Here is a 72,089-nt window from a genome sequence, read left to right as displayed (position 1 = left end):
GGCTGATGAAGGGTGATGCCCCAAAACTGGTCCCAGGAGGCTTGTTTCCGGTCCAGGGAGAAACTGGCTTGGCAGTTCGGGCTGGACTGTTCCCACTAGGAATAGGGTCAAGACTGATTTGCATGTGGCTGGGTTGAAACTGGTGTGGTGTGGTGACCAAAAGAAAGATGGATTAAACCCAGATCCTCGTGACTGCGGGTCAATGTTTGCATTGTCCAGCATTCTGTCCATCAATTGTTTCTTTTGCAAATGTCGCCGTAAGTGGGAAGGGTATGCCCAGACGTGGGCCCTGTGCTCAGTACACCACTGGATTCAAGCTAGCCCGGCTGATGAAAGGTAATGCCCTGATACCGGTCCCAGGATGTTGGTTTCCGGTCCAGGGAGAACCTGCTTTGGCAGTTTGGGCTGGACTGTTCCCACAAGGAATAGTGTAAAGACTGATTTGCATATGGCTGAATCCAAACTGGGGTGGTGTGGTGAGCAAAAGAATGATGGATAAACCCAGATCCAAGTGACAGGGGGTCAATATTTGCAATGTCCAGCATTCTGCCCATCAATTGGTTTTTTTTTGCATATGTCGCCCTAAGTGGGAAGGGTATGACCAGACGTAGGTCCCATGCTCACTACACCACTGGATTAGAGCTAGCCTGGCTGATGAAGTGTGATGCCCTGAAACTGGTTCCAGGATGCTTGTTTCCGGTCCAGGGAGGACCTGGCTTGGCAGTTCGGACTGGACTGTTCCCACAGGAATAGGGTCAAGAATAATATGCATATGGCTGGGTCCAAACTAGGGTGGTGTGGTGAGCAAAAGAATGATAAATTAAACCCAGATCCTTGTGACTGTGGGTGAATGTTTGCATCGTCCAGTATTCTGTCCCTCAATTGTTTTTTTGCATATATCGCCCTAAGTGGGAAGGGCATGCCCAGATGTGGGTCCCGTGCTCACAATACCACTGGTTTCAAGCTAGCCTGCTGATGAAGGGTGATGCCCTGAAACCGGTCCTAGGATGCTTATTTCTGGTTCAGGAAGGACCTGGCTTGGCAGTTCGGGCTGGACTGTTCCCACAAGGAATAGGGTCAAGAATGATTTGCATATGACCGGGTCCAAACTGGGGTGGCGTGGTGAGCAAAAGAACGATGGATTAAACCCAGATCCCTGTGACTGGGGGTGAATGTTTGCATTGTCCAGAATTCCGTCTATCAATTGTTTGTTTTGCATATGTCACTCTAAGTGTGAAGGGTATGCCCAGATGTGGGTCCCGTGCTCACTACACCACTGGATTCAAACTAGCCTGGCTGATGAAGGGTGATGCCCCAAAACTGGTCCCAGGAGGCTTGTTTCCGGTCCAGGGAGAAACTGGCTTGGCAGTTCGGGCTGGACTGTTCCCACTAGGAATAGGGTCAAGACTGATTTGCATGTGGCTGGGTTGAAACTGGTGTGGTGTGGTGACCAAAAGAAAGATGGATTAAACCCAGATCCTTGTGACTGCGGGTCAATGTTTGCATTGTCCAGCATTCCGTCCATCAATTGTTTCTTTTGCAAATGTCGCCGTAAGTGGGAAGGGTATGCCCAGACGTGGGCCCTGTGCTCAGTATACCACTGGATTCAAGCTAGCCCGGCTGATGAAAGGTAATGCCCTGATACCGGTCCCAGGATGCTGGTTTCCGGTCCAGGGAGAACCTGCTTTGGCAGTTTGGGCTGGACTGTTCCCACAAGGAATAGGGTAAAGACTGATTTGCATATGGCTGAATCCAAACTGGGGTGGTGTGGTGAGCAAAAGAATGATGGATAAACCCAAATCCAAGTGACAGGGGATCAATATTTGCAATGTCCAGCATTCTGTCCATCAATTGTTTTTTTTTTGCATATGTCGCCCTAAGTGGGAAGGGTATGGCCAGACGTGGGTCCCGTGCTCACTACACCACTGGATTAGAGCTAGCCTGGCTGATGAAGGGTGATGCCCTGAAACTGGTCCCAGGATGCTTGTTTCCGGTCCAGGGAGGACCTGGCTTGGCAGTTCGGACTGGACTGTTCCCACAAGGAATAGGGTCAAGACTAATATGCATATGGCTGGGTCCAAACTGGGGTGGTGTGGTGAGCAAAAGAATGATGAATTAAACCCAGATCCTTGTGATTGTGGGTGAATGTTTGCATTGTCCAGTATTCTGTCCCTCAATTGTTTTTTTGCATATATCGCCCTAAGTGGGAAGGGCATGCCCAGATGTGGATCCCGTGCTCACAATACCACTGGTTTCAAGCTAGCCTGCTGATGAAGGGTGATGCCCTGAAACCGGTCCTAGGATGCTTATTTCTGGTTCAGAAAGGACCTGGCTTGGCAGTTTGGGCTTGGAGAGCACAGAACCCACACCTGGGAATACCCGTCCCAGTCCGGGTGACAAATGCAAAAAGAACAATTGATGGACAGAATGCAGAACAATGTTATACGTTTACCCCAGTACAGAGATCTGGGCCTAAATCCATCGTTTTTTGCTTACCATGCCATTCCAGTATGGACCTAGCCATATGCAAATCAGTCTTGACCATGCGCACAATGGGAACAGTCCAGCCCGAACTGCCAGGCCAGTTCCTCCCAGGACTGGAAACAAGCATCCGAGGAGCGGGTTTTGGGCTTTCATCCAGGATAGCTTGACTCCAGTGGCATGGAGACCATGGGACCCACGTCTGAGCATACCAGTCCCACTCGGGGTGACGAATGCAAAAAGAAGAATTGATGGACAGAATGCATAACAATGTCATACATTCACCCCAGTACAGAGATCTGGGCCTAAATCCATGGTTTTTTGCTCACCATGCCATTCCAGTATGTACCCAGCCATATGCAAATCAGACCAGTCCCAGGATGCTTCTTTCCGGTCCAGGGAAGACATGGCTTTGCAGTTCGGGCTGGACTGTTCCCACGAGGCACAGGGTCAGACTGATTTGCATATGGTCATGTCTGAACTGGGGTGGCGGAGTGAGCTAAAGAATGATGATGAATTAAACCCAGACCAGTTGACTGGGGGTGAGTGCTTGCAATGTTCAACACTCCGTCCATCATCCCCTTTGGGTTTGCTTTGTTCGCCCTAAGCTGGCAGGGTATGCCCAAACGTGGGTCCCTTGCTCACTTTGCCACTGGATTCAAACTAGCCTGCCTGATGATGGCTGATTAGCCAGAAACCGGTCCCAGGATGCTTGTTTCCGGTCCAGGGAAGACATGGCTTTGCAGTTCGGGCTGGACTGTTCCCATGAGGCACAGGGTCAGACTGATTTGCATATGGCCATGTCTGAACTGAGGGGGCAGAGTGAGCTAAAGAATTATGATGGATTAAACCCAGATCAGTTGACTGGGGGCGAGTGCTTGCAATGTTCAACACTCCGTCCATCATCCCCTTTGGTTTTGTTTTGTTCGCCCTAAGTTGGCAGGGTATGCCCAGATGTGGGTCCCTTGCTCACTTTGCCACTGTATTCAAGATAGCCTGGCTGATGACGGCTGATTAGCCAGAAACCCCAGAAACCGGTCCCAGGATGCTTGTTTCCGGTCCAGGGAAGACATGGCTTGGCAGTTCGGGCTGGATTGTTCCCATGAGGCACAGGGTCAGACTGATTTGCATGTCTGAACTGGGGTGGCGGAGTGAGCTAAAGAATGAAGATGGATTAAACTCAGATCATTTGACTGGGGGTGAGTGCTTGCAATGTTCAACACTCCGTCCATCATCCCCTTTGGTTTTGCTCAATTCCTTTGAAAGTCAGAAGCGAATGGCAGTTCAATTCTATGTGCAGCTTAATACACACTAAGTGAGCTGAGTGGTTCTCAGTCCAAAGCTGATGATGCTCCTAATTGTTCTGTGCTAAGGAAGTGTAAGCAGTGATACGCCCCAAAGACCTCTCCTTTCTCCTGGGATCTGAGGAAAGGCCTCCAAAGTCTGATAGCAGCAGAGAGTGGGCACAGGAGGCACAGTCAAGGAGCTCATTGACCAACATTAGGAGATAAAACATAATTTCTCTGGTTAAACCAGACAATGCATCACAAGAGGTAGTGTTATGTGTCTGAATTGGGCCCCTGTAGCAACACTGCACAGTTTCTTACATTGCCCTCTTTCTGCACATATCACTTTTTGTCCTGGCCGTAGCATCATTCGCAAAGACAATGGAGTCTGTATTAGTCTTATATGTGTGCCGCCTACAGCTATAATTTTTAGGGCGAAGCTGCTGCCCGGTTTGCTAAGTACTTCATCTGGGCATTCTGAAAGCTTCCCTGGATCTGCATTCTACCCATTGCAGACCATTGGCTTTGTGGTATTTAACTCACAATTGCTTTCTTTCTATTTGGTGGCTTTATTTGCTTTAGGCGGCCCAGCATGCCTTTGTCCATCTGATAGAGAAATTCTTGTTTACTGTATTCATTCAAGAACTCGTTTTCGGTAGACAGCCCTTTAAATCTTGTTCTTATCTTGTCACATTGATGTGCCACAGTGATGTAGCTGGGGGTACGAGGGCGGTCCGCCCCATGCAGCACTGTTTTTTGGGGTGGCGGGAGTCATGTCTGTCGACTATCACTATCCCTGTGGCCCAAAGAAGAAGTAGTTTGTAACCCCGCCGCCCCCTGACCCCCAGGTACGAGTCCTAAGTCTTCTGTCAGTCGCCCCCTGCTCTTACATGCACCCGGACAGCAAACTTAAGGGCCGCCCCATGAGGCAGTAGGTATAGCTACATCACTGCGTGCCTTCAAAGATACAGGTCAAATGTGAGGCTCTGTTTTCCAGGGATCCTGTTATTTATTTTTCTTTCTTTGACTTCAAAGTAAGGGCATTTATGTGACAATCTTGCTGTGAAACGGAAAGGCTATTTTTTAAAAACACAACAAAATGAACAGTGAAGATATTTCAATATATAGAAGAATTATGAAAGTACAAATTAAGTTCATTGATATTTTTGTATTTCTGAAGTGTGGTGGAAACAAATATTTGAAAAGGATCAAAACACTCAAATAGAGTAGGTGAAGACATTTCCACACATAGGGGTCGATTAGGATGGCGATGAATCCGCATCCTCCGGGCCGGTGGAAGCCACCACCGGCCCGGAGGATGCGGATTCACCGCAGCGGTCCCTGTAAACACCACCCACCAGATCAGGATGGCGGTAGGATCAGCGGCGGATGGCAGGTCCGTCCGCCGCTGATCCGCGGGGTGTAGCCTGCTATTTGGCATACACCGCCAGCCAAATTAGGAAGCATGTGTAAACATGCTTTTCCGCAGCGGTCTTTCCGACGTGGAAAAGCATGTGGACCTTTGCATCTGGGGGGCCCTTGCGGGCCCACAGGGTGAAGGGGGTGGGGGTGGTGGTGGTGCACATGGGGGGTACCTATGGTACCCCCCTGCATTTGCATGCACAAAGCGGCAGGCACCACGCGGTGCCTGCCGCTTTGTGCATGCCAATGCAATGCATGCATTTTTAACATTGCGGCGGGTGCTGCTTGAAGCAGCACCCGCCGCAATGTTAAAGATACAGGACGTGACTGCCAGGGTGGCGGTCACATCCTAATTGGCATGGAGGGAACGCCGCTGCCCTTGCGGACGGTCCCTCCACCTCGGGGGTGGCAGACGGACGCAAGTCCTTCCGCCATCCTAATAGGCCCCCTAGTTTGTACGCTGTAAAATTGCATGCCTGTGCGAATGTAATGGTCATTTCAATTGAAAATTTGTTTTCTGTAATGTCAATGTCCCACTCCACCTCAGTCTACCCATTCCACCCGATCTACCCACTCCACCTTGATCTATCCCATTCCACCGCACTCCAGTCTATGCCACGCAAATCTATCCCACACCAACAATTTTCCCCACTCCAATGTACCCTGCCCCCTACACAAATCTAAAACACTTCCCCACGCAAATCTACCCCACTCCAAACCACTCCACTCCAATCTATCCCACCCCACTACAATCTACCCCCACAACTCCAATTTAGCCCACTTTACTTCACTACAATCTACCCCTCTCTACCACACTACAATCTACCTACTCTACCCTACACAACTCAATGCCAATCTACCTTACTCAACTCTACTCTACACCCAGTCTAGCCCACTCCACCTCACCCCAACCCCCCTCACTTTTGCCCATGCTAAACAGCAGCCACACTACAACATGGCTAAAACACATTGCCAAAGCCAATAGCTTTAACATAGGGCAGACCTATTGGCTTTGCCAATGTTTGTTATTATTTATACCTTAATGTAGCACTTATAAAGCGCTGGCAGGCAGCACAGCATTGTATAATTGCATGGTGGGTAAGTAACAGAAGAAAATAAATTCTGCAAAAGTATCTTTTGCAAAATATCTCATTTTTAGCTGACTATGGTCATTTTTAAACTTGTCATGCCCCTAAATATGGTCTGAAGTATGTGACCCATTATATGCTGGATCCAGCTTTAAAAGAATAAATTAGCACAGGCCTATGCCACGAAGGAAGTCAGTTTGAATGAATTTAGACTTTAATTACAGGTCAACTATTTTGTAAGGAGAGATTTAAGTGGAGTTTTATTTTGGAGTCTGTGGCCCAAAGTATTGCATACCCCATCTTGATGCTTTCAGCCACTGTTGAGCATGAAACTCAACACCCTTTTTAATATTAGTACAAACGGTTAAACATTCTAAGACAGAAGGATAGTTATGAGGAATTCTCTTCCTGGCCAGGCCTTAGAACCCTGTACGGAAAGAGAGAATCTACTTTTATTCCTGATCATGGCAGGTCATGAAGCTAGATTAATATGTTTCACAATGATTTAAAGTTTAAACACCCTTTCCTGTTTTTATCCCACCTTCTGTTGCTTCAGGTCTGATGATTGAAACCAGGGGCGCAACTAGGTCTTAACTTCGGAGGGGGGCTATCATGGCAAACAAAGGGGCGTGGCTAACATGCTAATCAATTGGGGCGAGGCTAACATTGCAGACAATCAGGATCGGGTGATGCTCAGGCCAACCTCTGAAAAATAAGTGGCAAATTCTGCAATCGAAACTAGACAACAATTAGTTGTACGAGAATTAAATTGGAGAACAGAGGGTAATGTCAACCATTTATACAATAACACACATAAGGGATTTGTTTATCTTGCAATAAAGTGTCACTCAAATGCATTATATTGTCACACAACGATATTATGTAATGGTTAAAATGACACCCTTTTTCTAATGAAATGCTCATGAAACTGGTTCAAAAGAGCCCAGAACAACATGCTACACTCTGAGAAATCAAGACTGGTCAAAGATATAATTCACACAAAAATGGGACTCTAGACATGTGTGTCATGTACTTGTCCACCCCCCAAAGACAGGGAAGGAATTTCAGATTTTGCAATGTGCCCATTTGCAGTGTTGTTACAAACTACAGCACATACAAACATACATTTTTCGTCAGTAAAGCCATTAAAGCATGGTGCTTTAATGAATAGGCAGTGGAAGTAGGGGTGGGTGGGGTGTTGTGCAGCAGCACCCACAAAATAACCATGCTGGAATTCAGAGGGTGCATGAGGAATAATAAAGCATTTGCATTTTGACAATGATGTTACATTTGCTGTTTTTCAAAAGACACGTCAAATGCCTGGCTATGCACACTGCTAACAACACAAAACTTGGTAATTATATCCCTGTCACAAAGTTCTAATCCTCACCTCTTCAGCTGGTGCAGCTCCTAATTTAATTGCATTTATATAGCATGTACTACCCTTGACGAGGCATTAAAGTTCTTTTTCAGTGAGTAGCACACAACTCTGGAGCCCATAGAGGAATAGTGGTGATTAAGTATAGTGAAATATGAAATTAATTTGAGGGTTGGATATGTTCGTCTGCTATTTAGTTTGAGGCGGATAGTGGGGGGATAGAAGAGGGAAAAGGTTTGCATTTATATAGCACTTGCACCCCATATGAGGTGTTGAAGCACTTTTAGTTTGGGCGATCTGAATAGTAAAAGCGTTATGAGAGGATAAAAGGAGGGGTAGAGGAGGGAAGAGTATGGGGTTTGGGATGAATGAAAGAATGGAGGTAGAGGGTACATCGATAGAGGTATAGGGTTAGAAATAGAAATAGGGTAGTGCTTTGGAGAGAGTAGTAAAGTGAGGTTTGAGATGAGTCAGAGTGGAGGTAGAGGATGTATAGCGAAAGATATAGGGTGAGATCTAGGGTAGTGCATTGGATATGCTGAATTAAAACCTAAGTAATTAATGTAAAGTACATGGGAGGTATATGCATAAGGAAGGTAATACATGTAGAATAAAGTTTTGTTTAATAAGCTCAGACTTTCAAGTGTTTTTGTACTTGTGTGTTTGTGATAGGTGTTAGATCATTCCGTACAATTACAGACAGCAGACCGCTATCCCACCTAAAATAATGGAACTAACTAAATACCTGTATTTTCACACTGCAATTCCTTCCACCAAGCCAGTGAATGTCCATGTCCAAATTGCCAAATAATATTAAAGAATGAAGAAAGAACAAAATGAGACCACACACAGGCCAATTTGCATAGTAAACGAATAATGAAATGAAACTAAGAAAAAGTTGTTATCCTAGGCTGGCCTGGTGTTATAAATCAGCTTGACACATTGGGGCCTGACTTCAGATGGAGGAAATTCTTACAAAGAATTACCGGTTACTTGGAAGAGGCATCTTAAAATGTGTATTATGATGGTGTAACAAATGTACAGCACAGCGGATGTTTAAAATTGGCAGGTTTTATTGGTCTTTATTGAGATAGATTAATCGAAAAATTTGGAAATAAACAAAAAATCCACAAATAAACTTAGTATCCTGTCCGCAATACACATACCACTGATCCAAACTTAGGACGTGGTAGACATATTCGGCCATCATCTGTTGTTACCGTCCTGCAGACTACTTTAGAAAGATCAATCTACCCCTTGAATGGATGTATTAGAAATGGGCCCCATATGCTTCAATCAACCCATCCATGATATCACTGCCTGATGCTCACCTAGCTGAACTGGGGCCTTGCACCTGCCCCTGACTATCAGCTCCATCATACTTGTGGTGTAAGGTCAGGATACACCAGGTGTCACACAACTTCACAGCCATCATCCTCAACGCAGGATCTCTGCTCACACTTCACCCTGGCCACTACAGCCCACCCAGGAGTGCAGAAACCGAATCCATGCACCTATATCCCTCGATGTGCAAACATCGTGGGGTACGAGGGTCTAAAATGTTATTTTCAATCAAGTAAGGCCCTTCAGTGGAAAGATTTGTTAAAAATTATAAAAACGGATTGAGCATAGAAAGGACGAGTCGGTAATTAAATAAAAAGATGCTTTATGCACAGCTGTTAGCGCCTTCCTATTAGAAGTTAGGGCACTGTTGTCTGCTTCTGGTGACAGCGCCACTCCAGGCACCAACTGTAGGTGCTCCCATGCTCTCTACCTTAATGTACCTTAATGTACCACTTTCATAGTCAGCACAAGCACCAGTACCAAAACCCACTAGGCACTAGGCACCATATCCGCGCTTCCATACATTCATAGCCCCTCTCCACCCCAACAACCACTTCCAACCAATGAAGCAACTGGTGGGCTCCCACTCACTGTGTTCAGTCAGGAAACTGATCATGCATGTGAACCTGAGATGTACTGTGCGCACAGTAGTGGGTCACATGAAAAATGACCGTACAGTACCAGTACCCACAGGCCGCGCATGCGGGGCTCTTGACACAACCTTCTAACCTCTTACAAAGTACCATTGCAGTGTGCCTCCTCCCCTCAAGCAGCTCTGCAGGTTGAGCGCGTGCTGTATCGATCTCGTGTGTAGCCTCTGCATCACAAGCTTGATTCCCGGCGCTGCCACTCATCCTTTTGGGAAAGTGCGCATGAGAGGTTTGGGCTGCCCCTGAGGACCGACCAAACAGTCATTGCGCACTTAGGAGAGGGCAAACCACTCCTCCCCTACCCTGCTCCGTGAGCAGAGCAGCCCCGCCCACCCGCAAAGCAGCAGGACACGTCACAAAGCATGGAATGATAATACCTTAAAGTTATTATCATTTTATGTTTCTCTTGTTTCCACTGGTTAAAAGCAGTGGGGCAACGCTCCTCCGCCATACCTGAGGAGCCGCCCTTGGCTGCACATCACATCAAAGGTGCTTAAGTTAAATCCCTGCCTATCACCTGGGTGGCAGCCCATCTCAAAGAAAATAAAAGGTGGGGGCAGGAGGGTTGCTGAAACCTTTTTTGAGGCTGCCTCTGGGCCCTCGGAAGTGGTCATTAAAATCACATTCTCAGATGCTGAAGCATCCGATAATAAAAACTCTATCCCAGGTGGAGCTTTAATAGAAATGAAACTGGGGAAGGAAGGTTTGCATACTTTCATTATTGTAGTGCATGTAAATCAGGAAAGTGTGTCATACTGTCATCTGCACCTTGGCAATCCGGGCGGAAGACAACGACGAGGGGGTTGCTGAAGCCCATTTAGCCAAATGGGCGTTGCACGCCTGATTGAACCTTTAGGGATGCACTAAATGTACATGATGCCCTGGGGTGCAAAAGGATCGCACGCCACATGGCCATCCGAGAGGGCCAACAGTGAAAGCAGCGGTTATTGGTCCCTAATCCCCTGGTGAGGGCTGCAGACTGTCGGGCCTCTTGCCAGGGACGGCCATCGTCCGGGGGCCATGGGCCTCATACAATTGGAGTCAGAAGCTCCTGCTCCCGTTGACTACACTCGGTTCAGCAGCAGCTAAACAGCCCAGAACGGATGGACTGCCCTACAATGTTGACCGCCTTCTTGGAGCCACACTAGTCAGTCAGTCAGTCAAAACACTTTATTTCGATTATTTAAAATCATAAAAAGACAAACATAATCAAATGTACATATATATACATCATTTTTTACAAAATAAATTCAATCATTAGATATATTTACAAGAGATAAAAAGTAGATGTAATCACAATACATTCAAGTATCAAAATGTCGTGAGAATAAAAAAACAATTTCATAAGATTTCAAGATATATGTACAATAAATATAATTAAAAAAACAATTTTAACGGGGTGCAGATTTCATAGTATAATATACATAGCGACCCATACTCAGCAAAAAGTGCAAAGTGTAATAGAAAACATCGGAGAGGTTTAACCAGCTTTATCTAACTTATCTAACTTATTCTTCCTCCTGACTGCAGCCACCAAAAAACTAGCGACACTAAACATGTCGCGGGGGCTGCTTAACCTCTGTAAATACAAAAGGGCTGGTCTTACTTGCGTAAAGCCAGCCTCCTTCAGGATGGGTAACAGAAATGAGTAATAAAGGGCCTCTTACGTATCAATACTGTCCTATTGGTAATGGACTAATGAGTTAGTAATGTGCTAAACCTAAATGAGTATGAGCATTTCCTAAATAATTCTAAATTGTTGGCTAAAAGTATGTGCTTATTAGCTGATCAATTGCCTCTTGTGGTCTGCTCTAGTGCTCTTCTAGAATGACTCTCTGCTAGAACGTTGCCTTTTTAGGGGTGGGCAATGACAAACATAATCTTGCCGCTTCCTCTTCCGGCTGCAACTGCAGCAGCTGCTGCTGTTGCTTTCGCTGCTGCAGCTCAAGTTCCCCTGGACGCTCCTCCCACAGCAAGAACATACTGTACGTGGGAGAGAAATGAGACCTTCTCTCTTTCTCTTCAGACGCTCGCGCCTCTCTGTGGCAGAATCCAGTCTGTTGCTCACCATGCGCAGCCTTCTTCTCATCAGTTTCCACCTCTGGAAGAACACAAGGCATTTGAAGTCCCCCCTGACTCCATGGATCACGTGAGAGAACAGCATGTCCGCTGACGTGAAGGCCTGCCAGCAAGCAGCACACCCATTTGGGAAAAGCATTAAAGATTCCACAAATTCCTTGGTAATGGGGATACCAGGAGGGAAGTCCGAGATTGGTGGCTGAAGAGGACCAACTTCCACATTACCACTTGGCTCGCACTGAATGTCGGAGCTATTTGTCATCCTACGGCTGTTGTTCTTATCTCTTTGGCATGTACACATGAATGGCTTGAATATGAAGAAAGGTTTAGTAATAACCTCATTTTGCTCCTCTGCTGTTTCTGTAGTGTCAGACCCTATTATAATAACCTGATCTTCATTTTGCACAAATTCCTTGGTAATGGGGATACCAGGAGGGAAGTCTGAGATTGGTGGATGAAGAGGAACAACTTCCACATTACCACTTGGCTCACACTGAATGTCGGAGCTATTTGTCATCCTACAGCTGTTGTTCTTTTCTCTTTGGCATGTACACATGAATGGCTTGATTATTGAGATAGGTTTTGTAGTAACCTCAATTTGCTCCTCTGCTGTTTCTGTAGTGTCAGACCCTATTACAATAACCTGATCTTCATTTTGCACAAATTCATTGGTAATGGGGATACCAGGAGGGAAGTCTGAGACTAGTGGATGAAGAGGAACAACTTCCACATTACCACTTGGCTCACACTGAATGTCTGAGCTATTTGTCATCCTACGGCTGTTGTTCTTTTCTCTTTGCCATGTATACATGAATGGCTTGACTATTGAGATAGGTTTAGTAGTAACCTCATTTTGCTCTTCTGCTGTTTCTGTAGTGTCAGACCCTATTACAATAACGTGATCTTCATTTTCATACCAAACACAGTCAGTGGAATCAGAAGTGATTTCAGGCTCAGCAACAACCACTTCATTTCCTACATCCTTCTCAGATTCAGTGTTCTCTGGGGATGTTTCTTCTGCATGGATTAGGTTTTCAAAGGAATCTGATGATCTAAGTTGCAGAGCTGGCATCTCCTCAAGTGTAGTGACTAGGAGAAGAAGAAGCGGGCATGTTATGCATGTTTTTGGAATAGAGGCTAAGCACTTACTAAGTTTACTAAAACATACATTGAGTTATCAAATACATTCTGGCGAGTTAAAAAGCAATTCAAATCGAAGAAATGGCTGCAAACAAACGGTCACCCTTCACTGCAGTAACTCTGCATGAATATTCCCCTTAATCTGTTGGGTCATGGTAGGAAAACATTTAGCGTGAGTTATATCAATGTGCATGCCTATTGCCTTCATAAGGGCCACAGTAGTGTTCTAACTAACCAGAATCCATAACCTCAAGAGAGTCTAAAAAATGAAGGAATGAGAAGTCACATAACATAACATTCACATTGCGTTCACCGCGAAGGGTATCTTGGTGCTTAATAACAGATGTTTATTGTTACCCAACTTAATGGTACTCTTTTTATCGATATCAGAAGGACGAAAGGCTAAGTGGCTCCAATGGGATTTGAACCTGTGACCATAAGGTCAAACACAGTCCCCACCATGGACGCATTAGCCCACTAAGCACCAGACCCAGCAAAGAAAGAGTGAATGAAGCCAAAAATGACAGGTATAAACAACACGAAGGATCGCTAAATAGAAAGCAAGCGAAACATACATTATTATTGGGGAGAGGCACTTCTTTCAGCCCCTTCAATAAATATCTACAAAATACATAGCTCTATCATCATTATTACCTCAGCTCAGTACTTTAATGAGATAATAAGTGCTGACCAGAACTGAATAAAAGATGGCACCACTGCATGTATGTAGTGCCCATTGCCTTTCTGTTCTCCCTCCGTTAGTGTCAATTTTGCACTTTTAGACTCAAACTACTCTAATGTCTTGAGTCTTCAATCCCAACCTAACAGACCCATACATTTGTAGTAGTGAAATTATATAATACTTGGTCTCAAATGAAAGGCTCCCATAATCAAAGACCAGCATTTGCTTTTAAGATTGTAATTGGATTGTGAAGGCAGAATATACCTTAGGACTAATGGGCTGCTACACCCTTAAGGGTCTCATCAGAATGTGTTAATATAACTGAATTCCACAACAGACTGCGGAAATTTTGTAAATGTTTACCCAATAAATAGAAAATGTGTATCATTTGCACAAGGAGTATCTCAGAGCCTAATTGGTTGGGGTGTAAATTTCGAGTAGTAAAGCTTCAAAAAGATAGCTGTGAATTAAATATCGCCCCCACCACCAGTTGTGCTGTTTTTAAGAAGAGGTTTCAGATGTCCAATTGTGAGTGAAAAACAACTGTTTTTTGTCTGCATTTCTGATCTTGCTGCAATAAAAAGATATTTACAAAAAAAAAAAAAAAAAAATCCCCTGTTGCCAGCAGTTCAACCGACATAGCATATTACAGACATATTACAGACATACAGACATTTATTGCTAAGTGCAGCTCAGCAGATGTATCCCGTTGACGCATGCAAATCGATCATATGTTATCACCTGTAATGTGGTGTTGTCCTTTGTAATGTAGTATTATGTCATGGCAAGGTAGCTCAGGAGGTTCAGCTATGACTGCTGGTGTTTGTGTTTGACTAACAGGTCTCAATTTTGAAACTCAGTAAGACCTAGATCAGCCTTTTTCTTTCACAATTGATAAAGAAATAAGTTACTTACCTGTAACTCCGGTTCTCCAGCATCAGTACCTTTCATAGATTCACACGCTTGAATCATTCCCAGTCGCCACAGAAAATGATATTCTTGAATCATTCCCCATGGCAACAGAAAATGACTCAAGCACGTGGATCTATGGAAGATCCAATGCATGAGAAACTCAGAAGCATATTTACTAGTATAGTGGTGAAGCCCGTCGTTAGGCCAAGAAGGCGAACGACACACTCTGTCACTTTAGAAACACAGGGCTGCACTATATTTACAACACTATGGTGCAGACCTTCATTTCCCCCTGCACTGGCACTAAATTTCGCTGCCGAGCACCAAAGCGGGCATCCTTTTACCAAATTGCAAGGGTGTCTGCGTTGCAGGGGGAGATTGTTGATGTGCAGTAAGGTATCCCTTCCTGCACATAAAAAATGTTTGAATGGGGTTTTGTAGCTTCTATGTGTGCTTCTTAATGCAGCACACATAGAAGTTGCAAAACTTTATTTTTTTTAAATGATTGTTGATGTGCAGGAAGGGACACCTTCCTGCACATATACCATCATTGGTGTTTTGCTGTTCCATGTGTGCTGCACAACGCAGCACACATGCAAACAGCAAAAACAAGGAAATATTTGAATTTCTCCTCATTTCGCCAGGGTAAGACGAGGTTTTCCCTGGTCTTAATTTTGGTGCTGCCCCATGTTTACGCCACCCTTGTAAATAAGGGGCAGTGTCAAAAACAAACGGGTGTTGAGGTGAAACGCCCACCACAACACCCATTACCCACCCCTTTCACGCAAAGTGTAGTGTGAAAGGGGGCCATATTCACAAGGCAGCATTCAGCCATGCTAACTATCTTAACGCTGCCTTGTAAATAAGGCAAAGCCCCTATCGCCCACACTAGTCCTGAAAAGTGACGTTGTGGTGCGGATAGGTGCTTGTAAATATGTGAAAAACACAATTAATGTCACTGGGTCTAAACAACAAAAAGGTGTGGTTCTTCTAAAAATATGTGAGTGAACTTACATCTAAATAGTTGTAAGATTAGATGGGCACCTTGTGATCCCTAACAGGGTACCCATCAGTCACCACTCGGAACCGCCCTTCATCATTTGGGATTCCTGTATTGCCATATGTTAGGAACAGCAAGGGTTTCACAATGGAGGTAAGATGTAAATCCTCTGATAAACCTAATGCTGTCCTATATGGTGAGAGTCTCACAGAAGGTAAATTAAACAAATATTTACCCAGATGTAATGGTCAACATGTTTCTGCAAATATGGGGACCACAGAGTCCGTTGCATTCATCAGGACCTTTTTTTTAAAAAAGCTACTGCAAACTTATTATGTGATAAGTGTGATAAGAAGTGACTACAATTATCAATCTGCGACATAGATAAAGATCACCTGGATCCCTAGGTTTCGTCTGATTTCGCAGTCGTTGTATGTCACATTATAATCAAAGTAGAAGGCTGCACCTCGCCTGGCAACGGCTCAGGATACGAGGGAAGCACCGCTCTATCCGTCGGTATTTCGCCGCCTTTCTCTGAACCGATGGAGAAGGCTTGTAAATATGTCCCTCAGTACCTTTATCTTGATTAGTAGTAACACCCGTATTTATAGTGCTTAGAAATAGCAAGAATTTTGGCACTAAGTGCTTTCGGGAAATATGTTATTACTGTTTGAATTGAAAAGTCACATACCATACTGACCCCCCAATGTGGCTCGGAATGTTATGGCAATATTATTACTGGTTTCAAATGCATTAAAGACAGTATATGGGAAACACGTCTGACAACCACTGCTTTGTAAAAGCACATGATGCTGTGGGGTGTGGCATGTTCCATATCATCTTGTTTATGCAGTTGTATTCTAATAGAAATATAAGTAGAAATATAGATAAAGAGGAAAGCATGAGCATGGCATATTGATTATCCCATCTTCAAATCACAGGAAGTGAATAAGGGCTCAGAGAGGGCATTCTATCCATTAATTTTTGGTTTGGAATCTTCATTTATTTTTATTCTTCTGGATACTGAAGAACACATCCAGTATGAGCTAGTGGGACAATACGGCCCTCTCAGTGGAAAAAAGACTAGCTTCAATGATGGAAAAAAATGCTTTTATTTTGTCTTGCTCCACTCTGAAGTTAATATATAAAATGTGCATCACGCCTGGAACAAGCAGTGGCACAGACGCCCCACCATAGAGTCACGAAAAGCAGGTACCCTTTGCTGGGACTTAAAAATAATCAAGAATAAAACAAAATCTGCGCGGGTACTGGATACATTATAACAAACCCTTCCGTGGTGATTCAGGTTCACTCATTCCTTAGTGATCCTGTGACACTCTTAGTCAGGGACACTACTTCTTGAGCAGGGTCACTAACCATGAGGTTCACAAGAGTCTATCTTATGTTAAGAGTGTATTCACAGGAGGCAGCCGAAACATGGGTTGCCAACCATCTCAGAAGCTGGGAGAGCATACCGTGATGTAGAACATTTAATTTTTGCTCTGCAAATTGAAAAAGATCTCTCACCTTCTTCAGCATCAGTCACATTCTCTGGGGAGAAAGCCTGGCATTTGGAACCATCAGGAGATGTAGGCCATTCTGTAAAACAAAATTGTATCAAGAGAAGGTCATATGAAAGGCAAGGTGTAGAGACTCAGACTGCACTGATCATTAAACAACTCCATAGTCATAGGCTGAATCACCCAGGGAAGTCCTAACTCTCAGAGGAGTGCAATATGACACACTTTATGAGAGAGGTCTTGAAAGGAAAACGATTGAGAAACTCATCTCCGGAGCTTCAGAGTTGCTGAGAGTAGGTAGGACAGGAATGCTTGGTAAGTAAATAGCCTTTCTTCTGTTTCCTTTTGTCTACACGGAAAGGGTGGATTTATAATGATCACAACCTACTAACCCCTTCTACCAGGAGATTGAAGGAACGAGAGAGATATCTGGGCTGTCTACGTGTGCGCAGCCTCTGCAGGTAAGAGCAGTGGGGCCAAGTGAGGGGAGATTTTTAGAGAGGACCAAAAGGGAAAACCAAATAAATAATTAATTTCTCTGTGTGGTCGTCTCTCTAAATCCCCCCTCACCTGGCCCCACCGCTTCTACCTGCAGTGGCCGTGGCTGGGTGTGCGTCCTCCTAAGTTAGAATCCACATCACAAAAAGTGAACAAAACAAAAAGGATAAAGTCAACGCCTAGGAACAGTCAAATTCTGTAAGGCCCTTGAGACCTGTGTGACTACAAGGCTCCCCTCGTCATACTCCCCCATGAGATCTTCCCAATTTAAGATTAGAGACCTAATGTTTGGTGTTGTATGCCAGCTTGTATTGATTGTGAATGTGCTAACAACATAGGATAATAGGGATCCCCAATCCTCACAAAAGCGGTAGACTTTGGATAGGGCCACTGGTTGAATTCACGTTAGGATGCTGAATGCGAGAACAATAATTGTTCCTATGCATCCCCTCAGTTTTAAACCATCTCGCTGCCTTCTCAAAAAAAAATCATTATGAGGAGGCAACCATGACTTTTATTCTGTCCTTTTCAGATCCAATTCCTATTGGATTTGGCTCTCTCCACAGGGTCATCCACAAACCGTTTGCCTTCACCCCCCTGTTTTTGAACCCGTTTTTGTTGGCGTTTTTAAATAGTTTACAATCAGTTCTTTACAACAAAACTAAATGACTTTACCACTGAAATCACAGAAGTGGATACCAACCATATCCATTGCAATTTTAAAAGGTAGTCTTCCATTTTTTAAGCCAACTTCCGAAATGTACTTTTGATGTACAAAATTGCATTCATATCGATATTACTAAAAATGAATAGATACTCCTTGGTCTTGAGGATACATAAACAGTGCCCCATTTTTCAAATCTTATGATTCTTTGTGCACTTAAGCAAGCAAAGAAGCCAAACGCCCTCCATAAAGTTAATTACCTAAAGCACTGCCTCATCACTTAATTATATACATCAGTTCTGGGTCAGTAAGTGAGGGTACCTGCATAGCGTAATATTCTCCGATAGGCATCTCGGAGATAAAACTGGTGGTCAAAGGGGAATACACTAAATCTAGGATTAACAGGCCAAGACCATATCTATCAAAATAGATGGTATTTCAGGGCCTTGTGGAAAGGTCCATGATAGAAAATGTGTTAAACTGCTGGAGATAGGTTGTTCCAAACCAATTACAGAAATAGCCCTACAACCAAGGCAGGCTCATTAGGCAAAACATAATCACTTGTATTGTGGTTGACTAATTCTTCATTAAATATTGAAAAATATTTTTAATGATGATGATTATGATCAGCCAGGAAGGCTGAAAAGATCTAAAAACTACTCAAATCCTAATTTCTGATATGTTTTGATGTAGCTACTTTGACAATACCGGATGCAGAGTATGTTAAATATAGTCTGCCACACCAAAGCGAAGACTTTATGAATAATATAAATTTTATGTCAGATCTTGGCCATCCATTGAGTTTACAAGAGTAGGGTAGCAAGGGGGAGGATTCCACCCCAGGCGGAACGAGTTTAGTGGGCGGTGGTGGCCCACCCCGCTCTTACCTGAGGCCTTTGGGGGTGGCAAATGCAGGAGCCTCCATGGGCGGCCTCAGGCCTAGCTACGCCACTGGTTTACAGTAGCAATGGGTAACTCATTTTGAGCAAGGAGAAAGAAAAGATTTTTGTTTGCCTTTTTACCACCCACAACACATACTCATATACTTCAGACAGACCTTTTCCATGATCCTCTGCATACACACTGCAGTAGATATTCTCACGTTCACAGAAGCCAAAAATACCCAAACTTCTGTAAGGGAAACATTATCAGAAAATGATAAAATATTGAGAAAAATATAAGTTTTACAGCATGCTACAATCATATAGAGGGACCGCTCCCACTTCCACTCAAACTTCCTACACAGAGATGGGTAAACATTCAAGCACTTCTCGATGATTAGCAAATACAGGAGACCATCTATGGAGCTTAACGAGGCGGGGAAGACTTTTAGGACTTTAAATCTTTTATATTGCTTTTAGCGCCAACTGTTTGTATAAGTGAAACAATTATTAAGACTATTGTTTTTGAAAAATGTACAATAAAAGGAAATACATTTAGACTCAAAAAAGGAAGAACTGGAAATGTATGGATATCCAGCCTCATCAAGAAGCCCTTGCTAAGTTTTTATGATTTTGGGTCACACACACTACTTGAGCATCTCTATGCTCTATTGCACAATGCCTATGGTGGGACTGCAATGTACATTTTTCTCAGTCAAAGAGCAGGTACGAAATAAACATCATCAGTACAAGTACCCTCTGGAAATAATCATTTACAGCATAGATATAACCATTGCAAGCTTCTCTCACTCACAGAATATATGTAGCTTGGCAATCAGTAATGTATGATTCTCTCTTCCACAGAACAGGCACAATTCAACATCAAGCATCAAACAGAGAACATGTCCAGCACCACAGGATCAAAGCAAGCTTCCTTCCCAAATAGAACATGACAGAGCAGGCCCTATTATGGGTGTCAACATATCCAGATTTACAATGAATCAGTGGGTCAAGCACCTATGATGACAGAACTGGTAACACAAGGAAAGCAACAGTGCAAGCTTGCCTCATTATCATATGAGTCGCAGTGTGGATATCTACAGTGTAGTCCGCACTGAATCAAGGAGCAAGTCTAGCATGGCCATCATCAGTGCAAACATCTCCCTTTCAAAGAATGAGCACAGCACAGGCATGACACCTTCAAGCTTCCTTTGATGAGGAAACATGCACATGATTGACATCACCAATGCGAGCTTCATTCACCCACATGCATAGAATTAGCACCAGGAGAGCAAGTTGCCCTCCTTCACAGAAGAGTGGAGCACAGGCATCAGCACTGCAAGCTTTGCCATGGAGATAAGGGGTGCACACGTTTCTCCCTCTCTGACCATGTTTCACACCATCCCACACTAAGCACCTCATGGGCATCAACTGAGGAAGACTCCCTCTCTATAACAAAAGGTACACACTGCTCATCAACATTGCAGTGTTCAGCTCAGGATAGTGTAGGCCCAGCATGTCCATCAGAAATGTGTGTTTCACTCTGCTAAAGACCAGGTGTGACATTAGCGTCACCAGTGCAAACTTCCTCTGATGACAGAACATAAGTTGCATGGAAATCACCAATGCAAGCTTCCCTCCCTCACAGACTATGTATAGCATGGTCTTCAAATGTGTGAGTTGTCAGGCATAACAAATGAGTAAAAGTTCAAGATTTACCCCGCCCCCCCCACACGCAGATGCAATATGGGCATCAGTAATGCAAGCTTGCCTAACACAAAGAACATGTTCTTCTTGGACATCAGAAGTGCAAGCTCTACTCCCTTACATAACAGGTTTTGCACGGACACCAATAGTGCAAGCTTCCCACACCAACACAAAAGGTATATCATAAACATTAACAGGGTAAGATTTCCTCCCCTAAGAGAACTAGAATGGACATCTGCATTGCAAGCTTCCTTTTCTCACAGAACAGGATTCTTTAGACATCAGAAGTGCACATTTTCTCCTTCTCAGATAAGTACAGTATGGAAGCTGGAGTGGCAGCGACATTCCCTCACAGAACAGGTGCAGCATTGACATTAGAGATGTAAGGTTCCTCCATTACCACTGGACATTAGTAGTGAGCACTTCCCTCTCTCTCTGGACCACTAGGGCAACAGAAGTTTCGGCTTTTATCTTTCTTAGAAAAGGTACAGATTGGAAACCAGCAGTGTAAGCTTCCCTCCCTAGCACAAGACACACCGAATGGGAATCTGTAGTGCAATCATACCTCCATCCAACAGAGACAGCATAGGCACAGTAAAGAAAGATTCACTCACCCGCAAAACACATACCTTTGTGTATCAGCAGTAGACGCATTCTTGGTTAATCAAACATGTACAGAATGGACATCAGCAATGCAATCTACCCTCACTCTCTGAACACGCACAGTATCTGCACTGATTGAGGATCCATGTGTGATGCAAGAGGCACCAGCAAAGAAACTTCACTCACACCCAGAACTGATACATCATGTTTATCAGCAGTAGAAGCTTTTTTGGTAAACAAAAGGTTTACAGAATGAACGTCAGCAGTGCAAGCTTCCCCCACTCTCTAAACATGCACAGAATCTGCACTGTTCCAGGGTCCATGTGTGATGCCAGGGGCACCAGCAAAGAAAACTCCACTCACTCGCAAAACTGATACCTCGTGGATCAGCAGTAGAGACTTTATTAGTTAACAAAACATTTACAGCATGGACTTCAGCAGTGCAAGCTTCCTTCACTCTCTGAAGAGGTACAGTATCTGCACTGTTCCAGGGTCTATGTGTAATGCCTGGGGAGATAACAGTATTACTCCCGGTCAAAGCCAACCATGTATTTATGGCATTCTGATGGTTCAAATACCATTGCAAGAAGGTTAAAGCAGCAGTTTCCATAACGAGGTACTACAAATAATGGAAGATTTACCATCCAGGCTATGAAATGAAAGCAGTCTTACAGTGTACTAATATGTGCTGGACTGTTCAATTTGTAAAGAATCCACAGTCTACTTTCCACCTTTTCTCCACAAATATGTTCCACTAGATTCCGTCTAGGCCGAAACCTAAATATATTTTCTGCTAATCCAGCATGTTGATTTTGCACAGTGACTGTAAGCATTTATTGTAATCTCTTCTTTCCACTATCATGTGTTTTATTTACGGAGATTGCTGTTCCTGTTTCTAACATAGCTAGTAGAATTTAGTGTGAAGTGTGGTAAGACATTTAAACATATACAATGTGAGCTAAAGCCCCCATAAGAGCAGAGCTTGCTGCTGTAAAGCACGTTTGGCATGGCTTAATGCAGCTTTCTCCTCGTTCTGTATGTAACCCTGCAGTTTGTATATTGCAAGTAAGTTATAAAATAAAAAAATTATGTATATATACATATATATATATATATATATATATATATATATATATATATATATATATATATATATATATTCAGTCCAAAGTGCCCAAAAGCATTGGAAGCGCACACGACTTCAAAAGCACCTCTCGGTTTATTTAAATTGGAAAACAAGCTGTAGCATTTCATGAAAATGTTCTCCGACGCGTTTCAAGGCTGTCTGCCTCTTAATCATGGAGTTTCAGCATGCATTCTGCAGATGTCTCTCACAGCCTGCTCATTTAAATACCCTCAGTGGGCCTGATTAATTACTTCAGTCCGTGAATGCAGGCTGGGACTTGTAGTCAAGTTCAGAGTTAATTTACACCCTAAAGTGGGCTCCGCTTCGTGCATGAAATTAAATACCTTGTTTCCCTTCAGTGGGCCATGATGCTTAGCAAGTTCGATTTTTGCACCATCCTTAAAACACAGTGAGGCTGCGAGGGGGAACCTTACCTGAACTCGTGCTAAATTGCAAGGAGGCTGTGAGATGGAACTTTGCCAGAACTCATGTTAGCACTTCAGAAGCGGAAAAATCGAACTTGCTAAGCATCATGGCCCACTGAAGGGAAACAAGGTATTTAATTTCATGCACGAAGCGGAGCCCACTTTAGGGTGTAAATTAACTCTGAACTTGACTACAAGTCCCAGCCTGCATTCACGGACTGAAGTAATTAATCAGGCCCACTGAGGGTATTTAAATGAGCAGGCTGTGAGAGACATCTGCAGAATGCATGCTGAAACTCCATGATTAAGAGGCAGACAGCCTTGAAACGCGTCGGAGAACATTTTCATGAAATGCTACAGCTTGTTTTCCAATTTAAATAAACCGAGAGGTGCTTTTGAAGTCGTGTGCGCTTCCAATGCTTTTGGGCACTTTGGACTGAACATATATATATATATATATATATACACCAACCTCCGTTCTCCTCTCGCAATCGCCTTAGCCCCGATCGCGCTGGAAACAGACACGGACCAAACATGAGATGCTGGTTTTAAGATTTATTCAGCTGTCGTTGTCGCCATAACGTTTCGGCACAAAGCCTTGATCACATGACCAATATATATATATATATATATATATATATATATATATATATATATATATATATATATATATATATATATATATATATATATATATATATATATATATATATATATATATATATACATATATATATATATATAAATATATATATATATATATATATATATATATATATATATATATATATATATATATATATATATATATATATATATATATAATATATATGGCACTTTAAAAGAACGGCTCAAAGAAGTGAACACTGTCATGTGAACAAGGCTCCTCGGAGCCGAAACGTCATGCGGCTTGCTTGCACCTAAATAAAAGAAAATTGCACTCGAACCTGGTCCGTGTCTGTGTGTTCTGTGGTGTGGAGGACTCCTGACCCACGGAAGAAAGCGCTGCTCTCTGGATATATATATATGTATAATGTCACAACAAGGATACCCTTAAGGAAAAGCCTCCAGGCAAGTATTAAAGCACGTTTATTTAATGGAAAACAGCAGCGCAGGAACGAAAACCATGCTTGAAGAAATCAAATGGCAACCTCAGCCAAAAGCGTTTCAGGTCTCCCCTTCGTCAGTGGCGTATGGTGTTCGATACTCCAGGCAACATGTGCAGCTACTTTAACAACGATGAACCTCCCCTAGTGGGCGTTGCTGTAACCACAGCATGCTGGTTCATGTAGTTGCACTGTAAATATTTTTCAAGTGAAATGTTGCCCAAAGTTCGTTTTTAAACAAATATTCAAATCCAAGTGGGATATGTATATATATATATATATATATATATATATATATATATATATATATATATATATATATATATATATATATATATATATATATATATATATATATATATATATATGTTCACATAAACTGTGTAGAGAAAATGAAGACAATGTGGCTTGTGTAACATACAAGCATTACATTTTGTTGCTGGCCAATGGCTCCACAGTAATTACAAGGAGGAATTAGAAAAAAATGGAGATGCTGTTTGTGCATGCTTTGATATGTAAGTGCAAAGTCTTTTTGCCAACTTTAGTCGCTGTGCTGGCTGTGAGCCCCTCTTGACACCATTCACTTCTGCAAGACAGGAGCTGGGCCGGTCCTAAGACTTCTGGGGCTACAGGTAGAAAGGCAATGTGTGAGCCCCTCCCAATTTGCATTCATTATGAAATCATAGAAAGTAACATCATAGGAAGTGCCATCAATTGTCTATTGTTGAGCGATTTTAGAAGAACCATCTTTCTTGGTGCGCATATCAGTAAAACAAAAACTTAAATATTAACACTTATAAAATAAGCACATATTTTAGATTTCAATTAAATGGAATACATTATAATAGTCACACTGGATGGAAAGGTTTGGTGTGGTCTCTCCAAATCTTGTAAATTTAATCAAATGTTAGCAATTTGTTTCCAGATTAGTGCTTTAGCTGAGCCCAAGGCAGCAGCCTATGCCTAGCGCCAGCCCTGAGCAGATGGTTTTTGTCATAAAAGTTTCAGTATTGTAGCTCTGACACACCTTTATTTTGTATTGTTATGGGCCCATGTTAAGTTCTAGAAAGCCCTAAGCATGGGCTTTGTTTTAACATTGGCAGGTTCCTTGTCAACTGTTCATGTCCACTTAAACATAGTTTATTAGTCAGTGAACATTCATGGTCCATCCTCGACTCGAACAAACCGTGTAGTCATCTCTAACCCACTACAAATACATCATCTTGTTAAGTTCATACGTTTTTATGCCAAGTTTGTGTCATGGTAGTGCTTTGCGCCTGGGAGATACCGGCCCTTCTTTACAGCCCAGGTCCGCATCCTTTTATTTTGACCCCATTCTGGACTCTTACCTTCTTCCTCATAATCAGGACGGTCCTGGCTGGTTCCTGGTGCATAGGCAAAGTCCGCTGGGGTGAGGCCACTGGGACCCTCCATCGTATTGCCTCTGACAGCCCTGATACTTCACCTTTCCTGTCCAGATCTCTCTGCACACTGAAGGTTCTGATGTGATTGTAGTTGCTATGGCCAGGGTTCTGAGTTCTGACATCACACAGACGAGGCCTCAAGCCCTGGTTGCTGTGTACATTTGAAGCCATGGCTTCTCAGGAAAATTCTGAACATTGGAAGCTAACACCCAGAACTACATATCCACGCTATAAGTGGCAACATTACATTTATATTTAAAATTATAAATTGTTTTATCATATTAACTATTGCATATTGAGAAATATCAGGGTGCCAAGCTGGGCCAATGGGGATTGTTCCTTTGCTCTCACACCTCGTTTTTAACCAAGCAGTTCAGACAGTAACAGTTAGAGGTGTAAGGTGTAGCATAATGGTGCCTCTGTCTTTATTTACTTATGAGAGGAGAGCAAATCAATCATTCTAGAAAATAAAGGATGGCCGTGTGTCCAAGAGTTACTTGGCGCCCGATTATTTCTTTCTTTGTTCTTTTGGGAATGTATGTAGTATTTTGTGCCATGCAGTCCGGCAAATCGCTTCACTTGTTCCCAAAATTCTGAACCATGCATACAAGTTGGCAACAACCTATTGAACATTTTCACAGAAAATGCTTGACAGTCACAAGCACTACTTGAGTATTTCTTTGCTCTGTAGCACAATACCTGTGTGGTGGGACCAGGGCCGGACTGGCTGTAGCGGGCACCAGGCATTTCCCCGGTGGGGCGGAGGGGTGGGGGCCGGTTTTGTGGCTGTGGGCACCGCTTTTGCAGCACTGCTGCAATATCGACCCACTGTAAGAAAAGATAGAGCGGTGCTTCTAGCTAGCCCCCACCTCCCAAAAGGGCTGGTCGAGCAGAAATTCACCGGGGCTGGTTGCTGTTCCCAGTCCAGCCCTGGGTGGGACTGCAATAAAAATGTTTCTCAGTCAAAGAGCAGGTACAGAATAGACATCATCAGTGCAAGAGCCCTTTGGAAATAACCATATACCACATGGATATAACCATTGCAAGCTTCTGTCACTCACAGAATATATGGAGCTTGGGCATCAGTAATATGTACTGGCCTCTTCCACAGAACACGCACAATTCAACATCAAGCATCAAACAAAGTACATGTCCAGCACAAAAGGATCAGAGCAAGCTTCCTTCTCTAATAGAACATGACAGAACAGGCACACTATGGGTATCAACAGAGCAAGCCTTTATCACACAAAGAATGAATCAGTGGGACAAGCATCTATGGATGACAGAACTGGTAACACAAGGAAAGCAATAGTGCAAGCTTCCCTAATTATTATACAAGGTGCAGCGTGGATACCTACAGTGTAGTCCTCATTGGATCAACGAGCAAGTCCAGCATGGCCATCATCAGTGCACACTTCTCCCTTTCACAGAATAAGCACAGCATGGGCATGACACCTTCAAGCTTCCTTTGATGAGGGAACATGAACAGCATTGACAATACCAATGCAAGCTTCATTCACTCACCAAATATGCATAGAATTAGCATCAGGAGAGCAAGTTGCCCTCCTTCACAGAAGGGTGGAGAACAGCCGTCAGCACTGCAAGGTTTGCTTGCTACAACCACAGGGACACCATGGAGATAAGCGTTGCACACGTTCCTCCCTCTCTGACATGTTTCACACCCTGCCACACTAAGCACATCATGGGCATCAACTGAGCAAGACTCCCTCACTGTAACAAAACATACACACTGGGAATCAAAATTGCAGTGTTCAGCTCAGTATAGTGTAGGCCCAGCACGTCCATCAGAAATGAGTGTTTTCCTCTGTTGAAGAACATGTGTGACATTAGCATCACAAGGGCAAACTTCCCTAGATAATTGAACATATGCTGCCTGGACTGCACCAGTGCAAGCTTCTCTTGATAAATAAATATATGCTGCATGGACATCACAAGTGCAAGCTTCCCTTGATAAATAAATATATGCTGCATGGACATCACAAGTGCAAGCTTCCCTTGATAATTAAACATATGCTGCATGGAAGTCACCACTCCGAGCTTCCCCTGATAATTGAAAATATGCTGCATGGGCCTCTCCAGTGCAAGCTTCCCCTGATAATTAAATATATGCTGCATGGGCATCACAAATGCAAGCTTCCCTTGATAATTAAACATATACTGCATGGACCTTACCAGTGCAATCTTCCCTTGATAATTGAAAATATGCTGCATGGGGCTCTCCAGTGCAAGCTTCCCCCGATAATTAAATATATGCTGCATGGGCATCACAAGTGCAATCTTTCCTTGATAATTAAACATGTGCTGCATGGACATCACCAGTGCAAGCTTCCCCTTTATAATTGAACATATGCTGCATGGACCTCACCAGTGCAAGCTTCCCTTGATAATTGAACACATGTTGCATGGAAATCACAAGTGCAAGCTTCCCTTGATAATTGAACATATGCTGCATGAACATTACAAGCGCAGGCTTCCCTTGATAACTGAACATATTCTGCATGGACCTCTGCAGTGCAAGCTTCCCTTTATAACTGAAAATATTGTACATGGACATCACCATTGCAAACCTCCCTCGATAATTGACCATATGCTGCATGGACATCGCCAGTGCAAGCTTCCCTTGATAAATGAACATATGCTGCATGGACCTCTCCAGTGCAAGCTTCCCTTGATAATTGAACATATGCTGCATGGACCTCTGCAGTGCAAGCTTCCCTTTATAACTGAACATATTCTGCATGAACATCACCAGTGCAAGCCTCCCTTGATAATTGAACATATGCTGCATGGACATCGCCAGTGCAGGCTTCCCTTGATAAATGAACATATGCTGCAGGGACCTCCCCAGTGCAAGCTTCCCTTGGTAATTGAACTTATGCTGCATGGACATCGCCACTACAAGCTTCCCTTGATAATTGAACATATGATGCATGGACATCACCAGTGCAAGCTTCTCTTGATAAATAAACATATGCTGCAGGGACCACCTTAGTGCAAGCTTCCCTTGATAATTAAACATAAGCTGCATGGACATAGCCAGTGCAAGCTTCTCTTGATAATTGAACATATGCTGCATGGACCCCACCAGGGCAAGTTTCTCTTGATACTTGAACATATGCTGCATGGACATAGCCAGTGCAAGCTTCCCTATCTATTTAACCATATGCTGCATGGACATCGCCAGTGCAAGCTTCCCTTGATAAATAAACATATGCTGCATGGACCTCTCCAGTGCAAGCTTCTCTTGACAATTGAACATATGCTGCATGGAAATCACAAGTGCAAGCTTCCCTTGATAATTGAACATATGCTGCATGAACATTACAAGCGCAAGCTTCCCTTGATAACTGAACATATTCTGCATGGACCTCTGCAGTGCAAGCTTCCCTTGATAACTGAAAATATTGTGCATGAACATCACCATTGCAAACCTCCCTCGATAATTGACCATATGCTGCATGGAAGTCACCACTCCAAGCTTCCCTTGATAATTGAAAATATGCTGCATGGGCCTCTCCAGTGCAAGCTTCCCCTGATAATTAAATATATGCTGCATGGGCCTCACAAATGCCAGCTTCCATTGATAATTAAACATATGCTGCATTGACATCACAAGTGCAAGCTTCCCTTGATAATTAAACATATACTGCATGGACCTCACCAGTGCAAGCTTCCCTTGATAATTGAAAATATGCTGCATGGGGCTCTCCAGTGCAAGCTTCCCCCGATAATTAAATATATGCTGCATGGGCATCACAAATACAAGCTTTCCTTGAGAATTAAACATATGCTGCATGGACATCACAAGTGCCAGCTTCCCTTGATAATTAAATATATATTTATTTATTTATTTTTAGCATTTCTTAAGCGCGAACAAATGCCCACAGGCGTCTCGGCGCTGTACTGTGTGAGAACTCTCCTAAGCTTGGCGTCAGACTCTAGAGGTGAAACAACCATGTTTTCAATTTCTTCCTGAATGACAGGAGATTTGGACTGGATCTTATGGATTGAGGAAGTATGTTCCATAGTTTTGGGGCGGTAACCAGGAAACGTCAGTCTCCCCAGTTGACTAACTTAGTCCGCGGAACAATCAGATCGTTCAGCTTAGCTGAACGGAGTGGCCGGGAAGGGATATATGGAACCAGGTGGTCTCTCAGGAATTAAGGTGCTTGTTGGTGTAATGATTTGTAGATACTGCATGGACCTCACCAGTGCAATCTTCCCTAAATAATTGGACATATGCTGCATGGGCCTCTCCAGTGCAAGCTTCCCTTGATAATTAAACATGTGCTGCATGAGCCTCTCCAGTGCAAGCTTCCCCTGATAATTAAATATATGCTGCATGGACATCACAAGTGCAATCTTTCCTTGATAATTAAACATGTGCTGCATGGACATCACCAGTGCAAGCTTGCCCTTTATAATTGAACATATGCTGCATGGACCTCACCAGTGCAAGCTTCCTTTGATAATTAAACATATGACATCACAAGGGCAAGCTTCCCTCGATAAATGAACATGTGCTGCATCGACCTTTCCAGTGCAAGCTTCCCTTGACAATTGAACATATGCTGCATGGAAATCACAAGTGCAAGCTTCCCTTGATAATTGAACATATGCTGCATGAACATTACAAGCGCAAGCTTCCCTTGATAACTGAACATATTCTGCATGGACCTCTGCAGTGCAAGCTTCCCTTGATAACTGAAAATATCGTGCATGAACATCACCATTGCAAACCTCCCTCGATAATTGACCATATGCTGCATGGAAGTCACCACTCCAAGCTTCCCTTGATAATTGAAAATATGCTGCATGGGCCTCTCCAGTGCAAGCTTCCCCTGATAATTGAACATATGCTGCATGGACCTCTGCAGTGCAAGCTTCCCTTTATAACTGAACATATTCTGCATGAACATCACCAGTGCAAGCCTCCCTTGATAATTGAACATATGCTGCATGGACATCGCCAGTGCAAGCTTCCCTTGATAAATGAACATATGCTGCAGGGACCTCCCCAGTGCAAGCTTCCCTTGGTAATTGAACTTATGCTGCATGGACATCTCCAGTGCAAGCTTCTCTTGGTAATTGAACATATGCTTCCTGGACTGCAACATTGAAAGCTTCTCTTGATAAATAAATATATGCTGCATGGACATCACAAGTGCAAGCTTCCCTTGATAATTAAACATATGCTGCATGGAAGTCACCACTCCAAGCTTCCCTTGATAATTGAAAATATGCTGCATGGGCCTCTCCAGTGCAAGCTTCCCCTGATAATTAAATATATGCTGCATGGTTATCACAAATGCAAGTTCCATTGATAATTAAACATATGCTGCATTGACATCACAAGTGCAAGCTTCCCTTGATAATTAAACATATGCTGCATGGACCTCACCAGTGCAATCTTCCCTTGATAATTGAAAATATGGTGCATGGGGCTCTCCTGTGCAAGCTTCCCCCGATAATTAAATATATGCTGCATGGGCATCACAAATGCAAGCTTTCCTTGAGAATTAAACATATGCTGCATGGACATCACAAGTGCCAGCTTCCCTTGATAATTAAATATATATTTATTTATTTATTTTTAGCATTTCTTAAGCGCGAACAAATGCCCACAGGCGTCTCGGCGCTGTACTGTGTGAGAACTCTCCTAAGCTTGGCGTCAGACTCTAGAGGTGAAACAGCCATGTTTTCAATTTCTTCCTAAATGACAGGAGATTTGGACTGGATCTTATGGATTGAGGAAGTGTGTTCCATAGTTTTGGGGCGGCAACCAGGAAACGTCTGTCTACCCAGTTGACTAACTTAGTCTGCGGAACAATCAGATCGTTCAGCTTAGCTGAACGGAGTGGCCGGGAAGGGATATATGGAACCAGGTGGTCTCTCAGGAATTGAGGTGCTTGTTGGTGTAATGATTTGTAGATACTGCATGGACCTCACCAGTGCAATCTTCCCTAAATAATTAGACATATGCTGCATGGGCCTCTCCAGTGCAAGCTTCCCTTGATAATTAAACATGTGCTGCATGAGCCTCTCCAGTGCAAGCTTCCCCTGATAATTAAATATATGCTGCATGGACATCACAAGTGCAATCTTTCCTTGATAATTAAACATGTGCTGCATGGACATCACCAGTGCAAGCTTCCCCTTTATAATTGAACATATGCTGCATGGACCTCACCAGTGCAAGCTTCCTTTGATAATTAAACATATGACATCACAAGGGCAAGCTTCCCTCGATAAATGAACATGTGCTGCATCGACCTTTCCAGTGCAAGCTTCCCTTGACAATTGAACATATGCTGCATGGAAATCACAAGTGCAAGCTTCCCTTGATAATTGAACATATGCTGCATGAACATTACAAGCGCAGGCTTCCCTTGATAACTGAACATATTCTGCATGGACCTCTGCAGTGCAAGCTTCCCTTTATAACTGAAAATATTGTACATGGACATCACCATTGCAAGCTTCCCTTGATAATTGAACATATGCTGCATAGACATCGCCAGAGCAAGCTTCCCTTGATAACTGAAAATATAATGCATGGACCTCTCCAGTGCAAGTTTCTCTTGATAATTGAACATATGCTGCATGGACATTGCCAGTGCAAGCTTCCCTTGATAATTGAACATATGCTGCATGGACCTCTCCAGTGCAAGCTTCCCTTTATAATTTAACATATGCTGCATGCACTTCGTCAGTGCAAGCTTCCCATGACAATTAAACATATGCTGCATGGACATCACCAGTGCAAGCTTCACTTGATAATTGGACACATGTTGCATGGACCTCACCAGTGCAAGCTTCCCTTGATAATTGAACATATGCTGCATGGACCTCTGCAGTGCAAGCTTCCCTTTATAACTGAAAATATTCTGCATGGACATCACCATTGCAAGCCTCCCTTGATAATTGAACATATGCTGCATGGACTTCGCCAGTGCAAGCTTCATTTGATAAATGAACATATGCTGCATGGACCTCTCCAGTGCAAGCTTCCCTTGATAATTGAACATATGCTGCATGGACCTATGCAGTGCATGCTTCCCTTTATAACTGAACATATTCTGCATGAACATCACCAGTGCAAGCCTCCCTTGATAATTGAACATATGCTGCATGGACATCGCCAGTGCAAGCTTCCCTTGATAAATGAACATATGCTGCAGGGACCTCTCCAGTGCAAGCTTCCATTGATAATTGAACTTATGCTTCATGGACATCGCCAGTGCAAGCTTCTCTTGATAAATAAACATATGCTGCAGGGACGGCCTGAGTGCAAGCTTCCCTTGATAATTAAACATGTGCTGCATGAGCTTCTCCAGTGCAAGATTCCCCTGATAATTAAATATATGCTGCATGGACATCACAAGTGCAATCTTTCCTTGATAATTAAACATGTGCTGCATGGAAATCACAAGTGCAAGCTTCCCTTGATAATTGAACATATGCTGCATGAACATTACAAGCGCAAGCTTCCCTTGATAACTGAACATATTCTGCATGGACCTCTGCAGTGCAAGCTTCCCTTTATAACTGAAAATATTGGGCATGGACATCACCATTGCAAACCTCCCTCGATAATTTACCATATGCTGCATGGACATTGCCAGTGCAAGCTTCCCTTGATAAATGAACATATGCTGCATGGACCTCTCCAGTGCAAGCTTCCCTTGATAATTGAACATATGCTGGATGGACCTCTGCAGTGCAAGCTTCCCTTTATAACTGAACATATTCTGCATGAACATCACCAGTGCAAGCCTCCCTTGCTAATTGAACATATGCTGCATGGACATCGCCAGTGCAAGCTTCCCTTGATAAATGAACACATGCTGCAGGGACCTCCCCAGTGCAAGCTTCCCTTGGTAATTGAACTTATGCTACATGGACATCGCCAGTGCAAGCTTCTCTTGGTAATTAACCATATGCTGCATGGACATCGCCACTACAAGCTTCCCTTGATAATTGAACATATGATTCATGGACATCACCAGTGCAAGCTTCTCTTGATAAATAAACATATGCTGCAGGGACCACCTTAGTGCAAGCTTCCCTTGATAATTAAACATATGCTGCATGGACATAGCCAGTGCAAGCCTATCTTGATAATTAACATATGCTGCATGGACCACACCAGGGCAAGTTTCTCTTGATACTTGAACATATGCTGCATGGACATAGCATCTATTTAACCATATGCTGCATGGACATCACCAGTGCAAGCTTCCCTTGATAAATAAACATATGCTGCATGGACCTCACCTGTGCAGGCTTCCTATGATAATTGAACATATACTGCATGGATATCACCTGTGCAAACTTCCCTTGATAATTAAACATATGCTGCATGGACCTCACCTGTGCAGGCTTCCCATGATAATTGAACATATACTGCATGGATATCACCTGTGCGAACTTCCCCTGATAATTAAACATATGCTGCATGGACAGAGCCAGTGCAAGCTTCGCTTGATAATTGAACATATGCTGCATGGACCTCACCAGTGCAAGCTTCTCTTGATAATTGAACATATGCTGCATGGACATAGCTAGTGCAAGCTTCCCTTGATAATTAAACATATGCTGCATGGACCTCACCTGTGCAGGCTTCCCATGATAAATGAACATATACTGCATGGACATCACCTGTACAAACTTCCCTTGATAATTAAACATATGCTGCATGGACATCACAAGTGCAAGCTTCCCTTGATAATTAAACATTTGCTGCATGGACATTGCCAGTGAAAGCCTCACTTGATAATTAAACATGTGCTGAATGGACATCACAAGTGCAAGCTTCCCTTTACAATTGAACATATGATGCATGGACATCACCACTGCAAGCTTCCCTTTAAAATTGAACATATATTGCATGGACCTCACCAGTGCAAGCTTCGTATGATAATTAAACATATGCTGCATGGACAACACAAGTGCAAGCTTCCCTCGATAAATGAACATATGCTGCATGCACTTCGCCAGTGCAAGCTTCCCTTGACAATTAAACATATGCTGCATGGACATCACCAGTGAAAGCCTCCCTTGATAATTGAACAAATGCTGCATGGACCTCTGCAGTGCAAGCTTCCCTTTATAACTGAAAATATTCTGCATGGACATCACCATTGCAAGCCTCCCTTGATAATTGAACATATGATGCATGGACATCGCCAGTGCAAGCTTCCCTTGATATATGAACATATGCTGCATGGACATCACCAGTGCAAGCCTCCCTTGATAATTGAACATATGCTGCATGGACATCGCCAGTGCAAGCTTCCCTTGATAATTGAACATATGCTGCATGGACCCCACCAGTGCAAGCTTCTCTTGATAATTGAACATATGCTGCATGGACATAGCCAGTGCAAGCTTCCCTTGATAATTAAACACATGCTGCATGGACCTCACCTGTGCAGGCTTCCCGTGATAATTGAACATATTCTGCATGGACATCACCTGTGCATACTTCCCTTTATAAATAAACATATGCTGCAGGGACCGCTTGAGTGCAAGCTTCCCTTGATAATTAAACATATGCTGCATGGACATAGCCAGTGCAAGCTTCTCTTGATAATGGAACATATGCTAAATGGACATCGCCATTGCAAGCTTCCCTTGATAATTGAACATATGCTGCATGGACCTCACCGGTGCAAGCTTCTCTTGATAATTGAACATATGCTGCATGGACATAGCCAGTGCAAGCTTCCCTTGATAATTAAAAATATGCTGCATGGACCTCATCTGTGCAGGCTTCCCATGATAATTGAACATACACTGCATGGACATCACCTGTGCAAACTTCCCTTGATAATTAAACATATGCTGCATGGATATCACAAGTGCAAGCTTCCCTTTAGCATTAAACATATGCTGCATGGACATTGTCAGTGCAAGCTTCACTTGATAATTAAACATGTGCTGCATGGACATCACCAGTAAAAGCTTCCCTTGATAATTGAACATATGCTGCATGGATCTCACCAGTGCAAGCTTCTCTTGATAATTGAAAATATGCTGCATGGACATAGCCAGTGCAAGCTTCCCTTGATAATTAAACATATGCTGCATGGACATAGCCAGTGCAAGCTTCTCTTGATAATTGAACATATGCTGCATGGACATCACAAGTGCAAGCTTCCCTTGATAATTGAACATATAGTGCATGAACATCACAAGTGCAAGCTTCCCTTGATAACTGAACATATGCTGCATGGACCTCACCAGTGCAAGCTTCCCTTGATAATTGAACATATGCTGCATGGGCATCGCCAGTGCAAGCTTCCCTTGATAATTGAACATATGCGGCATAGACATCGCCAGTGCAGGCTTTCATTGATAATTGAACATATACAACATAGACCTCGCCAGTGCAAGCTTTCCTTGATAATTAGACATATGCTGCATGGACCTCAGCACTGCAGGCTTCCCTTGATAATTAAACATATGCTGCCAAGGACTTCTCCAGTGCCAACTTCGCTTGATAACTGAATATATGCTGCATGTACCTCACTAGTGCAAGCTTCCCTTGATAATTGAACATATGCTGCATGGACATTGCCAGTGCAAGCTTCCCTTGATAATTGAACATATGCTGCATGGACTTCAAAAGTGCAAGCTTCCCTTGATAATTGAACATATGCTAAATGGACCTCTCAAGTGCAAGCTTCCCTAGATATTTAACCATATGCTGCATAGACATGGCCAGTGCAAGTTTCCCTTGATAACTGAAAATATAATGCATGGACCTCTCCAGTGCAAGTTTCTCTTGATAATTGAACATATGCTGCATGGACATTGGCAGTGCAAGCTTCCCTTGATAATTGAACATATGCTGCATGGACCTCTCCAGTGCAAGCTTCTCTTTATAATTTAACATATGCTGCATGCACTTCGTCAGTGCAAGCTTCCCATGACAATTAAACATATGCTGTATGGACATCTCCAGTGCAAGCTTCACTTGATAATTGGACACATGTTGCATGGACCTCAACAGTGCAAGCTTCCCTTGATAATTGAACATATGCTGCATGGACCTCTGCAGTGCAAGCTTCCCTTTATAACTGAAAATATTCTGCATGGACATCACCATTGCAAGCCTCCCTTGATAATTGAACATATGCTGCATGGACTTCGCCAGTGCAAGCTTCCTTTGATAAATGAACATATGCTGCATGGACCTCTCCAGTGCAAGCTTCCCTTGATAATTGAGCATATGCTGCATGGACCTATGCAGTGCATGCTTCCCTTTATAACTGAACATATTCTGCATGAACATCACCAGTGCAAGCCTCCCTTGATAATTGAACATATGCTGCATGGACATCGCCAGTGCAAGCTTCCCTTGATAAATGAACATATGCTGCAGGGACCTCTCCAGTGCAAGCTTCCATTGATAATTGAACTTATGCTTCATGGACATCGCCAGTGCAAGCTTCTCTTGATAAATAAACATGTGCTGCATGAGCCTCTCCAGTGCAAGCTTCCCCTGATAATTAAATATATGCTGCATGGACATCACAAGTGCAATCTTTCCTTGATAATTAAACATGTGCTGCATGGAAATCACAAGTGCAAGCTTCCCTTGATAATTGAACATATGCTGCATGAACATTACAAGCGCAAGATTCCCTTGATAACTGAACATATTCTGCATGGACCTCTGCAGTGCAAGCTTCCCTTTATAACTGAAAATAATGTGCATGGACATCACCATTGCAAACCTCCCTCGATAATTGACAATATTCTGCATGGACATCACCAGTGCAAGCTTCCCCTGATAAATGAACATATGCTGCATGGACCTCTCCAGTGCAAGCTTCCCTTGATAATTGAACATATGCTGCATGGACCTCTGCAGTGCAAGCTTCCCTTTATAACTGAACATATTCTGCATGAACATCACCAGTGCAAGCCTCCCTTGATAATTGAACATATGCTGCATGGACATAGCCAGTGCAAGCTTCCCTTGATAAATGAACATATGCTGCAGGGACCTCCCCAGTGCAAGCTTCCCTTGGTAATTGAACCTATGCTGCATGGACATCGCCAGTGCAAGCTTCTCTTGGTAATTAACCATATGCTGCATGGACATCGCCACTACAAGCTTCCCTTGATAATTGAACATATGATGCATGGACCACCTTAGTGCAAGCTTCTCTTGATAAATAAACATATGCTGCAGGGACCACCTTAGTGCAAGCTTTACTTGATAATTAAACATATGCTGCATGGACATAGCCAGTGCAAGCTTCTCTTGATAATTGAACATATGCTGCATGGACCCCACCAGGGCAAGTTTCTCTTGATACTTGAACATATGCTGCATGGACATAGCCAGTGCAAGCTTCCCTATCTATTTAACCATATGCTGCATGGACATCGCCAGTGCAAGCTTCCCTTGATAAATAAACATATGCTGCATGGACCTCACCTGTGCAGGCTTCCTATGATAATTGAACATATACTGCATGGATATCACCTGTGCAAACTTCCCTTGATAATTAAACATATGCTGCATGGACCTCACCTGTGCAGGCTTCCCATGATAATTGAACATATACTGCATGGATATCACCTGTGCGAACTTCCCCTGATAATTAAACATATGCTGCATGGAACTCACCTGTGCAGGCTTCCCGTGATAATTGAACATATACTGCATGGACATCACCTGTGCAAACTTCCCTTGATAAATAAACATATGCTGCAGGGACCGCTTGAGTGCAAGCTTCCCTTGAAAATTAAACATATGCTGCATGGACATAGCCAGTGCAAGCTTCTCTTGATAATGGAACATATGCTGCATGGACATCGCCAGTGCAAGCTTCCCTTGATAATTGAACATATGCTGCATGGACCTCAACAGTGCAAGCTTCTCTTGATAATTGAACATATGCTGCATGGACATAGCCAGTGCAAGCTTCCCTTGATAATTAAACATATGCTGCATGGACCTCACCTGTGCAGGCTTCCCATGATAATTGAACATAGACTGCATGGACATGACCTGTGCAAAATTCCCTTGATAATTAAACATATGCTGCATGGATATCACAAGTGCAAGCTTCCCTTTAGCAATAAACATATGCTGCATGGACATTGTCAGTGCAAGCTTCACTTGATAATTAAACATGTGCTGCATGGACATCACCAGTGCAAGCTTCCCTTTATAATTGAACATATGTTGCATGGACCTCACCAGTGCAAGCTTGGGTTGATAATTAAACATATGCTGCATGGACATCACAAGTGCAAGCTTCCCTCGATAAATGAACATATGCTGCATGGACCTCTCCAGTGCAAGCTTCCCTTGACAATTGAACATATGCTGCATGGACATCACAAGTGCAAGCTTCCCTTGATAATTGAACATATGCTGCATGGACCTCGCCAGTGCAAGCTTCCTTTGATAATTAAACATATGCTGCATGGACTTCTCCAGTGCAAGCTTCTCTTGATAATTGAACATATGTTGCATGGACATCCCCAGTGCAAGCTTCCCTTGATAATTGAACATATGCTGCATGGATCTCACCAGTGCAAGCTTCTCTTGATAATTGAAAATATGCTGCATGGACATAGCCAGTGCAAGCTTCCCTTGATAATTAAACATATGCTGCATGGACATAGCCAGTGCAAGCTTCTCTTGATAATTGAACATATGCTGCATGGACATCACAAGTGCAAGCTTCCCTTGATAATTGAACATATAGTGCATGAACATCACAAGTTCAAGCTTCCCTTGATAATTGAACATATGCGGCATAGACATCACCAGTGCAGGCTTTCATTGATAATTGAACATATACAACATAGACCTCGCCAGTGCAAGCTTTCCTTGATAATTAGACATATGCTGCATGGACTTCTCCAGTGCCAACTTCGCTTGATAATTGAACATATGCTGCCTGGACATCGCCAGTGTAAGCTTCCCTTGATAATTGAACATATGCTGCATGGACATCGCCAGTGCAAACTTCACTTGATAATTGAACATATGCTGCATGGACATCACAAGTGAAAGCTTCCCTGGATAACTGAATATATGCTGCATGTACCTCACCAGTGCAAGCTTCCCTTGATAATTGAACATATGCTGCATGGACATTGCCAGTGCAAGCTTCCCTTGATAATTGAACATATGCTGCAAGGACCTCTCCAGTGCAAGCTTCCCTTGATAATTGAACATATGCTGCATGGACATCAAAAGTGCAAGCTTCCCTTGATAATTGAACATATGCTAAATGGACCTCTCCAGTGCAAGCTTCCCTAGATATTTAACCATATGCTGCATAGACATCGCCAGTGCAAGCTTCCCTTGATAACTGAAAATATAATGCATGGACCTCTCCAGTGCAAGTTTCTCTTGATAATTGAACATATGCTGCATGGACATTGCCAGTGCAAGCTTCCCTTGATAATTGAACATATGCTGCCTGGACCTCTCCAGTGCAAGCTTCCCTTTATAATTTAACATATGCTGCATGCACTTCGTCAGTGCAAGCTTCCCATGACAATTAAACATATGCTGCATGGACATCACCAGTGCAAGCTTCACTTGATAATTGGACACATGTTGCATGGACCTGACCAGTGCAAGCTTCCCTTGATAATTGAACATATGCTGCATGGACCTCTGCAGTGCAAGCTTCCCTTTATAACTGAAAATATTCTGCATGGACATCATCATTGCAAGCCTCCCTTGATAATTGAACATATGCTGCATGGACTTCGCCAGTGCAAGCTTCCTTTGATAAATGAACATATGCTGCATGGACCTCTCCAGTGCAAGCTTCCCTTGATAATTGAACATATGCTGCATGGACCTATGCAGTGCATGCTTCCCTTTATAACTGAACATATTCTGCATGAACATCACCAGTGCAAGCCTCCCTTGATAATTGAACATATGCTGCATGGACATCGCCAGTGCAAGCTTCCCTTGATAAATGAACATATGCTGCAGGGACCTCTCCAGTGCAAGCTTCCATTGATAATTGAACTTATGCTTCATGGACATCGCCAGTGCAATCTTCTCTTGATAAATAAACATATGCTGCAGGGACCGCCTGAGTGCAAGCTTCCCTTGATAATTAAACATGTGCTGCATGAGCTTCTCCAGTGCAAGCTTCCCCTGATAATTAAATATATGCTGCATGGACATCACAAGTGCAATCTTTCCTTGATAATTAAACATGTGCTGCATGGAAATCACAAGTGCAAGCTTCCCTTGATAATTGAACATATGCTGCATGAACATTACAAGTGCAAGCTTCCCTTGATAACTGAACATATTCTGCATGGACCTCTGCAGTGCAAGCTTCCCATTATAACTGAAAATATTGTGCATGGACATCACCATTGCAAACCTCCCTCGATAATTTACCATATGCTGCATGGACATCGCCAGTGCAAGCTTCCCTTGATAAATGAACATATGCTGCATGGACCTCTCCAGTGCAAGCTTCTCTTGATAATTGAACATATGCTGGATGGGCCTCTGCAGTGCAAGCTTCCCTTTATAACTGAACATATTCTGCATGAACATCACCAGTGCAAGCCTCCCTTGCTAATTGAACATATGCTGCATGGACATCGCCAGTGCAAGCTTCCCTTGATAAATGAACACATGCTGCAGGGACCTCCCCAGTGCAAGCTTCCCTTGGTAATTGAACTTATGCTGCATGGACATCGCCAGTGCAAGCTTCTCTTGGTAATTAACCATATGCTGCATGGACATCGCCACTACAAGCTTCCCTTGATAATTGAACATATGATGCATGGACATCACCAGTGCAAGCGTCTCTTGATAAATAAACATATGCTGCAGGGACCACCTTAGTGCAAGCTTCCCTTGATAATTAAACATATGCTGCATGGACATAGCCAGTGCAAGCTTCTCTTTATAATTGAGCATATGCTGCATGGACCCCACCAGGGCAAGTTTCTCTTGATACTTGAACATATGCTGCATGGACATAGCCAGTGCAAGCTTCCCTATCTATTTAACCATATGCTGCATGGACATCGCCAGTGCAAGCTTCCCTTGATAAATAAACATATGCTGCATGGACCTCACCTGTGCAGGCTTCCTATGATAATTGAACATATACTGCATGGATATCACCTGTGCAAACTTCGCTTGATAATTAAACATATGCTGCATGGACCTCACCTGTGCAGGCTTCCCATGATAATTGAACATATACTGCATGGATATCACCTGTGCGAACTTCCCCTGATAATTAAACATATGCTGCATGGACAGAGCCAGTGCAAGCTTCGCTTGATAATTGAACATATGCTGCATGGACCTCACCAGTGCAAGCTTCTCTTGATAATTGAACATATGCTGCATGGACATCACCTGTACAAACTTCCCTTGATAATTAAACATATGCTGCATGGACATCACAAGTGCAAGCTTCCCTTGATAATTAAACATATGCTGCATGGACATTGCCAGTGAAAGCCTCACTTGATAATTAAACATGTGCTGCATGGACATCACAAGTGCAAGCTTCCCTTTACAATTGAACATATGATGCATGGACATCACCACTGCAAGCTTCCCTTTAAAATTGAACATATATTGCATGGACCTCACCAGTGCAAGCTTCGTATGATAATTAAACATATGCTGCATGGACAACACAAGTGCAAGCTTCCCTCGATAAATGAACATATGCTGCATGCACTTCGCCAGTGCAAGCTTCCCTTGACAATTAAACATATGCTGCATGGACATCACCAGTGAAAGCTTCCCTTGATAATTGAACAAATGCTGCATGGACCTCTGCAGTGCAAGCTTCCCTTTATAACTGAAAATATTCTGCATGGACATCACCATTGCAAGCCTCCCTTGATAATTGAACATATGATGCATGGACATCGCCAGTGCAAGCTTCCCTTGATAAATGAACATATGCTGCATGGGCATCACCAGTGCAAGCCTCCCTTGATAATTGAACATATGCTGCATGGACATCGCCAGTGCAAGCTTCCCTTGATAATTGAACATATGCTGCATGGACCCCACCAGTGCAAGCTTCTCTTGATAATTGATTATATGCTGCATGGACATAGCCAGTGCAAGCTTCCCTTGATAATTAAACACATGCTGCATGGACCTCACCTGTGCAGGCTTCCCGTGATAATTGAACATATTCTGCATGGACATCACCTGTGCAAACTTCCCTTGATAAATAAACATATGCTGCAGGGACCGCTTGAGTGCAAGCTTCCCTTGATAATTAAACATATGCTGCATGGACATAGCCAGTGCAAGCTTCTCTTGATAATGGAACATATGCTACATGGACATCGCCAGTGCAAGCTTCCCTTGATAATTGAACATATGCTGCATGGACCTCACCAGTGCAAGCTTCCCTTGATATTGAACATATGCTGCATGGACATAGCCAGTGCAAGCTTCTCTTGATAATTAAAAATATGCTGCATGGACCTCCTCTGTGCAGGCTTCCCATCATAATTGAACATATACTGCATGGACATCACCTGTGCAAACTTCCCTTGATAATTAAACATATGCTGCATGGATATCACAAGTGCAAGCTTCCCTTTAGCATTAAACATATGCTGCATGGACATTGTCAGTGCAAGCTTCACTTGATAAATAAACATGTGCTGCATGGACATCACCAGTGCAAGCTCCCTTTATAATTGAACATATGTTGCATGGACCTCACCAGTGCAAGCTTCGGTTGATAATTAAACATATGCTGCATGGACCTCACCAGTGCAAGCTTCCTTTGATAATTGAACATATGCTGCATGGACTTCTCCAGTGCAAGCTTCTCTTGATAATTGAACATATGCTGCATGGACATCGCCAGTGCAAGCTTCCCTTGATAATTGAACATATGCTGCATGGATCTCACCAGTGGAAGCTTCTCTTGATAATTGAAAATATGCTGCATGGACATAGCCAGTGCAAGCTTCCCTTGATAATTAAACATATGCTGCATTGACATAGCCAGTGCAAGCTTCTCTTGATAATTGAACATATGCTGCATGGACATCACAAGTGCAAGCTTCCCTTGATAATTGAACATATAGTGCATGAACATCACAAGTGCAAGCTTCCCTTGATAACTGAACATATGCTGCATGGACCTCACCAGTGCAAACTTCCCTTGATAATTGAACATATGCTGCATGGGCATCGCCAGTGCAGGCTTTCATTGATAATTGAACATATACAACATAGACCTCGCCAGTGCAAGCTTTCCTTGATAATTAGACATATGCTGCATGGACCTCAGCACTGCAGGCTTCCCTTGATAATTAAACATATGCTGTCAAGGACTTCTCCAGTGCCAACTTCGCTTGATAATTGAACATATGCTGCCTGGACATCGCCAGTGTAAGCTTCCCTTGATATTTGAACATATGCTGCATGGACATCGCCAGTGCAAGCTTCACTTTATAATTGAACATATGCTGCATGGACATCACAAGTGAAAGCTTCCCTGGATAACTGAATATATGCTGCATGTACCTCACCAGTGCAAGCTTCCCTTGATAATTGAACATAAGTTGCATGGACATTGGCAGTGCAAGCTTCCCTTGATAATTGAACATATGCTGCAAGGACCTCTCCAGTGCAAGCTTCCCTTGATAATTGAACATATGCTGCATGGACATCAAAAGTGCAAGCTTCCCTTGATAATTGAACATATGCTAAATGGACCTCTCCAGTGCAAGCTTCCCTAGATATTTAACCATATGCTACATAGACATCACCAGTGCAAGTTTCCCTTGATAACTGAAAATATAATGCATGGACCTCTCCAGTGCAAGTTTCTCTTGATAATTGAACATATGCTGCATGGATATTGCCAGTGCAAGCTTCCCTTGATAATTGAACATATGCTGCATGGACCTCTCCAGTGCAAGCTTCCCATTATAATTTAACATATGCTGCATGCACTTCGCCAGTGCAAGCTTCTCATGACAATTAAACATATGCTGCATGGACATCACCAGTGCAAGCTTCACTTGATAATTGGACACATGTTGCATGGACCTCACCAGTGCAAGCTTCCCTTGATAATTGAACATATGCTGCATGGAACTCTGCAGTGCAAGCTTCCCTTTATAACGGAAAATATTCTGCATGGACATCACCATTGCAAGCCTCCCTTGATAATTGAACATATGCTGCATGGACTTCACCAGTGCAAGCTTCCTTTGATAAATGAACATATGCTGCATGGACCTCTCCAGTGCAAGCTTCCCTTGATAATTGAACATATGCTGCATGGACCTATGCAGTGCATGCTTCCCTTTATAACTGAACATATTCTGCATGAACATCACCAGTGCAAGCCTCCCTTGATAATTGAACATATGCTGCATGGACATCGCCAGTGCAAGCTTCCCTTGATAAATGAACATATGCTGCAGGGACCTCTCCAGTGCAAGCTTCCATTGATAATTGAACTTATGCATCAAGGACATCGCCAGTGCAAGCTTCTCTTGATAAATAAACATATGCTGCAGGGACCGCCTGAGTGCAAGCTTCCCTTGATAATTAAACATATGCTGCATGGACATCGCCAGTGCAAGCTTCCCATGACAATTAAACATATGCTGCATGGACATCACCAGTGCAAGCTTCACTGGATAATTGGACACATGTTGCATGGAGCTCACCAGTGCAAGCTTCCCTTGATAATTGAACATATGCTGCATTGACCTCTGCAGTGCAAGCTTCCCTTTATAACTGAAAATATTCGGCATGGACATCACCATTGCAAGCCTCCCTTGATAATTGAACATATGCTGCATGGACTTCGCCAGTGCAAGCTTCCTTTGATAAATGAACATATGCTGCATGGACCTCTCCAGTGCAAGCTTCCCTTGATAATTGAACATATGCTGCATGGACCTATGCAGTGCAAGCTTCTTTTTATAACTGAACATATTCTGCATGAACATCACCAGTGCAAGCCTCCCTTGATAATTGAACATGTGCTGCATGGACATCGCCAGTGCAAGCTTCCCTTGATAAATGAACATATGCTGCAGGGATGTCTCCAGTGCAAGCTTCCATTGATAATTGAACTTATGCTGCATGGACATCGCCAATGCAAGCTTCTCTTGATAAATAAACATATGCTGCATGGACATCACCAGTGCAAGCTTCACTGGATAATTGGACACATGTTGCATGGAGCTCACCAGTGCAAGCTTCCCATGACAATTAAACATATGCTGCATGGACATCACCATTGCAAGCCTCCCTTGATAATTGAACATATGCTGCATGGACTTCGCCAGTGCAAGCTTCCTTTGATAAATGAACATATGCTGCATGGACCTCTCCAGTGCAAGCTTCCCTTGATAATTGAACATATGCTGCATGGACCTATGCAGTGCAAGCTTCTTTTTATAACTGAACATATTCTGCATGAACATCACCCGTGCAAGCCTCCCTTGATAATTGAACATGTGCTGCATGGACATCGCCAGTGCTAGCTTCCCTTGATAATTGAACATATGCTGCATGGACCTCACCAGTGCAAGCTTCTCTTGATAATTGAACATATGCTGCATGGACATAGCCAGTGCAAGCTTCCCTTGATAATTTAACATATGCTGCATGGACCTCACCTGTGCAGGCTTCCCATGATAATTGAATATATACTGCATGGAAATCACCTGTGCAAACTTCCCTTGATAATTAAACATATGCTGCATGGACATCACAAGTGCAAGCTTCCCTTGATAATTAATCATATGCTGCATGATGATTGCCAGTGCAAGCTTCACTTGATAATTGAGCATATACTGCATGGACCTCTCCAATGAAAGCTTCCCTTGATAATTGAACATATGCTTTATAGACCTCACAAGTGCAAGCTTCCCTTGATAACTGAACATATGCTGCATGGACCTCACCAGCGCAAGCTTTCCTTGATAATTGAACATATTCTGCATGGACATCACCAGTGCAAGCTTCCCTTGATAATTGAACATATGATGCCATGCACCTCTCCAGTGCCAGCTTCCCTTGATAATTGAACATATGCTGCATGGACCTCTCCAGTGCAAGCTTCCCTTGATAATTGAACATATGATGCCATGCACCTCTCCAGTGCCAGCTTCCCTTGATAATTTACCATATGCTGCATGGACATCGCCAGTGCAAGCTTCCCTTGATAAATGAACATATGCTGCATGGACCTCTCCAGTGCAAGCTTCCCTTGATAATTGAACATATGCTGCAAGGACCTCTCCAGTGCAAGCTTCCCTTGATAATTGAACATATGCTGCATGGACATCAAAAGTGCAAGCTTCCCTTGATAATTGAACATATGAAAATGGACATCTCCAGTGCAATCTTCCCTAGATATTTAACCATATGCTACATAGACATCACCAGTGCAAGTTTCCCTTGATAACTGAAAATATAAGGCATGGACCTCTCCAGTGCAAGTTTCTCTTGATAATTGAACATATGCTGCATGGACATTGCCAGTGCAAGCTTCCCTTGATAATTGAACATATGCTGCATGGACCTCTCCAGTGCAAGCTTCCCTTTATAATTTAACATATGCTGCATGCACTTCGCCAGTGCAAGCTTCTCATGACAATTAAACATATGCTGCATGGACATCACCAGTGCAAGCTTCACTTGATAATTGAACATATGCTGCATGGACTTCGCCAGTGCAAGCTTCCTTTGATAAATGAACATATGCTGCATGGACCTATCCAGTGCAAGCTTCCCTTGATAATTGAACATATGCTGCATGGACCTATGCAGTGCATGCTTCCCTTTATAACTGAACATATTCTGCATGAACATCACCAGTGCAAGCCTCCCTTGATTATTGAACATATGCTGCATGGACATTGCCAGTGCAAGCTTCCCTTGATAAATGAACATATGCTGCAGGGACCTCTCCAGTGCAAGCTTCCATTGATAATTGAACTTATGCTTCAAGGACATCGCCAGTGCAAGCTTCTCTTGATAAATAAACATATGCTGCAGGGACCGCCTGAGTGCAAACTTCCCTTGATAATTAAACATATGCTGCATGGACATCGCCAGTGCAAGCTTCCCATGACAATTAAACATATGCTGCATGGACATCACCAGTGCAAGCTTCACTGGATAATTGGACACATGTTGCATGGAGCTCACCAGTGCAAGCTTCCCTTGATAATTGAACATATGCTGCATGGACCTCTGCAGTGCAAGCTTCCCTTTATAACTGAAAATATTCAGCATGGACATCACCATTGCAAGCCTCCCTTGATAATTGAACATATGCTGCATGGACTTCGCCAGTGCAAGCTTCCTTTGATAAATGAACATATGCTGCATGGACCTCTCCAGTGCAAGCTTCCCTTGATAATTGAACATATGCTGCATGGACCTATGCAGTGCAAGCTTCTTTTTATAACTGAACATATTCTGCATGAACATCACCAGTGCAAGCCTCCCTTGATAATTGAACATGTGCTGCATGGACATCGCCAGTGCAAGCTTCCCTTGATAAATGAACATATGCTGCAGGGACGTCTCCAGTGCAAGCTTCCATTGATAATTGAACTTATGCTGCATGGACATCGCCAGTGCAAGCTTCTCTTGATAAATAAACATATGCTGCAGGGACCGCCTGAGTGCAAGCTTCCCTTGATAATTAAACATATGCTGCATGGACATCGCCAGTGCTAGCTTCCCTTGATAATTGAACATATGCTGCATGGACCTCACCAGTGCAAGCTTCTCTTGATAATTGAACATATGCTGCATGGACATAGCCAGTGCAAGCTTCCCTTGATAATTTAACATATGCTGCATGGACCTCACCTGTGCAGGCTTCCCATGATAATTGAATATATACTGCATGGACATCACCTGTGCAAACTTCCCTTGATAATTGCACATATGATGCATGGACATCACAAGTGCAAGCTTCCCTTGATAATTAATCATATGCTGCATGAACGTTGCCAGTGCAAGCTTCACTTGATAATTGAGCATATACTGCATGGACCTCTCCAATGAAAGCTTCCCTTGATAATTGAACATATGCTTTATGGACCTCACCAGCGCAAGCTTTCCTTGATAATTAAACATATTCTGCATGGACATCACCAGTGCAAGCTTCCCTTGATAATTGAACATATGATGCCATGCACCTCTCCAGTGCCAGCTTCCCTTGATAATTGAACATATGCTGCATGGACCTCTCCAGTGCAAGCTTCCCTTGATAATTGAACATATGATGCCATGCACCTCTCCAGTGCAAGCTTCCCTTGATAATTAAACATCTGCTGCATGGGCCTCTCCAGTGCAAGCTTCCCTTGATAATCGAAAATATGCTGCATAGGCCTCTCCATTCCTAGCTTCTCTTGATAATTGAACATATGCTGCATGGACCTCTCCAGTACAAACTTCCCTTGATAATTAAACATATGCTGCATGGACATCACAAGTGCAAGCTTCCCTTGATAATTAAACATATGCTGCATGGTCCTCACCTGTGCAAGCTTCCCTTGATAATTTAAACATCTGCTGCATAGACATCGCCAGTGCAAGCTTCCCTTGATAATTGAACAAATGCTGCGTGAGCCTCTCCAGTGCAAGCTTCCGTTGATAATTGAACATGTGCTGCATGCATATCGCCAGTGCAAGCTACCTCTGATAATTGAACATATACTGCATGGACATCACAAGTGCGAGCTTCCCTTGATTATTGAACATATACTGCATGGACATCACAAGTGCGAGCTTCCTTGTTAATTGCACATATGCTGCATGGACATCACCAGTGCAAGCTTCCCTTGATAGTTGAACATATGCTACAAGAACCTCACAAGTGCAAGCTTCCCTTAAACATATGCTTCATGGTCCTCATCTGTGCAACCTTCCCTTGATAATTAAACATCTGCTGCATAGACATCGCCAGTGCAAGCTTTCCTTGATAATTGAACGTATGCTGCATGGACCTCTCCAGTACAAACTTCCCTTGATAATTAAACATATGCTGCATGGATATCACAAATGCAAGCTTCCCTTGATAATTGAACATATACTGCATGGACATCACAAGTGCGAAGTTCCCTTGATAATTGAACACATTCTGCATGGACATCACAAGTGTGAGCTACCCTTGATAATTGCACATATGCTGCAAGGACCTCACCAGTGCAAGCTTCCCTTGATAATGAACATTTTCTGCATGGACATCACCAGTGCAAGCTTCCCTTGATAATTAAACATATGCTGGCTAGACCTCACCAGTGCAAGCTTCCCTTGATAATTGAACATTTTCTGCATGGACATCACCAGTGCAAGCTTCCCTTGATAATTAAACATATGCTGCATGGACCTCACCAGTGCAAGCTTCCCTAGATATTTAACCATATGCTGCATGGACATCGCCAGTGCAAGCTTCCCTTGATAACTGAACATATGATGCCTGGACCTCTCGAGTGCAAGCTTCCCTAGATATTTATCATATGCTGCATGGACATTTCCAGTGCAAGCTTCTCTTGATAATTGAACATATGCTCCATGGACATCGGCAGTGCAAGCTTCCCTTGATAATTTAAGATATGCTGCATGGACCTCTCCAGTGCAAGCTTCCCTTGATAATTGAACATATGCTGCATGAAACTCCAGTGCAACCTTCCCTTGATAATTTAACATATGCTGCATGCACTTCGCCAGTGCAAGCTGCCCTTGACAATTAAACATATGCTGCATGGACATCACCACTACAAGCTTCCCTTGATAATTGAACATATGATGCATGGACATCACCAGTGCAAGCTTCTCTTGATAAATAAACATATGCTGCATGGACCTCACCAGTGCAGGCTTCCCTTGATAGTTGAACATATGCTGCCTGGACATCGCCAGTGCAAGTGTCCCTTGATAATTGAACATATACCGCATGTAAATCGGCAGTGCAAGCTTCACTTGATAATTGAACATATGCTGCATGGACCTCTCCACTGCAAGCTTCCCTTGATAAATGAACATATGCTGCATGGACATCGCCAGTGCAAGCTTCCCTTGATAATTGAACATATGCTGCATGGACCTCTCCACTGCAAGCTTCCCTTGATAAATGAATATATGCTGCCTGGACATCGCCAGTGCAAGCATCCCTTGATAATTCAACATATACTGCGTAAATCGGCCGTGTAAGCTTCACTTGATAATTGAACATATGCTGCATGGACCTCTCCAGTGCCAGCTTCCCTTGATAAATGAACGTATGCTGCATGGACATCGCCAGTGCAAGCTTCCCTTGATAATTGAACATATGCTTTATGGACATCAGAAGTGCAAGCTTCCCTTGATAATTGAACATATGCTGCATGGACCTCACCACTGCAAGCTTCCCTTGATAAATGAATATATGCTGCCTGGACATCGCCAGTGCAAGCATCCCTTGATAATTCAACATATACTGCGTAAATCGGCCGTGTAAGCTTCACTTGATAATTGAACATATGCTGCATGGACCTCTCCAGTGCCAGCTTCCCTTGATAAATGAACGTATGCTGCATGGACCTCACCAGTGCAAGCTTCCCTTGATAATTGAACATATGCGTTATGGACATCAGAAGCGCAAGCTTCCCTTGATAATTGAACATATGCTGCATGGACCTCACCAATGTAAGCTTCACTTGATAATTAAACATGCTGCATGGGCCTCTCCAGTGCAAACTTCCCTTGATAATTAGACATATGCTGCATGGACATTGCCAGTGCAAGCTACCCTTGATAATTGAACATGTGCTGCATGGACCTCTCCAGTGCAAGCTTCCCTTGATAATTGAACATATGCTGCATGGACATCACAAGTGCAAGCTTCCCTTTAAAATTAAACAAATGCTGTATGGTCCTCACCTGTGCAAGCTTCCCTTGATAATTGAACGTTTGCTGCATGGGCGTCTCCAGTGCAAGCTTCCCTTGATATCTGAAAATATGCTGCAGAAACATAACAAGTGCAAGCTTCCCTTGATAATTAAACAAATGCTGCATGGACATCGCCAGTGCAAACTTTCCTTGATAATTGAACATATGCTGCATGGACATCGCCAGTGCAAGATTCCTCTGATAATTGAACATATACTGCATTTACATCACAAGTGCAAGCTTCCCTTGATAATTGAACATATTCTGCATGGACATGACAAGTGTGAGCTTCCCTTGATAATTGAACATATACTGCATGGACATCACAAGTGCGAGCTTCCCTTGATAATTGAACATATGCTGCATGAACCTTACCAGTGCACGCTTCCCTTGATAATTGAACATATTCTGCATGGACATCACCAGTGCAAGCTTCCCTTGATAATTGAACACATGTTGCATGGACATCGCCATTGCAAGCTTTCCTTGATAATTTAACATGTGCTGCATGGACCTCACCAGTGCAGCTTCCATTTATAATTGAACATATGCTGCATGGACCTCTCCAGTGCAAGCTTCCCTTGATAATTGAACACATGCTGCATGGGGCTCTCCAGTGGAAGCTTCCCTTGATAATTACACAAATGCTGCATGGACCGCACCGGTGCAAGCTTCTCTTGATAATTGAACATATGCTGCATGGACCGCACCAGTGCAAGCTTCTCTTGATAATTAAACATATGCTGCATGGACATCACAAGTGCAAGCTCCACTCGATAATTAAACATATGCTGCATGGGCCTCTCCAGTGCAGGCTTTCCTTGATAATTAAACATATACTGCATGGACATCACAAGTGCAAGCTTCCCTCGATAATTAAACATATGCTGCATGGACATCACAAGTGCAAGCTTCCCTTAATAATTGAACATATGCTGCATGGACCTCGCCACTGCAAGCTTCCTTTTTATTATTTATTTATTTATTTATTTGTTAAGTTGATATAGCGCGACAGCTACCCGTAATGGTTTCCCGGTGCTGAAAGACAAATGTAGCAAAAAAACACGACCCAGAGAGATCTATTGGACAAAAAGCCAGGTCGTCACAGCTCTACGAAAACGGATGTGGCAATTCTCCATCCGTAAAACCAAGGGAAGTGAGTTCCAAAGTCTGGGTCTCAGGGTTGCGAAGGAGCTGCCGCCCATTCTCGAGCGTCTGAACTTAGGTATGCAGAATAAGTGTTGGGACGAAGAGCGAAGTGAACGGGCAGGGGTTTAAAGTGGGACAAGGGCCTGAAGATAAGAGGGGGCAACTTCCCTGGATAATTGAACATATGCTGCATGCACATCACAAGTGTAAGCTTCCCTTAATAATTGAACATATGCTGCATGGACCTCGCCAGTGCAAGCATCCCTTGATAATTGAACATATACTGCATGTACATCGGCAGTGCAAGCTTCACTTGATAATTGAGCATATGCTGCATGGAGCTCTCCAGTGCAAGCTTCCCTTAAAAATTGAACATATACTGCATGTACATCAGCAGTGCCAGCTTCACTTGATAATTGAACATATGCTGCAAGGACCTCTCCAGTGCAAGCTTCCCTTGATAATTGAACATATGCTGCATGGACCTCGCCAATGCAAGCTTCCCTTAATAAATGAATATATTCTGCATGGACCTCTCCAGTGCAAGCTTCCATTGATCATTGAACATATGCTGCCTGGACATCACCAGAGCAAGCATCCCTTGATAATTGAACATATACTGCATGTAAATAGGCAGTGCAAGCTTCACTTGATAATTGAACATATGCTGCATTGACCTCTCCAGTGCAAGCTTCCCTTGATAAATGAACATATGCTGCATGGACATCGCCAGTGCAAGCTTCCCTTGATAATTGAACATATGCTGCATAGACCTCTTCAGTGAAGCTTCCCTTGATAAATGAGCATATACTGCATGGACATCGCCAGTGCAAGCTTCCCTTGATAATTGAACATATGCTTTATGGACATCTGTTCTGACCGACTTTTTCGGCCCTCCTTTGAGGGAGAATGATTGAAGGTGACTCCAGTCTATTACCCTCCTAGTGGAGGGATTAGAACTATAAACAGGGCCTTATCATAAGGCACCGTAGTGCATTTTCGTACCCTTTTCCTTAGATCAGGGCTTATAAACTTAAGCTAGGGGATAGATTCATTAGTATTAGTGATAATCCGTCCTTTTGCAAGAGTGCTAGTATACCTTCCATGGAGTTATGCTTATTTCGGGCCTTGTAGGCCTCAAACGGGAGAGACTCCATCTTGCTTTCTGCCCTGGCAGCTTGAGATGCTGCTAGGCCAAGTGTAATGTTTTAGTTTCAAAGTGTTGTTCGCTTGGAGAGAACCGGCTCAGGCTGGCCCTTATCGAAAGACTGTATTTTTCTCCACTCCGAAGACACAACATCAGGCCGGCCGGCTGGGAACGTGTCCTTGGTACGGGGAGGTACAAGAATTTGGTGGGTGGCAGGTTACTGGCCGTAACTTTCCATGAAAGGACAAGCTTCCATATTAGCGAAAGTGTTAGGCAGTGAGTCAGTCAGTCTGTAGGTGGAAGCTAGCCATTAGCATCAATGCCATTAATTATTTCCAGGCAGACAGTCGCCATCTTGAAGTCCGAGAAAGATCATGAAGCTGATACTCTCTGAGAAAGATTGAAGGAGAAGGAGAAGTAGCGCAGAGCGATCAGAGACAGAGAGAGAGACAGCAGATAATAAAGAGGAAGGTTCCAGTGACTTGGAGGGAAGCAGAGGAGACAGAGCATAGCGGTGCAGACGTGTACTCGTGACTGTTGAGGTGTGATTCCGAGTCGAGCCAAGGCACAGACGAGAAGGGAACCTAGATGACTGCTGAACCCAGACTTCACATTACTAAGGTGACGTTGACCTTTTTCCCCATAGTGTGCAAATTCTAACCATTCACTTTTCTTTGCAGGATATACGTTATAGTATAGTGCTGTGTTTATAATTATAGTAATAAAATACCCCAGTTCTTAGTGAACCGACATGTGCCTTGTATTCTTGTTCAATCAGGGTATCCTGGTCTTCTAGTCAGACATCGTTTTCATGAACGGATGTAAATCCCGGTCAGGTAAGACGTAACTGAATAATGAGGGAGAGAGGGACCATTTGATGCTGAGAGCAGAAGGTACATGATTCAATTTGGAAAGCTGTGCTAATTCATGTTATTGTAGTATCATCCCGAGTAGCCAATGAGAGATTCCTTCCAAAGGTATTCATAGGAGAGTGATCGTCGTTGGTAAGCGGTGTTAATGAGAACACCAGGTGGGAGACTGGTGTGTAGATCCGCCGGATTGCGGATCGGGTTGTAAGTAAGCGAGCACTGGGAGGGAAACCAGTGTTTAGGCCCGCCGGATTGTGGACCGGATGAAAAGAGAGCACTGGGGCTGCAACTCAGTGTGTATGGCACGCCGGATTGCGTGTCGAGGGAGCACTGAGGGTGATCAGTGTGTAATGGTACATAATCAGAACTGCCCCAGGGTAGATTCGTCTGGGCCTAAGTGGCCGTGAGACTAGTTGGTATGAATGGGATATTGTAGAAAACCTATGCATGTGTATTGCTATTTTCCCCATCCTTAGGTACGAGATGTACATACATATACATATACCTATTGTAAATACGTTCTAAGGAGGGAGGTGATTACGTTCCGACTGGGTTGGAGGGGCTCTCAGGAGCTGATCCCATCTGGTTCGAGAATCCGGTCGTTACAACATCACAAGTGCAAGCTTCCCTTGATAACTGGACATCACAAGTGCAAGCTTCCCTTAATAATTGAACATATGCTGCATGGACCTCGCCAGTGCAAGCTTCCCTTAATAAATGAAGATATGCTGCATGGACCTCTCCAGTGCAAGCTTCCCTTGATCGTTGAACATATGCTGCCTGGACATCACCAGTGCAAGCATCCCTTGATAATTGAACATATACTGCATGTAAATTGGCAGTGCAAGCTTCCCTTGATAAATGAACATATGCTGCATAGACATCGCCAGTGCAAGCTTCCCTTGATAATTGAACATATGCTGCATGGACCTCTTCAGTGAAAGCTTCCCTTGATAAATGAACATATGCTGCATGGACATCACCAGTGCAAGCTTCCCTTGATAACTGAACATATGCTTCATGAACATCACAAGTGCAAGCTTCCCTTGATAACTGAACATATGCTGCATGGACCTCACCAGTGTAAGCTTCCTTTGATAATTGAACATATGCTTTATGGACATCACAAGTGCAAGCTTCCCTTGATAACTGGACATCACAAGTGCAAGCTTCCCTTAATAATTGAACATATGCTGCATGGACCTCGCCAGTGCAAGCGTCCCTTAATAAATGAATATATGCTGCATGGACCTCTCCAGTGTAAGCTTCCCTTGATAGTTGAACATATGCTGCCTGGACATCGCCAGTGCAAGCATCCCTTGATAATTGAACATACACTGCATGTAAATCGGCAGTGCAAGCTTCACTTGATAATTGAACATATGCTGCATGGACCTCTCCAGTGCAAGCTTCCCTTGATAAATGAACATATGCGGCATGGACATCGCCAGTGCAAGCTTTCCTTGATAATTGAACATATGCTGCATAGACCTCTTTAGTGAAAGCTTCCCTTGATAAATGAACATATGCTGCATGGACATCGCCAGTGCAAGCTTCTCTTGATACTTGAACATATGCTGCATGGACCTCACCAGTGCAAGCTACCCTTGATAATTGAACATATGCTTTATGGACATCACAAGTCCAAGCTTCCCTTGATAACTGAACATATGCTGCATGGACCTCACCAGTGCAAGCTTCCCTTGATAATTGAACATATACTGCATGTACATCGGCAGTGCAAGCTTCACTTGATAATTGAACATATGCTGCATGGACCTCCCCAGTGCAAGCTTCCCTTGATAAATGAACATATGCTGCATAAACATTGCCAGTGCAAGCTTGATAATTGAACATATGCTGCATGGACCTCTTCAGTGAAAGCTTCCCTTGATAAATGAACATATGCTGCATGGACATCGCCAGTGCAAGCCTCCCTTGATAATTGAACATATGCTTTATGGACATCATAAGTGCAAGTTTCCCTTGATAACTGAATATATGCTGCATGGACCTCACCAGTGCAAGCTTCCCTTGATAATTGAACATATGCTTTATGGACATCACAAGTGCAAGCTTCCCTTGATAACTGGACATCACAAGTGCAAGCTTCCCTTAATAAATGAATATATGCTGCATGGACCTCTCCAGTGCAAGCTTCCCTTGATCGTTGAACATATGATGCCTGGACATCACCAGTGCAAGCATCCCTTGATAATTGAACATATGCTGCATGGACCTCTTCAGTGAAAGCTTCCCTTGATAAATGAACATATGCTGCATGGCCATCGCCAGTGCAAGCTTACCTTGATAAATGAACATATGCTGCATGGACATCGCTAGTGCAAGCTTCCCTTGATAAATGAACATATGCTGCATGGCCATCGCCAGTGCAAGCTTACCTTGATAAATGAACATATGCTGCATAGACATCGCCAGTGCAAGCTTCCCTTGATATTTGAACATATGCTTCATGGATAACTTCAGTGAATGCTTCCCTTGATAAATGAACATATGCTGCATGGACCTCACCAGTGCAAGCTTCCCTTGATAATTGAACATATGCTTTATGGACATCAAAAGTGCAAGCTTCCCTTGATAACTGGACATCACAAGTGCAAGCTTCCCTTGATAGTTGAACATATGCTGCCTGGACATCGCCAGTGCAAGCATCCCTTGATAATTGAACATAAACTGCAAGTAAATCGTCAGTGCAAGCTTCACTTGATAATTGAATATATGCTGCATGGACCTCTCCAGTGCAAGCTTCCCTTGATCAATTAACATATGCTGCATGGACATCACCAGTGCAAGCTTCCCTTGATAATTGAACATATGCTGAATGGACCTCACCAGTGCAAGCTTACCTTGATAATTGAACATATTCTGCATGGACATCACCAGTGCAAGCTTACCTTGATAATTTAACATATGCAGCATGGACATCACAAGTGCAAGCTTCCCTTGAAAAATTAAACAAATGCTGTATGGTCCTCACCTGTGCAAGCTTCCCTTGATAAATGAACATATGCTGCATGGACCTCTCCAGTGCAAGCTTCTCTTGATAATCAAACATATGCTGCATGGACATCACAAGTGCAAACTTCCCTTGATAATTGAACATATGCTGCATGGACATCACAAGTGCAAGCTTCCCTTGAAAAATTAAACAAATGCTGTATGGTCCTCACCTGTGCAAGCTTCCCTTAATATTTGAACATATGCTGCATAAACATCACAAGTGCAAGCTTCTCTTGATAATTAAACAAATGCTGCATGGGCATAACAAATCCAAGCTTCCCTTACTAATTAAACATATGCTACATGGACATCGCCAGTGCAAACTTTCCTTGATAATTGAACATATGCTGCATGGACATCGCCAGTGCAAGCTTCCCTTGATAATTGAACATATTCTGCATGGACATCATCAGTGCAAGCTTCCCTTGATAATTGAACATATGCTGCATGGACATCACAAGTGCAAGCTTCCCTTGATAATTGAACATATGCTGCATGGACATCACAAGTGCAAGCTTCCCTTGATAATTGAACATATGTTGCATGGACATCACCATTGCAAGGTTTCCTAGATAATGTAACATATGCTGCATGGACCTCACCAGTGCAGCTTCCCTTAATAATTGAACATATGCTGCCTGGACATCACCAGAGCAAGCATCCCTTGATAATTGAACATATACTGCATGTAAATAGGCAGTGCAAGCTTCACTTGATAATTGAACATATGCTGCATGGACCTCTACAGTGCAAGCTTCCCTTGATAAATGAACATATGCTGAATGGACATCGCCAGTGCAAGCTTCCCTTTATAATTGAACATATGCTGCATGGACCTCTTCCGTGAAAGCTTCCCTTGATAAATGAACATATGATGCATGGACATTGCCAGTGCAAGCTTCCCTTGATAAATGAACATATGCTGCATAGGCATCGCCAGTGCAAGCTTCCCTTGATTATTGAACATATGCTTCATGGACCTCTTCAGTGAATGCTTCCCTTGATAAATGAACATATGCTGCATGGACATCGCCAGTGCAAGCTTCCCTTGATAATTGAACATATGCTTCATGGACATCACAAGTGCAAGCTTCCCTTGATAACTGAACATATGCTGCATGGACCTCACCAGTGCAAGCTTCCCTTGATAATTGAACATATGCTTTGTGGATATCACAAGTGCAAGCTTCCCTTCATAATTGGACATCACAAGTGCAAGCTTCCCTTAATAATTGAACATATGCTGCATGTACCTCGCCAGTGCAAGCTTCCCTTAATAAATGAATATATGCTGCATGGACCTCTCCAGTGCAAGCTTCCATTGATCATTGAACATATGCTGCCTGGACATCACCAGAGCAAGCATCCCTTGATAATTGAACATATACTGCATGTAAATAGGCAGTGCAAGCTTCACTTGATAATTGAACATATGCTGCATGGACCTCTCCAGTGCAAGCTTCCCTTGATAAATGAACATATGCTGCATGGACATCGCCCGTGCAAGCTTCCCTTGATAATTGAACATATGCTGCATGGACCTCTTCAGTGAAAGCTTCCCTTGATAAATGAACATATGCTGCATGGACATCGCCAGTGCAAGCTTCCCTTGATAAATGAACATATGCTGCATAGACATCGCCAGTGCAAGCTTCCCTTGATTATTGAACATATGCTGCATGGACCTCTTCAGTGAATGCTTCCCTTGATAAAAGAACATATGCTGCATGGGCATCGCCAGTGCAAGCTTCCCTTGATAATTGAACATATGCTTCATGGACATCACAAGTGCAAGATTCCCTTAATAATTAAACATATGCTGCAGGGACCTCGCCAGTGCAAGCGTCCCTTAATAAATGAATATATGCTGCATGGACCTCTCCAGTGTAAGCTTCCCTTGATAGTTGAACATATGCTGCCTGGACATCGCCAGTGCAAGCATCCCTTGATAATTGAACATATACTGCATGTAAATTGGCAGTGCAAGCTTCACTTGATAATTGAACATATGCTGCATGGACCTCTCCAGTGCAAGCTTCACTTGATAAATGAACATATGCTGCATGGACATCACCAGTGCAAGCTTCCCTTGATAATTGAACATGTGCTGCATGGACCTCTTCAGTGAAAGCTTCCCTTGATAAATGAGCATATGCTGCATGGACATCAACAGTGCAAGCTTCCCTTAGTAATTGAACATATGCTTTATGGACATCACAAGTGCAAGTTTCCCTTGATAATTGAATATATGCTGCATGGACCTCACCAGTGCAAGCTACCCTGGATAATTGAACATATGCTTTATGGACATCACAAGTGCAAGCTTCCCTTGATAACTGAACATATTCTGCATGGACATCACCAGTGCAAGCTTCCCTTGATAATTGAACATATGCTGCATGGACTTCACCAGTGCAAGCTTACCTTGATAATTGAACATATTCTGCATGGACATCACCAGTGCAAGCTTACCTTGATAATTTAACATATGCAGCATGGACCTCTCCAGTGCAAGCTTCTCTTGATAATCGAACATATGCTGCATGGACATCACAAGTGCAAACTTCCCTTGATAATTGAACATATGCTGCATGGACATCACAAGTGCAAGCTTCCCTTGAAAAATTAAACAAATGCTGTATGGTCCTCACCTGTGCAAGCTTCCCTTAATATTTGAACATATGCTGCATAAACATCACAAGTGCAAGCTTCTCTTGATAATTAAACAAATGCTGCATGGGCATAACAAATCCAAGCTTCCCTTACTAATTAAACATATGCTACATGGACATCGCCAGTGCAAACTTTCCTTGATAATTGAACATATGCTGCATGGACATCGCCAGTGCAAGCTTCCCTTGATAATTGAACATATTCTGCATGGACATCATCAGTGCAAGCTTCCCTTGATAATTGAACATATGCTGCATGGACATCACAAGTGCAAGCTTCCCTTGATAATTGAACATATGTTGCATGGACATCACCATTGCAAGGTTTCCTAGATAATGTAACATATGCTGCATGGACCTCACCAGTGCAGCTTCCCTTAATAATTGAACATATGCTGCATGGACCTCTACAGTGCACGCCTCCCTTGATAATTGAACACATGCTGCATGGGCCTCTCCAGTGCAAGCTTCCCTTGATAATTGAACACATGCTGAATGGGGCTCTCCAGTGGAAGCTTCCCTTGATAATTAAACAAATGCAGCATGGACCGCACCAGTGCAAGCTTCTCTTGATAATTAAACATATACTGCATGGACATCACAAGTGCAAGCTTCCCTCGATAATTAAACATATGCTGCATGGACATCACAAGCGCACACCTCCCTTAATAATTGAACATATGCTGCATGGACCTCACCAGTGCAAGCTTCCCTTGGTAATTCAACATATGCTGCATGGACACCACAAGTGTAAGCTTCCCTTGAAAATTGAGCATATGCTGCATGGACATCGCCAGTGCAAGCTTCCCTTGATAATTGAACATATGCTGCATGGACCTCTTCAGTGAAAGCTTCCCTTGATAAATGAACATATGATGCATGGACATCGCCAGTGCAAGCTTCCCTTGATAAATGAACATATGCTGCATAGGCATCGCCAGTGCAAGCTTCCCTTGATTATTGAACATATGCTGCATGGACCTCTTCAGTGAATGCTTCCCTTGATAAATTAACATATGCTGCATGGACATCGCCAGTGCAAGCTTCCCTTGATAATTGAACATATGCTTCATGGACATCACAAGTGCAAGCTTCCCTTGATAACTGAACATATGCTGCATGGACCTCACCAGTGCAAGCTTCCCTTGATAATTGAACATATGCTTTATGGATATCACAAGTGCAAGCTTCCCTTCATAATTGGACATCACAAGTGCAAGCTTCCCTTAATAATTGAACATATGCTGCATGTACCTCGCCAGTGCAAGCTTCCCTTAATAAATGAATATATGCTGCATGGACCTCTCCAGTGCAAGCTTCCATTGATCATTGAACATATGCTGCCTGGACATCACCAGAGCAAGCATCCCTTGATAATTGAACATATACTGCATGTAAATAGGCAGTGCAAGCTTCACTTGATAATTGAACATATGCTGCATGGACCTCTCCAGTGCAAGCTTCCCTTGATAAATGAACATATGCTGCATGGACATCGCCAGTGCAAGCTTCCCTTGATAATTGAATATATGCTGCATGGACCTCTTCAGTGAAAGCTTCCCTTGATAAATGAACATATGCTGCATGGACATCGCCAGTGCAAGCTTCCCTTGATAAATGAACATATGCTGCATAGGCATCGCCAGTGCAAGCTTCCCTTGATTATTGAACATATGCTGCATGGACCTCTTCAGTGAATGCTTCCCTTGATAAATGAACATATGCTGCATGGACATCGCCAGTGCAAGCTTCCCTTGATAATTGAACATATGCTTCATGGACATCACAAGGGCAAGCTTCCCTTGATAACTGAACATATGCTGCATGGACCTCACCAGTGCAAGCTTCCCTTGATAATTGAACATATGCTTTATGGACATCACAAGTGCAAGATTTCCTTAATAATTGAACATATGCTGCAGGGACCTCGCCAGTGCAAGCGTCCCTTAATAAATGAATATATGCTGCATGGACCTCTCCAGTGTAAGCTTCCCTTGATAGTTGAACATATGCTGCCTGGACATCGCCAGTGCAAGCATCCCTTGATAATTGAACATATACTGCATGTAAATTGGCAGTGCAAGCTTCACTTGATAATTGAACATATGCTGCATGGACCTCTCCTGTGCAAGCTTCACTTGATAAATGAACATATGCTGCATGGACATCACCAGTGCAAGCTTCCCTTGATAATTGAACATGTGCTGCATGGACCTCTTCAGTGAAAGCTTCCCTTGATAAATGAGCATATGCTGCATGGACATCAACAGTGCAAGTTTTCCTTGATAATTGAACATATTCTGCATGGACATCACAAGTGCAAGCTTCCCTTGATAACTGAACATATTCTGCATGGACATCACCAGTGCAAGCTTCCCTTGATAATTGAACATATGCTGCATGGACCTCATCAGTGCAAGCTACCCTGGATAATTGAACATATGCTTTATGGACATCACAAGTGCAAGCTTCCCTTGATAACTGAACATATTCTGCATGGACATCACAAGTGCAAGCTTCCCTTGATAATTGAACATATGCTGCATGGACCTCACCAGTGCAAGCTTACCTTGATAATTGAACATATTCTGCATGGACATCACCAGTGCAAGCTTACCTTGATAATTTAACATATGCAGCATGGACCTCTCCAGTGCAAGCTTCTCTTGATAATCGAACATATGCTGCATGGACATCACAAGTGCAAACTTCCCTTGATAATTGAACATATGCTGCATGGACATCACAAGTGCAAGCTTCCCTTGAAAAATTAAACAAATGCTGTATGGTCCTCACCTGTGCAAGCTTCCCTTAATATTTGAACATATGCTGCATAAACATCACAAGTGCAAGCTTCTCTTGATAATTAAACAAATGCTGCATGGGCATAACAAATCCAAGCTTCCCTTACTAATTAAACATATGCTACATGGACATCGCCAGTGCAAACTTTCCTTGATAATTGAACATATGCTGCATGGACATCGCCAGTGCAAGCTTCCCTTGATAATTGAATATATTCTGCATGGACATCATCAGTGCAAGCTTCCCTTGATAATTGAACATATGCTGCATGGACATCACAAGTGCAAGCTTCCCTTGATAATTGAACATATGTTGCATGGACATCACCATTGCAAGGTTTCCTAGATAATGTAACATATGCTGCATGGACCTCACCAGTGCAGCTTCCCTTAATAATTGAACATATGCTGCATGGACCTCTCCAGTGCACGCTTCCCTTGATAATTGAACACATGCTGCATGGGCCTCTCCAGTGCAAGCTTCCCTTGATAATTGAACACATGCTGAATGGGGCTTTCCAGTGGAAGCTTCCCTTGATAATTAAACAAATGCAGCATGGACCTCACCAGTGCAAGCTTCTCTTGATAATTAAACATATACTGCATGGACATCACAAGTGCAAGCTTCCCTCGATAATTAAACATATGCTGCATGGACATCACAAGCGCACACCTCCCTTAATAATTGAACATATGCTGCATGGACCTCACCAGTGCAAGCTTCCCTTGGTAATTCAACATATGCTGCATGGACATCACAAGCGCACGCCTCCCTTAATAATTGAACAATTGCTGCATGGACCTCTCCAGTGCAAGCTTCCCTTGATAATTGAGCATATGCTGCATGGACATCGCCAGTGCAAGCTTCCCTTGATAATTAAACAAATGCTGCCTGGACCTCTCCAGTGCTAGTTTCCCTTGATAATTCAACATTGTAGGAAGTTGACTCTGTGTATACTATACCAAAGTGAGGTGTAGTGTGCACAGAGTCCAGTGAAACCCCAAAGATAGGCAAAGACAACGCTAGATAGAACCTTTCTCTCTATATATGGTAGCGTGGTAAAGCAGCAAGTCAGTATCAGAGGAAAGTCTTAAGCATTTGTTGTAGTCACTCAATTAGCAAATGATTTCCATCACTCAAATACTGAACTTCAGACCAATTGGTTTTGTATAAAAATATTGTTTTAAGTAATTTATATTCTAGAACCAAGCAAGCCTGGCACAGGTAAGTTGATAAACACTTCGCAGTAAATATACAGTTTGAAATGCAATTGTAAATTTACTTTGAAATGTTGACAGTTTGAATTACTGGTAATGCAATACTGTGAAATGCTGTACATATACTCTGTATCGAATTTGCCATGAAAATGACAGGTCAGTTACTTTTACATTACTTTTAAGATTACGTTTTAGCTAAAAAAAATTACTCAGTGTGATATGCCTAGATATCACACTGGGACATTTCCTAGATAAATGGTAAGTAAAATCAGTTTTGCACAATTGTTATTTTTCTGGTTTCTATGCAAATCAACTCCACACTTAGAACATTTTTCAGAGAAATACAGTCAATAAATTGTCATGGAGAGAAAGGAAGTTAACGGTTACCAGGTAATTAATCGGTGTTTGGAGTTGAGCTTCTGGGGTTAGAACAAGGGTTCCCCCAGGGTCAAGGATGCACTCTTGTTACACCCTCAGCGGCACTAGGGCAGCCGGGTGCTGAGTGGTGAGGCCCAATGTTATCCAATGGGGGATAGAGGGCCTTCGGGTGCTGGCAAGGAGGCCACTGGGTTGTGGGAGCAAAGCTTCTGGACTTTAGTTCAGAGCAAATGGGGAAACAAATTAACACAAAAGGTGCACCCTCAGCAGCACTAGGGCGGCCGGGTGCAGGGTGCTGTTTCGACGTTGGGCGTCCTGTTGGTCTCAATGGGGAACCTCCGGGTTGCAAAGGCGCTGCAGGCATGGAACGAAGGTCTTTTGGGTGCGACCACCACTTCGAGAGGTAAGTTGGGAAGATAAGGGTTGGTTAGGCACTGTTGGTTTGGACACACAAGGCTGTGGAGCGTCGGGTGTAGGGTTGCCTTTTGGGGTTGGATCTTCTTTCCAGCTCCTGGTCAGGGGAGCCTTCTGGATTTAGGCTGCAGGCGTCAGCTGGAGGATTGAGGCAGGTCAGGGGTCACCTGATCTTGGGTCAGGATCACCTGGGTGACCTCCTCGTGGTGTTTGCCCACTCGAGCTCGGGCCGTGGGCGGCGGGTGCAGAGTGGGGCGGATTTGCGGTGTCCGGCCGGAGCCAGAGGTTACAGGAGAACAAATCCGGTGTTCACAGGAGACAAAGTATTTGTGCTTGAAGGCAGGCAGGTCCTCTGGGGTTTTCGAGGTTGCTGGCTGCTGGACATACCGGCATGTCGCAGGAGCAGGTTCGAGGTGGAGACTGGCCAGTAGGGCTGGGGCCAAATCAGTGGGCGTCTTCCTCTTTTTAGCTTCGGCATGGCTGTTCGGTCCTTCTTCTTGTTGCAGGTTCTTGTCTGAGGAGGCAAGGTTCAGGGGTGCCCCTAAATTCTAGAATCAGGGGCGTTACAGGTAAGTAAAAGGCAGGGGCCAAAGAGTCCCTTCCCATGGGTGGGTACACCCCCTATTATGCCATTCTCCAGTGGGAGGGGGCATGAGCTTGTCCCTGGTTTGCTGAATACCCCCATCTTCAAGATGGCGTGGAATGAGAGTTGTGCTTCACCTCGCCTCCCCCACCTGAGGGGTGGAGTTGGCAGAGGTGGACAAACCTCCCTATTCCTTACTTGTCTATAGTGCTGGTTCTCTTGCCCAAAGTGGGGGTCAGAACCGGTGGGGACCAGTTGCTGAGAGCAGCAAGTGGCCTGGGGAAGCTCACAAAGGTGGCAAGCCTTTGAAGCTTCCCTTTTGTGAACCCTGCCCATCCTGGGGGAGGAGGCTTGGCACCTCATCCCAGGATGTGCATTGTTTCAGGCCCCAGAGAGCAGCAGGAATTTCGATTCTTCACTTTGTTCTGCACCAAAACACACAGCCTGTAAAGGCAGTGTGTGTGTGTAAGGGTACAGGACCTCTAAGGATGGCACAATAAGTGCTGCAGCCTTTAGAGACCTTCTCTGGTCACAGGGCCCTGGGTACCTATGGTGCCATTTACCAGGGCCTGCCTTGTGGACAGAGATGCCAACTGGATTTAGGCTTCAATGCAGTTTTAGGGAAAGAACATAGGCCCAGGGTATTTGATTAGCAGGAGCCCAGGGCTCACCCAGTCAAAGCACATCAGCAATTCAGCAAAAAAGTGGGGCAACAATGCAGAAAGAGGGCACTTTCTCACAAACATCTGCTGCATGGGCATCACCAGTGCAAGCTTTCCTTGATAATTGAACATATGCTGCATGGACCTTTCCAGTGCAAGCTTCCCTTTATAATTAAACATATGCTGCAAGGACATCACTAGTGCAAACTTCCCTCCCTTATAGACTATGTACAGCATGGTCTTCAAAGGTGCGAGTTGTCCTCCCACAGAGGACAGGCACAACAAATGAGTAGAAGTGCATGCTTTACCCCCCAAAGAGCAGATGCAATATGGGCATCAGTAATGCAAGCTTCCCTAACACAAAGAACAGTTTATTCTTGGACGTCAGAAGTGCAAGCTTTACTCCTTGAATCAACAGGTAATGCATAGACACCAATAGAGCAAGCTTCCCACATCAATACAAAAGGTATATCACATACAGTAACAGGGTAGGATTCACTCCCTCAGAGAACTAGAATGGACATCTCCATTGCAAGCTTCCTTTTCTCACAGAACAGGATTCTTATAGACATCAGAAGTGCACATTTTCTCCTGCTCAGATAAGTACAGTATGGAAGCAGGAGTGGCAGCGACGTTCCCTCACAGAACAGGTGCAGTATTGGCATTAGAAATGTAAGGTTCCTCCAGTAGCAAAACAGGTACACCATGGGCATTAGCAGTGAGCACTTCCCTCTCTCTCTGGGCCACTTGGGCAATAGCAGGTTTGGCTTTTATCTTTCTTAGAAAAGGTGCAGGATGGAAACCAGCAGTGCAAGCTCCCCTCACTAGCACAAGAGACGCAGAATGGGAATCTAAAGTGCAATCATCTCTCCGTTCAACAGACACAGCATATGCACAGCAAAGAAAGCTTCACTCATCCGCAGAACTCATTCTTTATGTGTATCAACAGTAGATGCTATCTTCGTTAACCTAACATGCACAGCATGGACATCAGCAATGCAAACTACCTTCCCTCTCTGAAGAGGTACAGTGTCTGCACTGTTCCAGGGTCTGCGTGGTATCTGCACTATGTGAGGGTCCATGTATGAAGCCAGGGCACCATCAAAGAAAGCTTCACTCACCCGCAAAACCAATACCTTGTGGATCAGCAGCAGAGACTTTCTTGGTTAACAAAATATTTACAGCATGGACTTCAGCAGTGCAAGCTACCTTCCCTCTCTGAAGAGGTACAGTGTCTGCACTGTTCCAGGGTCTGCGTGGTATCTGCACTATGTGATTGTCCATGTATGAAGCCAGGGCACCATCAAAGAAAGCTTCACTCACCCGCAAAACCGATACCTTGTGGATCAGCAGCAGACACTTTCTTGGTTAACAAAATATTTACAGCATGGACTTCAGCAGTGCAAGCTACCTTCCCTCTCCGAAGAGGTACAGTGTCTGCACTGTTCCAGGGTCCATGTGTAATGCCAGGGGTGATAACAGTATTACTTCTGGCCAAAGCCAACCATGTTTTTATGGCATTCTGATGGTTCGACTACCATTGCATGAATGTTAAAGCAGCAGTTTCCATAATGAGGTACTACAAATAATGGAAGATTTACCATTCAGGCAATGAAATTAAAGCAGTCTTTTGCAGTGTACTAATATGTGCCGGACTGTTATCAATTTGTAAAGAATCCACAGAGTAATATCCTCCATTTCTCAACAAATATGCTCAAATGGATTCCGTCTAGCACCACTAGGCCGAAACCTAGGCCAATCCATCAAGTTATTTTTGGAACATCATCAAAATATTTTTCATAGTGGATTTAAGCACTTATTTTAATCTCTTCTTTCCATTTTATGTGCTTTATTTATAGATATTGCTGTTCCTGTTACTAACATAGCTAGTAGAATTTGGTGTGAAGAGTGGTAAGACATATATATATATATATATATATTTTTTAATATATATGTGTGTGTGTGTATATATATATGGCGAAAACCAGCGATGGGCTAAGCAAACCGTCGCATGGCGTCGATATATCGACGACCTCTTCCTAGTGTGGAGGGGCTCCACCACACAAGCAGAGGAATTCATTGAGGATCTCAATCATAATGAATTGAACTTAAGGTTTACATCTGACATAAGTGGGACGGAGGTACACTACCTTGATCTAAGGGATTTTGTCCATGAAGATACGCTGGACACAACTCTATATAGAAAGCCGACAGCTGGCAACAGCATATTACATGCTGGAAGCAGCCACCCCCCCAATCTGATTCGTAGCATCCCCTATGGGGAACTGCTAAGATTGAGACGGAATTGTTCCTTGGAATCTGATTCCATCTTAGCAGCTAACGAATGTGTAGCTAGATTTCTGGTTTGAGGATATGACCAATCTCTGTTGGATGATACTTTCAAGAGAGTATTGAGAATTCCTAGGAAACACCTACTAGCTCAAACGTCCAAGATCAGTGACAAATCAGATCTGAACACTAAATACCGTATGATTACCACCTATTCAGATGAAGCAAACAAACTAAGACAAATCCTAACAAGGAACTGGCACATACTCCGTACGGATCCCATAATAGGGGGTGATTTTCCAGCAAAACCTCTGTTGACGTTCAGAAAATCTAAGTCAATAAAGGATAATCTTGTACAAAGTCATCTTATGCCGCTTCATCCTAAATCTGGTGGTACTCTGAAAGATATGAGGGGTTATTTTCCTTGTGGAAAATGTCGAGCCTGTGAGAATAGCAGACGGACTTTAATATACAATGTTCCGGGTCTTGGCAAACCTAGAACGATCAATAAATTTATCACTTGCACAACTCCATATGTAGTGTACTGTTTGGTCTGCCCCTGCGGATTACAATATATTGGAAGTACAATCAACAACGTGAAACTCTGTATATTGGAACACCAAAGGGCAATCACCAACAAGGACGTAACCTACCCAGTTGCTTGACACTTTGCCAAAGTACATGGCAGCAACAGAGAATTGCTGCGTTACTATGGCATTGATCATGTGCCCCTACATCCCAGAGGGGGAGACAGATTGCTGAGTCTTCGCAGACTAGAGTCCAGATTTATAATAGATCTACAAACTAGAAATCCATCTGGGCTTAAGACAGGGGAAGAACTAACAGTACACCTGGGGAGATGATCCTCTAATCCCACCTTGATTATGTCTTTTCTGAGATAGACCGTGTCCGAAACATTCTTGATGTAATGAAATGTCCTAATATGATTACGAATTTGTCTTTGCTAAGATAAGGCCTTTCATTTTCTTCCTTTGCTTTTCAATTTTTCCCCCATTCCATTATCATTTTCAAATGTCTACATGTATGCCTATATTGTGAGCATGAAATACCACAAACAAGAAATATGAGAATTGGTATTCTGTTTTACACTAATGAATTATGTGAAGTGTATCTTTCTTAACTTTGTGCTTTTTCAGAAGCACGATTGAATGAATTTTTTGTGAATTTATCTCCGGTACACATTATGTTTTGTGATACCGGAGCTATGCCGATACACGGCTGGATTGCAATTTGCCCCTGGTTTAAGATTACGGTGCAAAAGGTCATTTATTTGATGTTGGAGAAATGGTTTTTTTTTGTAATTTAGCCAGTGAGATGCCGATACACGGCGATATTTTATTGCTTTCTGGCAGTGGTCAATAGCCTCTATAAAATGTACATAATATGCATACATAGAAACCTCATCGGATTTGCTGAGCACTGCTGGAGGCTCACGCGACTTTTTGCCTGTCACCGGATCCATCAACCACTTGCCGGACCCGCTGCACGGGTCCCGCTGCGCCTGAGGACACCCTGTGGGGCGCTGGAGGGGAGCCCTATATCCTAAAACTTCCTTGTTCACCGGCAGGGTTGCGAGCAGCCTAGCAGGGACTCCATTGTCCAGGAGTCCCTGCGTGCTACATCTGTGGCCGCTCTCCCTGCCGGCAACGCCCCCTGACTGCAGATTAAAAGTGCAGCGTTTCCTCTGCCAAGCGGGAAACCTCATCGGATTTGCTGAGCACTGCTGGAGGCTCACGCGACTTTTTGCCTGTCACCGGATCCATCAACGACTTGCCGGACCCGCTGCGCGGGTCCCGTTGCGCCTGAGGACTCCCTGTGGGGCGCTGGAGGGGAGCCCTATATCCTAAAACATCCTTGTTCACCGGCAGGGTTGCGAGCAGCCTAGCAGGGACTCCATTGTCCAGGAGTCCCTGCGTGCTACACCTGTGGCCGCTCTCCCTGCCGGCAACGCCCCCTGCCCTGCCCTATTTTACAGGGCGGAGCATGCGCTGCGCGGGAGCGACCGGGGCGAAGACCGGGCAAAGAGCGGGCCATTTGAGGCCGTTCGAGTACGGCAGAGTCCGGCCCGGGCCCACCCCCCCTGGCCGTTTGGAAGTACTTAAGGTAGGCGGTCCACCTTACCTTACAATCTCTTGCTTCTTGGTACTGCGGGGACGGACTAAAAGTAACTGTGTGGTTTTGTATTCCACCTACATCCCACCATGCCCTTAAAGTCAGGTAAAGAACGCACAGTCTAAATTCAAACCACCAAGGGAGTCGTATCAGGCCCACTTGACGCTTTCATCACACGGGCCACGGGGATATTGGAGAAGGAAATTGCCATGGTTGAAAAAAGACTCTCGCTTGACCTTATTAGCGGAAAGCGCTCATCGCTGGGTGGACTAGCTACCACCACCAGCCCCGTAGCACATGCCGCTTTCAATTGTGTTCAAACTTCTTCCACTTCTTACCCCTTAACGTCTCTAACACCTTTGCTACCATAGATCCCCCAAGCACAGACGTTACTTCTAGAAAGAGAAAACAAGACTCAAGACTTTCGGGGGGGAGAGAACGTAAGATCCCAAAAACAAAAGATACTACAGACAAAGGGAGCCAGGGCCCTGAGCATCTTTTAGACACACAAATTCCCTCTGTATTTCCCAATGTGTTGTGCCCCTCCCTCACCACCTTGGGCTCTTCGAACCCCTGCCCTATGTGCCTTAACAGTGATGAAATCCTGTTAGTAAAAATGGAGGCCATGTTTAAAACCCTACTACTACCCGTCTTGGAGCGGACAAGGTTAATGACCTCGAAAATAGACAGCATAGAGGCTGTAGTCAACTCAAACCAGGCCATGTTACAAAAACTAACCGGCACTAGTCATATAGGAGTTAGCAAAACACAAACAGCCCTGAAGATCCCAGGCACAAGTAATATCCCTATGGGCAACTCTGCCCATAACAAAACACCAGGGTTAGACACCAATATGACCATAGGGGGGGGGGGAAGCCAAAAGCTACATCCTCTAAGTCATCCGCGAGTACCCTAACACAGGCATCTAAGATGAAGGTTACTGATAAACACAATTCTTGTAGGCTTCAAAGTATTAGGCCACCCCCACAAGTAAAACCCAATCCTGCCCCCCACCACACGGAGATATAGCTGGCCCGCGCAGTAACACCAACCATAGGGTGGGGAGGCACAGAAGGTTTACCACCCCTCGCGCTGATCTACCGGTCGAAGCAACACGACACACAATAGTTTTAACAGGTGTTGCTCCATTAAAACCTGGCAGTAAGGAGTCGTATGGGGACCTCCGTAATAAAGTAATCTTCTGGTTAAATAAAAACCGACCTCTACCCCCCTCCTCACCTACTGAAATTTTATTTGTAAGGAGAGTGGACTGGATGGGCCATGGTACTAAGGATCTGGAGGGAGACTCCATCTTGATCTCGTTTAAGGACCCATGGGTGGTAGATACCATTCGAAGAGAAGCTAGGTTTGCTAGAC

The sequence above is a fragment of the Lissotriton vulgaris genome, chromosome 9 (assembly GCF_964263255.1).
Source record: "Lissotriton vulgaris chromosome 9, aLisVul1.2, whole genome shotgun sequence".
Lineage (NCBI taxonomy): Eukaryota > Metazoa > Chordata > Amphibia > Caudata > Salamandridae > Lissotriton > Lissotriton vulgaris.
This window is presented reverse-complemented; position numbering follows the sequence as displayed.